Raw genomic sequence first — 72,089 nt, forward strand, 5'->3', positions numbered from 1 at the left:
CCAAAACCCCCAAAACTGGAAGAGAGCAGCTTACATAAATAAATCAATAAAGCTGATGATTCAATGTAACTGGGTTTTGCGTCCCTTGAATTCAGACAAAGATAATTTGGTGTTTGTTATAATAAAGCAGGAAAAGATCAGGTTATGTCACTTAAATACAATGGTGATGGAGGACTGGGATGAATTAGCATTCAAAGGCATTAATGAAAAGCCACCATTGCACATGAGCAAAACTTCAGGAATCTCATTGGAGTTATCAAATATGCCAAATTCTACTTTTGTGTTAGGCTTCCCCGATTCCTCACCTTCCTCCGTTGTGGTAAGTGGGCAACTGCATTTGTAGATTAAGTTTATGCAGCTTTCTAAAGTGCAGGCTCACGGACATGAATGACGACTCTGAGCGCTAGGGCTATTACTACTTTTCTACAGTAGAAAACTCTTCAGGCAGCACTCCTGCTCCTGCCTGAACACGAGGTTCGGGGATTAACTTCAGCGGCGTCTAAGGCCTGCTGTGGGAAAGCTTTACTTTATTTCATCAGTAAGGGCTGCCCGTGTACGGCTGCGCCAGCTCCGTGCCGAGAGGCGGCTGCCACGGCCTCCCCTGGGGGATACCCGAGCGCCCCTGGCCCGGCGCCCCTCCCGAGCTGCGGCTCGGTCCCGTTCGCCGGCGGGAGGCGGCACAGCTCCCACGTACAAACAGGTGTGTCTATCCAGCCGCCTTTCCCGGGAATCATAAATAATCCTACCATCCGTTTCTCCCCCCGCCGGCGGGCTATGGAGAGCAGCAGCCCTTACTTATCAGCCTTGCCACCTGCCTGGCCGGGCAGAGGCGGTGTCCCGGGGAAGGAAAGGGGTTGTGCCAGGGAAGCGAGGAAAAACCAAAAAAAAAAAGGAAAATAAGAGAAAAAGGGAAGAAAAAGAGAGGGTTTTGCGAGCAGAGACGGGGGAGGAAAGGGGCCTCGCTGAGGGTGAAACCCCGGGGGTGCCGAGGGCCCGGCGGCGTCGATAAGGGCGTCCCGCCCGCCGGGAGGCAGCGCCAGCCGCCCTCCGCCCAGGGCCGCGGGCCCTGCCCTCGGCTCTGCCCTGCCCTGCCCTCGGCTCCCCTCCGCCCTCCGCCCCCAGGGGCGATGTGGAGGCACGGGGGCCGTGCAGCACCGAGGGGCGCGGCGGCGGCGGGGACATGGGCGCGGGGGGCGGCCGGGCCCCGGGGCCGCTGCTGCTGCTGCTGCTGCTGCCGGCGCTGCCGCGGTGCGCGGCGCGGGGTGAGTGCGGCCGGGCGGGGACACTGTCGGCTGGAGCGGGGCGGCAGCCCTGCCGCCACGTCAGGTGCCCGGCTTGACGGGCGCCCTTGGCGGTGGTGGCGGAGCATTCCTTGGGCGCATCCCATGCTGGTATGCATGTCCGGGTATCCCATGGTGATTGATGGTGGCGGAGCATCCCTTGGTGGTGGTGATGGTACCCGTGGCATTGGTGGCGGAGGTGGCCGTGGTGGGTGCTGTGCTGTGCGCTGGCTGGGGTGTCTCCTCGACACCTGCTGACCGCGGTGGTGGCAGCGACCTCGTGTCCTGCCGGGCTGAGAGGGCCTTGCCACGGCGGGAGCCTGAGAGAGCGCATGGGCAGGACCAAAACAGTGAGGGGAGTGTAGTGCTGGCATGAGAAGTTGTGTGTTGTGAAGGACAAATAAGTAATAAAATTTCAGCTGTAGTAGTAAGGGGAGGCGGGGGGTGGAAACACGTTTTTCTATCTCCTGAACCAGCAATCTGAGGAGGATACTCCCATGTCTTATCAGAAGATTGAGGTATCACAAGAAAGTTCTCTCTGTGGCTGTTTGTACATTTAATTTTCTGATCTATGTAGGCTGCCATTGCATGCTGACAGTTTTTCTTTCCTGCTCTTATCAGAAACACACACATACTCAAGTATATAAAAGCATGTATAGGAATAGGAATCTATGACGCTTCCCACAGCCTTCAAAACCTGAAACCCTGTGCATATGGAAAGGCAGTTTTATCACAGTGATAAATTTAATGCATAAAAAAATATTAGAGTGTTCATCTTCCTTCTCCTTCCAGTTCTGGTTATGTATTTAGACATTGTAGAGTAGTCAAAATTTGTCAGAGATGCTAAATATACAGTGATGTTAGTATTCTTATCAATTTCAGCTATCTTAGAAAAGTAAAAAATTCCATAGTTCTATGTCGAGCAATCAGACATCAGCTTGTGCAGTATTAGTTCATTATTTTAAAATGTAAAAAGGCATCAGCATACACATGCTTTGTCTACATTAAATCCATCTTTTCTGACATAGGTCATTTGGAAGGTGAGGGTATGTGTGATAACAAAAAGAGCTAATTAAAAAATGGAGGAAAATTAACATAATGCCCTGGAAGTATGAAAGCAAAGAAAAAAAAATATTTTATTCTAATTTCATGTATATTTACAGCCATGTCAAATTATAGTAAATTAAGTTGTATGCTTCTCAACCACTTTTAATATAAATTAATTTCTAAAATTACTTTAGTGTGAGTAATTTTACTCCTGGCAACATTAGCAACATTTTTATTAATAACATTTTTACCATATTGACACATAATACAAACAGATTGCTAACTATCCCAAATGTCTATGCATAAATAATAGAAAAAAGCACAACAAAATAGGAAACAGAAATAAAGACAAAAGATAAACAAATGCACATGGAGGAAAGATTAATAATATTGGATAGAGCTACTTACTATATACCTTTTAAACATTTCTGAAACCTGAGAAACTCTTTTCTTTGTTGTCAGAGAAGAGAAGGATGGACAAAAATGTTCAGTGTAGTTATTAGTTTAATCTTTTCTGTTTATTTTTAATCTTAAGTCTTTTAATACAATAGCTGTGGTTTTCCTCCAAGTTCCAAAATGAGGTAGGAGGAGGTAGTAGTCTATTCTATGTGTTTTAGTCTGGATTTTATCTTCACTTTCCATTCTGTGCTGGTTATCCTACCATGCCACTTGTTGATAATTTCAAGAAAGGTAATTGCGGTTTTTTGTCCTTAAAGTAATTGTGAACAGATCCATTCCCGATGTCTGTGCAACTTGCCACATTCATGCAACATGTCAGCAAAGTGGAGGAAAAAGTGTTTGTATCTGCAATTATGGATTCGTAGGCAATGGAAGAACCCATTGTCAAGGTAAGCTGCCTGCTTCTAAAATGGAAAGAAACCTTGTAACTTCCTAAAATGCTCCTTCTCAAGTAATTTTAATGAATTCTTCGAAGTGTGCTAAAAACTTTGTCAGTTCCTGGAAGAATCTCCCATGGAATATATTTGGATTGTTTTTCCTCACCAAAAGGCTTGTACATATTCAGAAGTGCTGTTTAGCATTTTGTTATTGTAATTTAGCGTAACTAATTTTACTCATGGCAAGATTAGCAACATTTTAATGAACAACCTACCAGGCTGATAATGTCCTTGTAAGACTATCTCATATCAATATGTGAATCAAAGAATAATGTCAAACACTGTGTCTTAGTGTCTGTAATAGCTTACCAGTGCTTAAAGGGGGTGGCCCTTCACCAATGATCTCCTTCTCCCTGTCTCTTACCCTTCTTTCACAAAGCACTGACAGCTGCTGGATCCTGCAGAGAATTCAGGTATCTCGTTGTAGGAAAACCATAGAGCTATAGAATGCTTCAAGTTGGAAGGGATCTTAAAAATTACACAGTTCCAACCCCTTTGCTGTGACCAGGGACAGCTTCCACAAGACCCAAGTTGCTCAGAGCTCTGTTCAAGCTGGCCTTGAACACTTTCGGGGATCGGGTATTGAGGCATCCACAACTTCTCTGGCAAACTGTTCCAGTGCCTCACTACCCTTACAATGACGGATTTCTTCAAAGTGCCAAATCTAAATCCATCCTCTTTCAGTTCAAAGCAGTTCTCCTTTGTCCTAGAACTACAGGATATTGTCCAAAGTGCCCCTCGAGCTTTCTTGAAAGTAGTCTTTAGGTGCTGGAAGGCCATAATAAGGGCTCCTCAGACCTTCTCTGTTCTAGACTGAGCAACTCTCAAACCCTTCAGCATTTTCTTGTGGAAGAGGTACCCCAGCCCATGATTATCTTCATGGCCTCCATTGGACTTGCTCCAGCTGGGCAATGGGCACCTCAGAGCTGGATGCAGGGTTCCAGGTGGGCTCTCACCAGAGCAGAGCAGAGGGGCAGAATCCCCTCCCTCCCCTGCTGCTCACACTGCTCTGGATGCAGCCCAGGACACGTTTGGCTCTCTGGGCTGGGAGTGCCCATGGCTGGGTCATGCCCAGCCTCTCACCCACCAGCACCCCCAAGTCCTTCTCAGCAAGGTTGCTCCTGATCCATTCTCTACCCGGACTGTTGGGGGATTGGGATTGCCCCCACCCAGGTGTTCCATGAGGTGCTATATGGAATGTACATCATAAGGAAGAGTGGAAGGATAGAGTAGCACCATCTGGTTTCAGCAGCTCTTAGACTCTTGGATAACTTAAGCTCTGTCACAAAACTATATTCACATTTTCATCCAGGGACAAAAGTTTCTGTTCTTCTCCAGCTTACTAGCAGCGATTACATCCCAAATAATTTATAAAGGAAATCAGTAAGGAGAAGTCTGGTTACTTGAGCATGAGTGAGGAGGGGAGGTCACCCCATTTTTCTTAATCTCTTTCTGATGTTTTTTGAATGTACTGACAGATAAAGATGAATGCCAGATTGGAGCCAGCAAGATCTGTGGAAATCATACCCTGTGCCATAATACACATGGAAGTTTTTACTGTGTTTGTCTTGATGGATACCGAGCCTCCAACAACAACAAGACATTTATTCCCAATGATGGCACGAACTGTACAGGTAGACATCACAAAGAATCCTGAGCTTGACAAATCCAGAACTGCACAAATTGGTTTTTTTTCCTATTACTGTAGAACTTATTTTCTGACACTATATCAGAGAACCACTGTTGTTAATGTGCTTGTTTGACATCTAGGTTCCTAACAGCTATGTTTTAGTTCTGTTTTGAACTCTGCTGTGTTACAAATCATTACTTTGCAATCTCATTCAAACAATGATATTTTCAGAAGCAGCAGCAGCAGCTTGAATAACGAAATAGGATGATACTTAAAATTTCCCAGATTGTAACTTTTGTGTTTAGTGTAGAATATTAGCCAGTTTCTTGTTAGTGATGAACTGTTGTAACCAACTAAGAGGTGTCCAGATACAGGATTTTTCTGGAATTGTTTGAACAGCATATAACATTGGAAACTATTTGTCAAGTAGACCAGCAGTAATTCTAATGATAGCTAGTGACAAATTTGCAACAGTCCTCTTTCCAGATGCTTGAAGATGAGACAATGATAAGCTCCTTTGTTTTCCTAGAAGAGCTGTGAGAAGCTATGTAGAACTCTTCAAGGAATAGTTAAGCTTGGGCCCTTTATTAATTAATTAAAACAAAACCCCCTATTATGAAGTGCATTTACGTTTCTCTGAATTTTTAGATATTGATGAATGTGAGGAGGCTGGGCTGTGTGGTCATAATGCAAGATGTGTGAATACTGAAGGAAGCTATATGTGTTACTGCAATGATGGTTATAAATTAGAAACTGGAGAACGTTCTTTTCGTCAAGATGGAAACATAGTTTCATGCAAAGGTGAGAGTCTTTGGATGCTGTTTTTGCTAGCAGATAAAATCACATGTTACACCATAGTGTAGTGCCTGTTCTGGCCTGTGCTTCTCCAGGGCAGGAACCCTTTCTCTGGACTTTGCTTGCCATATGTTTTTTTTTTTTTCTTCTTGTATTCAGTTTGTTCCAGTGATGTCAGGATCCCAGAGTAAACACCAGATATTCCTACAGGTTCTCAGCAGTGCTTCAGATGTGCAGGGTCAGAGAAGCTTGATGATGTTATGAAAGTAATGTAGTTTGTTTCTGAGTAGAAAGGAAGTGTGTTGTAATCCAGTTGTTTATGTAATCACACCCCATAAAGGGGAAGAGAAGAGAGACTGAATAGCTGATAAGAGAGGTTGGATAAATGAAAAAAGCCTAGGGGACAGGAATAATAAAATAACAATTTAGCTATTTATTACATACTGTGCCTCTTGCATAAATAAACAGTTCAGTTTATGTTGCCATAACAAAAAAAAAAAACAGAATCAAGTTTCCAATTTGAAAGTCTGTCTTTAGTGTCAGTTTTTACAGATGCAAACTGCTAGCAGTGTAAGCTGTGGATATCTGAGTATATAGTGAACACAGGCATCCCAGGTGGAAGGAGCTGCCTGGATTATACTCAGCTTTTATTTCTGAATTATTGCCAGAACCATCAGCACAGCTCACAGCCTGTAATTGCTCACTTTTTCTGACGGGAATGCTCCGCTTTGTTTGCCAGAATTGCTGATAATCCTGCTTCTTATCTCACTAACTGGCCTCTCCATGTTCTGTGGTGAAGTAGAGTGTCTGAACCGATTGTGTTTCTTGCAGAGTTGCACAAGGGAGCCCTGTCCAAGCAGATGTGCTGGAGGAGTGGAGCTTTTGTATGCAGGCTGTTTCAATGAGATGAATGATTTGAGGGGCAGAACATTTCATTTCAATTTATCTGCTGCAGAGTGCTTCACTTTTCCCATGCACAGGGAAATAAAGCTGTGCTTTGGGGCCTGAAATTTTCCTGTTAATGTTGAAGTATCATTCAGCCATGGCTGTAACGAGACTGGCCCACACAAAGCACCATCACATTGCAGTGTCTCATCTTCGGTGTTGTGAGTGGCTCCAGCTGTATGTTAGTAAAAATGGATCTCAGTAACTGCTTTCCTGTGTTCCTCCAGTTGTGGCCAGGACAATTCTTCAAATCTGTTATTCTACCTCTTTGGTAAGCCCTCAGATTCATCAGATCAGGTGTATTTTGGGATGTGACCATCTAGTTTAGCTGATTTTAAAGCAGTCAGTGTTGTGATTTATGTACTGTGAGATCTTTCAACCCAGTCTCTTTGCAGAAATCGGATGTGGTTCCCCTCCTGAAATGAAGCATGGCTATATTGTGGGGAACTACAGCTTGCTACCAGGAAGTGCAGTTCATTATGAGTGTCAAGAAGGGTTTTACAGCAATGAAGGAAAGTTCTCATACTGCACTGCAAATGAAACTTGGGAACCTGCCACTTTAAGTTGTAAAGGTGAAAAGAGTCTTACATCTTTCTTAAATTCTTCATTAAGGGGGTTCGTGCATGGGGAGTGTGTTTGTGAAGATAGTAGACTATTTCCACAATCGGAAGGAAATGTTTTTTTCAAGATCTGGTTATTTGCAGAAAAAGAAGATAATTAAAGGACATGTTATTGTTTACCTTTTTCTTTAGTGTAGTGACATTTTTTATGCTAGTCCCTGCATTTTTACAGACACTGCAGTGTGTCCTCCTGCCTGTGAGCTGAGGCCTAGAAAACAACTAGATTACTTTAGCATTTCATGGGAAAGGCTCCAGAGTTGAAAGGTGTCACTCACCTCTTATGAAAACATCAATTTTCCTGACACCTTGTGAACTTTTGTCTGAAGGTTTGCTGTAGGTGCAAAAGAGGGCATCATGGCACTGCTCATCTCTGGGTAGTCTTCATAATTTTAAGAACATATGTGCATGAGCAAACACTTCCACATCTCTGAAGAGTTAAGTTTCCTATGACTGTCTTTAAAACATGTACTTGCTTTGGTGTTCTAATCATCCATTCTCTGGCAATATTACTGCTTATGGGTGCAGGATTTTTTTTGTGTTCCCATGAGTAGTTAGAAAGCCTTTGTGTTAGTTACATGATACTTGAAGTTCTAGCTAACAAAAGACACACTGTGATAGCAATTCTATAGGGGAGAATTGTCATCCTGGAAATCATCACTTAGTGAGGAGAGTTCATTCTTTCTCCGAAACAGTCCTCCTTACTTCCAATTCTTTCCATTTCTCTGGGTCTTTTTTTTTTTTTCTCCAAGAATGGATAGAAATGTAACATTTATGGGAAGTAAATTAAAATAAGGGTGCTAAAGCAGTGTGGCTGGGAAAAGCAAAATATTAACTATCACTAGAAATTCATAAGAAAGAAAAGATAAAACAATTTTAAAACAATGCAAGTAACACTTTCACACCCCCAAAAAATAAAGGACAATGAATTTGAAAACAAGAAGGGAATGCCCAGAGTCTCAAGTGGTTCCTAGAGAAAGATTGTGGAATGTAATTTTTGCGAGTTGCTGATATTTTTTTTTTTTTAACGTTTTTCAGAAGTTGCTTTTTCATGTGTTTTTTTAAATTTCTACAATCAAAGAGTAGGTCAGGTCAGACTTTCTCAGCATCTCTTATGATTAATTGAAATAACATGCATGATACACCAAGAAACAGCCAAAAGTCTGAAATTTCAAACTTATTTCCTCCTTGTATTGCAAGCCCTTTTCAATTAGAACTTCTCTTTCTAAAATCGGCAAGTCTGCTTTTTTTTAATATAGTAAATGTACCTTGAACAAGTTCTTTGTGTGTGTCTCTGTGTGTGTGTGTCTGTGTGCTACTTGACTTCTTTGTTTAAGAGATTGTTGCCTTAATAGGAAACTTTTATATAGTATGTTGTAACCTTTTCTGTGGTTTTGCATTTTTACAGTTTTTGTATACTTTTAAAAGTTTTGCCTTCTCAAGGCAGTTTCTGCTTATTGGCCTTCCTTTGAGTGTTTCTGCTTATTTGGCCTTCCTTTGCTCATTGTGAATGGTATAGAACCACCTTACCCAATGTAATCAGGTTTGTAAAAGCAGGAGAGTCTAAAGATTCAGAAGAAAACCAGGACTTTTCTGTATACTATTACCTAGACTGAAGAGTGAGTCACAGATTTAGCATGCTATTCTGAGAGAAAGACAGAAAAGGGTCCTTTTATTTGGAAGTAGAAGTTTGGAGTAGCTACAGCACTGTCAGTCATAGTGGGAATATTGCAGAGGACCTGAGGAAATATTGCATTACTACAGGAGAAGAGGGTTAGCTGGTAAAGATGAAGAAATAGTTATGTGAGTACAGCTGTCATTGCTCCTGCTGATTGACTAACAGGTCTGTCTTCCTCTTCCTTCATCTCCTCAGGTGTGGACTGTGGGGCTCCACCTTTTGTTTTGAATGCACGTCCAACATCTGTGAGTGGGACCACATACAGAAGTGAAGTTACTTACTATTGTGATCATGGGTACCTGATGGCAGGTGGCAGTGGCACTGCAGTCTGCAATGCCAAAGGACAGTGGGATGGCCCTGATTTGGTGTGCAAAGGTAAATAAAGCCTGCCTTCTGGTTTGTTAAGCATAGATACTGTTTAAGTCACTGTAATAAATATCAGTCATCCTCTCTGGGCATTCAGTTTACAGTCTTCTGGCACAGAAAGTTGTCACAAAACAAAAACCATATATTGAACAGGGTGTTTTTTTTGTGTTGCTAATGGAAGTTCCAATAAATTGTTAAAAGTTAACATTCCAAGAACATAATCCCAATGCATGTCAGGCCTTGGAATTACCATGAGATGAAAATGCAGCCTAAATTGCTTACATTTTTTCCAGTTCAATATCCACTCTACTTTTCTGATAGCAGTTGAAGCCACTATCAGAAATCAAACTGCTATTAGTTATTAACATACCTTCAAAATTCCTGTATTTGGACAGTTTCCAGTTGCAAATTATGACTGCTCATACATGCTGTTGCTATTTGAGATGAATCAAGTCTCTTACAGTGCCATGATTTGGAGGAATGTAGTCTAAAGAGTTCCTCATTAAGATGGAACACAACGATACATTTAAAAAAAAACTCTTCAGGTTTGTTTTTTATTAATCTGGGCTCATATTCTTCATTAGGAGACCTTAGAATAATTACACTCTTTAGTCAGTTTTCACAGCTTCACTTTTCCACTTGTTGGTTAAGCAATATATTTTCAGCTTGATCCAGGATCAAGCTTTCAGTTTATTGCAATCAAATGTATTTTTGAATGCTCCATGTGTATGTTATAACCACTCTCCACTTTTAGAATGACCTTTAATATTCTTATTCTGTGTCATGAGTCTGAGGAGAAGGTTTGCAATGTTACACAAGAATGTGCTTCTGCATTTCAGTCTGCTTACAGAATAGCTGTGGACAGGTAGCTGGAACAGGAGGAATTTTTCTGTCTCGTCACATACTGTCTTTCCATGAGTTAATCACATGCTTCCATGAGCATTAGTTATTCCAAGGTTTATTCTCATGATTTATAGTAGATAGATTCATACACATTGGTGTATGAAAAGGAAGATAGTCATGATGGTGGATGTATTATCCATTGAAATACATAAGTTTAAATTTTCCTTTAAATGTTGTACAGATCATGTTTCTATAAACTTTGGTTTTTACTTCTTTGCTTTCCTTTTTTTTAATAGAATTTCAGAATCACTTAAAATTATTGAATGGTTTTAAAAGAACTTTTTTGTACCATATGAGCTTTAATGAGGGTAAGATTTTAATTCTTACAGTGTTTGCTTCTTATAACTGAAGTGGTGTAGAATCTTTTATTGAGGTATAACGTTCATTGTGAATTGAAAAGCAGATTTTACCCTAAATAATACTGTTCCATCTATTTGATCTTCACTTTTTATTCTTTTTATTCCCTGTTCTATTATTCAGCTCCCAAAACCTGAGCAAATGAATTAAATTATTAGTTCATTATCCCAGCTTCCTAATTATCTGTCAAGTGGTTTGCATAATCTATCAAATTTTCCTCCAGAATTGCTCATTCATCTTGTCTGTAGCAGCATCTCTTTTCAAAATTTGAATTAAATCCACTGACAAAGGAACATAACCTTCTTGATGCTGTTCTTTCACGACACTCCTTCGACCAAGTGTCTTTTTTAATATCTACTGTTACTAATGGTAGGTAAAATAAAGGAATAAATAGCTTGTGGAGGCTAAGAGAGTGTTGTGGAAAGATAGAATTGTTCAGAAAAATTTGCTTAAAGATCCTTGCTCTCTGTTTCTAATCAGGACACTTTCTTTTATTTTATGGGCCATCTTGTAGGATAAATATCTCAGCCTGCTAGAAGGTCTCCAGCCACAAAATTTTGGGTTCTGATGACCTCCCTGACTTCTAGGAATCTCTAAGAAGTGGAAAAAATAAAGCATAACCTGCTGGGACAGTTCATCCCTCCATCTTTAGGACTTTGAAATGTCTTGCCTGTTTTCATTTCAATGTTTTGCTTTCCTGCTTTTCTCTGTTCTAGAAATAGACTGTGGCAAACCTTTGCTGATTCCACACACGACAATGACCTGGGACAACTCTACCACTCTGTGGAGCAGAGTGTACTACCACTGCAAAGAAGGATATTACTTCAATGGAGACAGGAATTTTTCAGAATGCACAATAGATCAGTCATGGGAGAATATTACATACGTGTGCAAAAGTAAGTGTTACCATACAAAGTTGCTATTTAAATTGCAATGTAATTAGTTTGTCACTCCTGTTCTGATGTTAGGAGCCGGAGGAAGAATGAGGGCAAGAAACCCCTTTTTAATTTATGATGTAGGGAATGTGGTAGTACTTTTGGATGGAGAGGTCACAGAAGAGAGTGTTTACAATACGGCAACTTCTACTGGATGCCACAGATCTTCTGTAGCCGTCTTGCTTTTTTTCTCAAACAGAAAAGAGACTAATGCTACTGGAGTTTTATTGTCTCACACATTGCCTTCAGCTTCAGAAGCCCATGGAGCGTCACCAGAGGGGCAGAAGGCATTTAACAATATTTTCTTGTTACTCTAATACTGTAAAGTGCACTCCAGTGAAAATACTGGCAATTTAATTTGAAGCCCTTTATCTCTCTCTCTCCCTCATTGTTTGTTTTGTTTTTTGTTTTTTCGTAATGACCAAAGCAAAATTTGTTCATGGTTGCCTTTCCAGCCTACATCTAGTTTTCTGAATTTCATTCCAGAATTATTTTCTTATTAAATAATGAGTTCTGACAAGGGAAATTTGTAATAAAGGTGTTGTCATACTGTGTGCTTGGAAACAGGATGTACTGACATTTTATTAACAGCAACAAGAAGCAGATGTTTTGGACTGTTACTGTTGTGCTCATTAATGTTCTTCTGTGTCCTAAAAAGGAGTAGTCTATCACTTTCTATCTCTAGCAGTGGTGTCTTTTGCAGAAGATAGTGTTCATTTAGCTTTGAAACATCTTCATGGTTTCCAAAATGACTAGAAATGTGTCCTTGCCTGCTGCCACTTAACTTCATACAGAGTTACTGCATGAGGCCTCTGTTCCCTCACTTGACCTCTTGAGCATCTATGGTGAATGTAAAACATGTGACATCAAGTAAAATGAGTATGCAGAAAAGCAGTTCTCTCAGCTATTAAAAAGTGTCCAAGTGAAAATGGAACTGCTGTTGTTAGAAGTCATGATTCATATTTCATTCAGGAAACTAACATGACTGTATTTTGTGAATTGATTTTGAAGCCAGCATTGTGTAAAGTGACTAAGTTAGTCAGGTCTGTCAGTCTTTGAAGTGCCAAGAGTTGTCTTGAGCGCTGTGAAGTTTTGAAGGGCCTGAACCTGCAGACTGCACTCACAGGATTACCATGGATTTCAGCAAGAGCTTTGCCAGATTCCAGCCCTAGCTGCTGGATCAGAGAGCCAAAAAAGTCAGTTATTGTCAAATAGACCAGAAAGAAGAGTGACAAAAATAGCCTGACTAGTCCAGACTTCTTTAAAAAAAATTAATCATCAACAGGAAATTGTTACAAATCTTGCATCTTCTTGACTTCTACATTTTTCATATTCACTAGAGTTAACAAATTGCTTTAAAATAAATAAAATTTCTGCTTGTGCAGGGATGCCTTTGACATTTACATGCTCTTAATGGCATGTAACAGCAACACCCATTAAAATGAGAGAAAGTACATTCCATTCCATTAGAAATGAGGCAGTTAAGAGAACATCTGCAGGAAATTCTCTTTGACAATTAATTTCTTCATTTCTTAAAAAGTGATTGCTATGGATGCCTTTTATTTGCATTGTTTGGTGCATTGTCTGTTTGGATACATGGTAAATATATATATGTGTGTGTGTGTATACAAGTACTTTTCTAAGTAGCTAGTTTAAATGCTAAAAAATATTAATTTTACATTTAATTAATTTATCTTTTTAATTACAAAGTTAATTTTTTTTTTTATTTGTGATGCTGATTAGATTAAGCCATCAGTAAGGTAGGCAGTAGTAAGCTGGATTACAGTATTTACCAACCTCTCATTTATACACATGGAATGAGGTGATTGAAGTGCAGAGAACAGACCAGCAATTAAAATACCTGTTGTCTAGTGTGCTCATCGTGTGAGCCTGGACATCTTGTGTATCTGGTCCTCACAGAACTTCTTTCCCTGTGGAGTAGAAGTGCTTGGTTTCCCAGAATCTCAGAACCTTTATTGTTGGAAGGACCTCTGGATATCATCCAGTCCAATCTCCCTGCTAAGGCAGGGTCACCTAGAGCAGGTGACACAGGAACACGTCCAAGTGGGTTTGGAATGTCTTCATGCTTCCCTGAGCAGCCTCTTCCAGTGCTCTGCCACCCTCAGTGTAAAGAAGTTTTCCCTTATGTTCAGGTAAAACTTCTTGTGTTTTAGTTTGTGGCCATTGCTCCTCATTCTGTCTCTGGGAACCACTGAAAAGTGTCTGGCACCACCCTCTTGGCACCTGTCTTTGAGATATTTTCATTTATTTAATTGCAAAAATGTGTTTGGTTAGTAGCAGATGGCATTTGCAACATTGTTCACCACTTACAGAATTGAACAGGCAAAAATATACAAAGAAATCTAGTACCTGGGTTTTTTCTTTCCACTAAATTGCTTCTATGCATGGGGATAGGTAGCAAGAACTCTGGAAATGAACTTGAATATGTGGATTCTCTTTTAGCTACTTGAAAATAAATGTCAGAGTGGAGCTGATTCTGTCTGCTTTCTGGTAAAAAAGTTGGTATCTTTGAATTTCTTGATGTAATTTCTCCCCCTCCAACACTCACTGGTGCTAGTGAAATACTTTGCTTTTTTCTGCATTCTACCATTTGTGTTGCGTTTACTAACACCTATCTTTCCTGGCTGCCAACAGCCAGGTGCTATTTGCATCTCTCTATCCTCTCCTAAATCTGCCTTTCTCTCTTTGACTCCTGAAGGATTTCTTTTCACCTTTCACCTCTGGTTCTCCAGGTATTTATTCACATGTTGTTTCTAGGACACTTTCTTTTGGGATGGGAAAAGGTTGTGAAGGTAACCTGAAGATCAGTGGGGTAGCAGTGAACTTCACTTGCCTTGGGTAATCATAAGTTTAAATTTATAGTGCTGAGATATAGGCAAATGCAGGGTCTTTGCTCTCCCAGTTTATTTGTAAGTTTAAGTATAAACTGTTGATCAAAATCAGATACATTTAAGATCTGGATGCTACTGTCTGCTACTGTGTGTTTCACAAAGTGAGTTCCCAATCTCTGTAAGCACTGCAACTGTTAGATTTCAGAGTAGAATGAATGTTTCAAGAAACTTGTCTCCCTCTAGTTGCAGAATGTTTTTTTCAGAGAAATCTTTGTTTATTGAAGACTCGGTTTATGCTGCTGGGATTAATGTTAAACCAGGCCCTTTCTTTATATTTGGTCGTCCAAACAAAGATTGTGTTATCAGTAAGAGTAAAGGAGAAAAATCAGTCTCCTCAGAAAGCTGTAGGCTTTGTTGTGGTAATTGCTCTGCAGAGGTTTTTCATGCTCTTTCATTCACATCCATTTAAAGTGGAAACTTTTGAGGAAAGATCTGCTAGCTATTCTATGAATTTATGGTCATTGCCCCATGGACTTGTCCTCAAAGTTCAGAAAGCATAACAAAAAATGTGATGTATTTACAGAAAAAAAAATGCTACTAGTTCTGCCTTCTTCCTTCCAAGGAGGCCACTGTAAAGATTTCTTTCTTGTCTAAATATCCAGTGCAATCCCTTTTGTTGTTTTCTTCTTTGTTTTTCTTTTTTTTTTTTAGCTGTATTATATAAACTCATAAGTCAAGTTGCAGATTTTCTTGCCAATAAGTCTTGTAGATTACTCCCTCTCTTGTTCCCTCCTGCCTCCTTGTTATGCATTTTAATTCAGATCTCATGGATATGGAAACATTTTCCCTCTGTCTGTGTGTCCTTCTTGCTATCCACTCTTTTAATAAAACTGTGTCTTATTTAAAGAATGCAACAACTGAACATAATCTTTTGCTTTGTTTTGGTACAGAAGCCTTAGACTGTGGAGTTTGGGGCAGTACTGCAAAACAGATAACAATAACAATAAGCAGCCCTTAAATATAGTCAATCACACAGCTATTTATAAGAAATTTGTTTTAGAGGACACACAGATTAATCTCTTTCTTCTGTCCTGGAAACATGAAAGCTTTCAACAGCATTTCCAAATACATTTTAATGTGGAGTGGGGGAGTTAAAATTAGTTGGGAGATGAGCTAGTCTAGTGAGTGAGGCATGTATTTGTGGAATATATGGAGAGGGAGATAATGTTAGAAAACAGTTTTATGGCAGTTCTAATAATTAAAAAAAAAGTACTGCAAAATACATTAACAGTTACATTGTAGTTCTAAATATCTGCCTAAGTATGGAGTGCTAGAAATGCTAGAAACTCTTAATGTACTGATTTATTTTAGTGCCAGCTTGATATCCACTGCTACAAGAGGTCCCCTGTGAGATGGCAATGAAGTTTATATGCAGGGGAAGAGTGCCCTGACCTGTGCTTGCTTTAACATCAGAACAATTCACTAACTATTTTGTGAAAGTTTTCTGCTGTGTTATTTAATTTTATTTATTCTACAACAAGAAAAAAATGCCAACACCTTTTAAAAAGCAACTCAAGTCAATAATGAACCAAAACTTTGATTCAGCTACAAATAAACTCTTTTTCCAGTCTAACACAGAAGCTTTCTTAAAAGTTCCTTGGGTCAGTTTATGTAATGCTGGCTGTATGTTTAAAGAGTTCACAGTCTTTAGCTCAGGACATGCTTCTTCAGTTAGCCTGTTATTTTAAGTTTAGGAGCCAAGACAGTTAAGAGAAAGCCTTCTACCTAACATGTGCTTACCTTCTTTGGCTTTTTCCTGTTTCGACAAAAAAAAACAAAGCAAAAAAAGACCAAAGAAAAAGTAAGAAATAAGCAATTGCTCCAAACATAAGCTATGCATGAGAAGTAATTATTTTCTTTCTGTGTTCATGCTTTTGGTCACAGAAGAGGAATTATTTAGTAATTTATCCATTTTCAATGAAACATGTGTGAGGTGGCAAAGGAAAAGTGGAAGACTGGGAGTGCAGGAAACATACACAGTAAGTAATAATGGAAGTATTTGAGATTGGGAGTAACTTTTTCGTGGTTATATCTGCTGATTCAGCATTGGATATTTGTGTTATGGGTTTTGTTGGTGTGGCAGTTTGTCTCAATCCTCCCAGTGGAGCTCCTGGGGGTGACTAGCTGTGTTAAGAAAGAAGAAAATTCCTGTCCTAAAGGTAGGTGAAAAAACTCGGGATTCAGGGTCTCATTTCAGTAAATCACCTAAATGCCTGTTTGAATCTGTAAGCGGTTACAGCATAAGTTTATGTTTTAGTGAAGTTCCGTTGAAGAGCTCAAGCTCCCATTGCCACAGAAAACAGTGCAGCATTTGGGCTCTGTCCATGTCTTTGACAAGCATCTCAACTGAACTGTGTCTCACTTGCAGATACTGGATATAACATGTTTTAAAAATGCAAGGTATATCAAAATAGTGTGCCTTACTCAAAAGTTTCAACTAATCTATATCTGAACATTTTAGAACCATTTTTCTTGGAAATTGAAAACAACTTTTGTAAGGACTTTTTTTTTCTTTTTTTTAATCTACATGAACGTAAGAATAAAGCTTAAGGCATAAATTTCCAGAAACAAAAATTTGGCCAGTGTTATTGAAAGCCAAAACAACATGATAAGACTTTCCATGATTTCACAATAACATCCCAAGAAAGGGGGTTTTGTTTGTGTTATTTGGTTTTGGTTTTTTTCCTTTTTTTTAGTATCTACAATAAGGAAAAAAATAAAAAGGATTATTTAGGTTGTCCAGGGTAAGTACATTAATGTGGATAACATTTCAAGGTTGGGTAATAATTTTGGAAAACAACCCATCTTTCTCCTCCTATGTTATAACCAAAGTATTTTTTAGTTTGTGTACTTTTATTGAGCACTGCTGAGATGGAAAACACAGCTTCCCAGTTCCCCTAACAGGTCGAAACTGTTTTTTATGTAGCCAATGGTAACTGGCAAGCTGTGGGTCTCTGGTATAATGTGCTCTCTTCACATGCTTTTCCTGAATTCTGTCATCTGAAAGACACTTCAGAATAGCCAGAGAAGGTGAGCTTTGTCTGTCCCTTCATGTCATACAAGCAACAGATTTCTTTTTCACTACACTGGGACAATCTTAGGCAAGCTTGTCTACAGTTGTTTGGCGTTTTGCCTTACTATTGCTTCTATGGGGCAAGGGGGAAAACCAGCAAAAGGGAAGGAAAGTAACAAGTAGATGTACTTTCTATCTGTGTGCTGTAAACAAGAAACAATATTTGCTTACACATTACTATTTCAGTTGGAGATCTTTGTAGGGTCCACAGTAGATTAGGTTCCTAATAGATTGGATTAGATTCCATAATAGATTCCTTCTATCTGTTGTAGAAATATATTAAATAATAATTTTAACAGACAGAAGAACTAAAGATCTAGTTTGTTAAGACATCCCATAGCTAGTCAAAACCGTATATATTTTCCTTGAACTGATTCTCTAAACCAGATGTAATCCTGTGTTCCCTTTAAGAACCAATAGGATGAAATAAGCTCATATTCTAAATTTTGGAGAGTCACAACAAATTGCACTATTGTCTTTGTTTCAATAGTTTCATATACTGGGCCAAAGATTGGATGAGAAGATATTCTCAGAAGATGTGATATTTAACATCAGTACAAGTGAAGATAATCCAAAGGTGTGTTTAGATCTGGACTCTGGAAGTAACTACGTGGTCAATATAACTACCATTTCTTCTACAAACATCACTGTCTCATTTACAGTAGCAATTCAGACAAAGGGTAGGTTGTGTTTTGTATTCTATGTGCTTCTAAAAGAACTTACTGTGCTGCAGAGTTCACTGATTTGAGTCTAACAGACAGGAAAAAGAGCTGTTTCCTAGACTTCATAATTCTTTATACTGGCTACATGCATGTAGCCACTGTCTACATCCTCTTTTTCTGCAAGATGTTTTTCTTTCTGCTCACTTGGCCATTGACTCTATGAGCAAGGAGAGCAGGGGCAGAAAGCGCCCTTCCGAAAGATTCGGCAAATCTGCTTTTTCAGGACTTGCCTTCTGACTGAGGCAGAATTGGTACAGAATTTTGGTCCATGGTACAATGCCTACTGGTTTCTATTTTTTGCCTTGAAATATGATTCCCTCCCTGTAGTAGAGTTCCCTGTTGCTTGGCTGTGTGATACTAATTTAAGTGGTATGAGCATTACAGACAATGCTCCTGTGTTTACCAGTGATTAACAGGGCTCTGGCAGTTATCAGTAACTGTACAGAAGTCATGTTCTAACAGTGGATTTCTGTAGTATTTTAGTCATGGAGACTTTAGGCTTGTCTTCTGATATACTAATTCTGGTGAGACAGACCTTGAGAAATAATTGCTTTTGAAATCCACAAAAATGCTTTTGCTCACATGCTTTTTCCCAAAGGGCATCAACTATCACAAATTGTTCTGTGATAATTTTATTTAAATCAGGAGGCCTGAACCCTTGATCTTTCTGTAACTATAACCTTCTAGGCCTGGACAAGTAGATCATGTGTTAGATTTCCTGAATAGCATGCTTGGGTTTCCCCAAAAACCGATTTCTCTAGAAAATGATCATGCTTTACTTATCCTGTTTGTTCATTCAAAAAGAAATAATAGCCTACCTCTCTGTCTCAGAAAAGAATGAAATTTCAAAAAAATTTCATTCTTTTCTGAGAATGAAAAATTTTGAAAAAAAAAATTTTGAAAAAAAATTTCTTCTCAGCTGCTCATATTCAATTAAGCTGAAGGAGGTAGAATTTTCTAAGTTGATCTCTTTTTTAATTGTCTCTACAGTAAAGGAAGCTTTCAATAATGTATTAATTTTTAATGATACCTGCTTGAAATGGAGGAGAAATGTCAGGGGAACTGATGTGGAAGACAAATACTCAGTAAGTGACAATTTGTATTTTGAATCTAGAAAGCAATTTTTATCAATCAAAAACCTAATTTTTCACTCAGTGCTAGCAGTGTTCCTTATCATAATAATGTCTCATAAAACCCCAAAGAATAATCTTGCATAGCAGCCAAAGAAAGACCATGCTCTCTTGTAGTCCTGTTTCTTGCTTATTTTTCCCATACTTAACTCTTAATTTACTCTCCTTATTTGTACTTGTAATTTTGCCATGTTCAGGCAAACAACTCACACGACTCTATTCTGGTACCACTGAGTCAGTTCTCTTTGCCTTGTGGTATGCCTTCAGTCTGCCCTTATCCCAGCGGGGAATTTGTACATGAACTACTTCTGCCAGGACTCCTGACCACCTGCTGTTGTCTCAAGTTTCTCTGTGCCAGGAGACAGTAAGAGATTATCTGAAGACATAGGATCTATTTAAAGGAAAATTAATGCACAATTCATATCCAGCAAGCATTTTTGTTTTCATTTCAGAAAAATCATTTGATCAGGGGAGGCCTTAAGTTACTGACTTCATGATCATTTCAGTCATCAACAATAAAACAGGAAATCCTACTGAAACAAAAAAAAGAACCCATGAGCCTGTAAATTTCACTGGAAATATAGGTGTCTCTAGACAGATCCCAGAGTGTAGCTGGCATTTTGACATGGGTCAAAATAACTTGATTTTGTATTGATCCTCAGGGTGTAACTGGAGAGGTGCTCACATGAGCTTACTTTTTTAATTCACCAGGAGGGTATACTTCAATAAAAGTGAGCCGTTAGTGGAAGCCTATATGTTAGCAGGAAATATGGTGTAGGGGAAATTAATAAAAAAGAGGATAGACTAGGAGGAGAAGTGAAAGAACCAGGAAAATATCAGATCTGATCAAGATGAATCAACTTTTGGAAGGATTGGAATTTGAGTAACTGTCAATGCCTACAGTTTTGACACATCATAAGCAGTGCTCTCTTCTGCTGGTTCCTCTAATTAAGAGCATGAGATGGCTGATTGCAAGTATTTTATTATTTCAATTTTCATGCTGTGATTGTTTGGTTACAGTTTCATGTGCAAGGCCAGCGTTGGTATCAGAAGAACTTCTTTCATGAAATGACCTTCGAACTTTCCACACACAAGCAAGCTCCTGAAGTTTGTTTAGACTTGCAACCAGGCACCAATTACTCTATTAATATTTCCATGGTAGCTTTGAATTTTTCACTGCTTGTTTCTATGACAACACAAATTACAGGTAGGTCTTGCCATTTATTTTTTATATATTTACAAAAGCACCTAGTGGGTATAAGAGACTCAAGTGAATCTACATTGTTGATCTCAGTGTTGTATGGTGGGTTGCCAAAGTATTCTTTCCATGCTCAAAACTGTCCATTGTTTGTTTTCATGGGTTTTGTAGAGTTCAGAGTCAGAAGGGGGAGAAAAATTGAGGTGCAGAGTGTAAATGTGTCATTTTGAGACATCAGGGAAAAGATAGTTTGGTGGGTTGGACACAAGACTAGTATCTAGGACAGCTGAGTTAAATTCCTCACCCTTTTAGAGGCTAAGGCTTTTTTTTAAGAAAAACTTCTCCCCACAGTGGAGTTAATATCTCAGATGCACTTTGTGTTGGTATTTGTGACAACAGAAACAGATACCACTGAAGTCTGCAAGAATCCAAAGTAGAGTACAGGAATCTGCAAGTACCTCATGTAGATACTTTTGCCTCTAATTGGCAGAGTACAAAACATAAAAGACATTTGAGCAAATTAGCTTCTGAAGGAAGAGCCCTGGGTTCACAATTTAGCAAGATGTATGTCACTAAAATGCTGTGATGAGAAACATCTTATGGGTCTTGATTTGTTTAGAACAGTTTTCACCATCCCTGTACTGTCAGAATCTCTGTATTAGGTGAAGTGCAGTGCAGTGTTTGATGATGGTATCTCTCTTCCTGTCAGGGACACAAATTATAATAGGTAAGGAACATGAAAGCTCTCTGAGTGCCCGTAACTGTTCAGCCACTAGATGGAATCAATTCTCTTCTGACTGCTTAGGAAGAGCTGGAGATTTGCATTTTGAAATTGATAGTTTTGATGTATTTTCAGTAGTAAACCTGATGGTTTTAAGCTTCAGGTTTACTATTGAAAACTCTTGTTTCTTAAAGCTGCTGTTTAAGATATACAATGACCCGTTTGCTTCTTTTTTTTTTTTTTTAATGAAATTACAGAAATTATTTTGTAATTCCTTTTCACTAGTTCCCTAATTGCCACTCAAAAGTAGTGCCCATGAGTTCATGAGTACATGTGTCTTTGTTTAAAAAGCTAGTAAGATATCTCAGAATTTTGTTGTTAGTGGTAATTTTTGAATACATACTCAGAGAAAAGGAAAAGCTTTTTACTCTGTCGTCCTGTGGTATTTCCTGAATTCTGCAGGATTGCATCAGGTCACTTACTCAGCAGAGCTCTAGAGAATACTTTGCAGCAGTTGCTGTGTGAAATGGTATTTGTGTCTTGGCAGCTGGCATATTTTGCTCTCTGCTGAGTTAGTGCTTAACAAATGCATATGCATAGCCCCAGGAAAGGTCTTTGCGTAAAAGTTCGATTATTTCCATTTTGAAAGGAGATTTTACTACACAAGCCCGTTTATACCTGATAGTTATCTTACTCAATAGGCAATAAAAGATGGGTGTTGCTCTATCATATTAGGAGTCTTTATCAAAAACTTGGTGTGAAAACATTTCTTATTTTCTGACTTCCACTGAAAAAACATAAAAGTTTATATTTTTTTAAGTTTTTGCAGAAATTGCAGAAAATTAAAAAGCCAATAATGATCTTGTGGAAAAACTTGCCAAATAATGGAATTTAAATAGGATTAGTTGTGTTGTTATCTCATCTAAGATGAAAAGGATCCAGCTGAAATAATTCTTCTGGCAATGCTGTTTTGACTTCTATGTCTTATGTCTTGGAATTGCATTACCTATGCAAGCAGCTTAATTTATGTAAAAACTATAATTTAAACTATTATTTAAACTATTTTAACTATTATTTTCACCTTAATTTGTTCAGTTATTTTGTAATCATGTATGCGTTTTCCATGGTGGATGGAATGATCTCAATTTATCTGCCAAATTAATTCTGAAAAGTGGCTCTATTAGCTCTGATGCTTTTCCAGCTAAATGGTATTGTAGAAATGCAAGATATGCCTTAAGCACAGAAGCTCTAGGGAAACTGACACTTTTACAAAAGTGTTTTACTGATTATGTTCTCATAGGTTGTTTGAGGTTTCATATGCCATCCTTGAAGAGGTACATGATTACTTGGTCTGTAGCCACAGCTGGGAGCAAATCCAGATGTTGTGTCTCCTTGACTTTTACAAACCTTCTATATTTTGAGAGTTTGGAAAATCTTAACTGTGGAGTTATGAATAGTGTGAAGAGACATGTCCCAGACAATTGGAGGTTCACTGCCTTACAGACCTAATTTCCTGACAAGGATAGTGATTGTGTAAATTTTTAGACTGTTGCAGAACACAATATGTATGTAAATCCTAGCAATAAGTTTGGGTATTTTTAAAAAAAAACAAGATTTGTGAATGCCTGTAATGAGAGTTATTTCTATATCCTGAATATCTATATCTATGCCCATATTCATCCTGAATGAGGATACATTATATCCGCATTATTTCTAAAGAAAAAAAAGCCAAGAACTTGGACCTAAAAGCCTGTTTTTCTCCCTGTCAAGTAGCATCCTCTAAAAAATTAGTTGGGTGCTGAGCACAAAGTTGGTTTTGCCTGTCAGCTTGTTGATGGTAAATGCAGTCTAGCAAATGCTTCACGGACCATTGTAACAGGCATCTTGCACAGTCTTTTATGTTGTCTTAAATTATTTTAAAGAAGCTCTCACCACTTGTCTACTAGAAATAGGAAATTGAGTCAAATATCAAAAATTATTAGACAGTGATTATATTGTAGCTGTAAAAGGATGGTGGCAAGATTGTCTTTTAAGCAAGGAATCTCGTGTCCCTTTCCAGAGGAGGAAAGGAGTGTCTAGTGGGCATACTTGTGATTATACTACTTACACATGGCTCTGTTAATTTTCCTTTTGGAATATCCTTTAATAAAGCATGCTCAGGGGAGGCATTGTTCTTAATTTCACTACCTGCTTTTACATATGAAATGAAGATGATTGAACCATTTTGTAACCATTTTTTTAAGTGTTTGGAAAACAAAATAATAAATAAGGAGCTGGGTCTGTTTTACTTTCATTACTAATGTTCTGAATAAGAGTAATTTTTTCAGTTCAGCCACATTAAAATTCTATTGATATTTCAATCTGGTTTTGAGCTTTGCTTTGGATAGATTCTTTATGAAAACTCTGGTGTTTTGGGAGTTCATGAATGCATATATGTTTACAGAGTCTGGTTAGCAGGTTTTTTGCTTTAGAACAGACCACTATGACTTAAGACATAGTAAGAAAAAAAAGTGTTTCTGGACACTAGAAATAGAACTTTTGTCCCTGAGTAACTGATTACTTTTCCTTCTTGTAAAATAATTCTTATTAGGTTAAATTCTCATTGCTTTTCCTCATCTTGATTTTCTGCTTAGAATCAAGCTGTATTTTGAGTTTGCTCAAGGCATACTTTTCACACACGCTGCAATTCCTTACATATTTGTACATATACTTTCCAGGGGGTTTGAATAGGCTTGACCTTGAGTCTGTGTACCTCAGATAATTGTAGTACTTCCTGTATTTCTCAGCTGCTATTCTTTTTTGGTTTAGCCCAAGATTTGCCTGCAAGCCACGTACTCATGTGTCTCTTCTCTGTCTTCATATGAACATGAGTGAGAAAGTAGACTCACAAGCAGAAAGTTTAGAAAGTTACTTGAATAAGGAGAATGTATTCCATTATATATTTAGTATAATCTTGTAGAGCCCTTTGTCTTGGCATGTGGAAAATGTACAACGTTACAGATCAGATTGTAATGTCTGATTTGTTCATCTGTCTCTGAATGTACACACGCACATAAAAGATAGACTATTGTTCTGATCTGATGTAGGATGAAAAACATTTATACTCATTCTTTCATAAATGGAGTTCTTTAACGTCTGGAAAAGGAGGGAAAACCCAAAATCTACTTTCCAATGAGGAAGTGAAAGACTGTTGGAGGTGTGGTGATTTCATAGCTCTTATTCTGAGAGCACCAGGGCATCATGTACCTCCAGAGAAACTATCCAGTAAAGTGTGCAGCATCAGAGAATGAGAATTGCCAAGAAGGGAGTTTCTGATTTATATAATGAGGGAAGAGAAGTGATGAAAAACATGAGCAGGATTACTTTTTTTTTAATGTAGGGGGAAATTAGCTGCCAGTCATGTAAATAATTTCATACATATGCATACACTTTGTATTTTTGTGCGGAGATTATTTAAATGCATGATAATTAAGTTCATATGAACACCACTTTGCTATAATTTTTCTGAACTCCTCCATAATAAGAATTTTTCATGAGTCCCTGTGAACTCATGAACATTCAGATAATTTCTCTTATTCTGTTTACAAAGCAATTAATATCAGTGACACAGTCTATGCTTTACAACCAGTGCTTTGAAAGAGAAATAGAACTCTGATTTCCATAGTGTTTGCTTTGGGTGGGTTGCTCACAGAAGAGAAATAATGAAAAGTAAACATGGTGTCTTCTGTCAGGCTTTCCAGTTGAAAGCACCAAAAGCACCTTGCTGAGTTTTTCCTGACCAAATTTTCATCCTCTCCCATGGCCAGGGAGGTGCATTCATCTCAGTGCATATGAAAATATGCATATGTGGCCAGTCCCTGGCCACACATCCAATTAAAGCAGTTCCAGGTCGTGCACAGGACCATGACACTTGGCCAAGGTCGAGGAGGAAGGGAGAGCTGCAGAGTGCTGAGCAAAGGCAGGGGATATAGGAAGTGTCTGGCACTGTAAGCCTGGGTGCTCTCCCTGAGTGTCCAGCACAGTGCTGCACCCCTCTGCTTATCCAGGCAAGGTCCTGCCATCAGCTTAGGAACTGGGGTGAGAGCAGTGACTGCTGTTTGCAGGGTCTCAGACCAGACCTCTTTCACTGGGGCTAGGAGGCTGTCATTGTGGAAGGACCCTAACCAAACACCCTGAGCCAACAGCACCGAGCTCCCATTCTGCTGCCAGACCCTGAACGCCTCCTCCTGGGTCTGCAGAACAGCGGATGTCAGCACTCAACACACCTCGGTTTGTTCCTAGAGATCACAGGGGAAAGGTGCCACAGGAAGAACTGGAGCAGAAGACAAACCATAGAAACGTGCAGGCAGGCATGAGCCAGGAGATGGGGATCAGCCTGGCTCACACACGGCAGCAGAGTCAGGCAATGCGATCCATACAAGAAGCAGTGAGATATGGTTGAATTTACTTTTAAAGGTGCAGTTCCTGGCCCAGGGGTGCTCTGCAGCTGGAATCGGGGCCCAGCTGGAATCGGCCCTGCTCCGACACAGGAGACACCCGACGGGGCACAGCGGGCTCCCTGTGGTTGTGTGGCCGTGAGCTGTCACTCGCAGCTGAGGGCAGGTGGCAGGTCACTGCTGCATGAGAGGTGCCAGCCACGGTCCCCTGGAGCACGTCTCCCTGCTTTCCCCCTTTTTCCTTGCCCAGGACCGTTTAACTTTGAGGGTGTGCTGGCCCCGGGCGCTGCTGTCCCCGAGAGGAAGAAAGGCCCCTTTGTGCAGCAGAGCTCAGGCCCAGCGCGGAGCCGGGCCCGGGCGCGCGGCTGCAGCAGGGCCGTGCTGGCCAGGCCGCGCCCCGGCTCCGGCTGCACGGCTGCTCGCTGCGCTCATACCTTCCTCATCATCAACAGCGTGGCGTGACATTCGCCGCACAGCAGGGGAACGAACAAAGCCACAGTCAGCAAAGGGAATCACATGAGTGGCATTTCCAGAAATGACCAGTTCTGTTGCCAGACACTACTGAATGTGGGTTGAGTTCCAAGGAAATGAAACAAGAAGGCCCAAAAAACTCCAAACCCATACTGCAGTTTGTTTTCAGATTACTTAAAAAGAGTTAACAGTATCTATGTGATGCTGGATGAACTGATGGAGATAGAATGTGCTTTCAATCTTGATGCTGTAGAAAGATTCGTAGCAAAGATTAGTTTGAAGAAGACAAAGCCTACTCCTCTCCTGATCACTTTAGAATTACTCTTCAAACAGTAATAAAAACAGTAAACAATGTTTTCTATTGTATTAATATCTCTACCTTATTTTAGTTTTACTTTTACAGCACTATTTTTTATTTCCTTGTTTTAAAATTCAGCAAAAACTTTTTGGACATAAAGCCCTCAAATAACCATGTGATGCCCAAAAATGGCTGTGAATAAAACCCCATAGAACTGTGTCTGTAAAGCAGGTATTTGTTTATTTTAGCGCTGGTGTTGAGGAGAGATCTCCACCTAGCTCACACCCTTGTCAAGTGCTGTGGTATATTTATACAGTAAGTATTGCCTCGTGTCACTATATCACTTCAACATCATCACATACATGCCAGAACTAATTTACATGGTATGATCTCATGGTTATAAAAAACTCTTCTGCACCATGCTTGTGCCTCCCCAGTTTGGGGGTCATCAGGGATCTTTGATGAAGGCTTCCAAGGTCTTCTTCACATCTGAATTTTTCAGCTTTGTCTTTGGAGCATGCATAGTTATGGTGTTCCTTGGTCTGTCTGGTCCTGGCTGGCCTAAATTCTTTGTTTTCTGGCTAAGTGGCTTTACATTTGCCAATTTCTCATTAGTACTATACTTATCTGTCTCTGAAGCTATCCACCTGGCGTGTTTTTATCTTCTTTTTTGTCTATTCAGCATTAAGCAGCTAGTTCATCATATACTGGCCTTTACGTTGTACAGAAAGTTATTTTTTACCAGGTTATAGAGGTATAAAAAGTTATGATTCAGGTTATATAGGTATAAAAGGCTATGATTCAAGTTACTTACATATAGAAAGTTATGATTCAGGTTGTACTGATATCAGGTTATATAGATTAATCAGGTTATATTGATGTCTTATAACTCAAGCTATAGAAGTACCTTGTAACTTTGACCTAAGTTATATAGGTGTCAGATAAAAGAAATCCCTTGTGTGCAGGGAATTAAGATCATGACAATGATCTTATTTCACTAACAAGTTGTTTTATTTAAAACCCAGCCTTAAGAAGAGTCTTTGATTTGGATTCTTTGGAATGTCAAGTTTGGTGAAGAATTGCCATGTGAATTTGAACTTTGTTGTTCAACTACATTATTACTTTTAAAGCTTTGTTATTGCCCTTACAGTGTAACACCAAGCAGGCTTTGGCTCCAGCTTTGAGGCCTGGGATGATTCTCAGTGTTGCTGCAGCAGGAAGCACTTCCTGGCATGTACTTTCTTCCTTGTAGCTTGCCTTCAGGTTCAGAGAGAAAATCAGAAGATGGATTCTCACTATAAAAAATTAGCCTTTGTATAAACTGTTCAAGTGTTGCTAACCATAAGACTGATATGACAAGGAAGTGCTTAGAGTGGGACAATGTATGCATAAATCTATGCATATACTTTGATTTCTTACTGTGCCCTTCTCTGTTTTCCTGGATATGCTAGTCTGTTCTGCTTGTGAAGACTTAAAAAAATTATTTCTTAAAGAAAGGCAAGGTGGTAATAGAACCTGAACAGACCGGAGGATCTTGTTTTCTTCACCTAGTGCAAGTCCTTTCTTCTCTGTAGTATTCCCCTTTTCCCTCCAGCTGTTCTCTGTGGTGTTAAGTCAGTGTCTTTAAGAAGAGAATTTTTAGGTCATTAATAATATTGACCTCCCAGCAGACTTCTTTTAAATTATATTTTTCAGTGTTTAATTTTGGCAAAGTTCTTATTTTATTAAAAAAGTCAGAGTGGGCAAATACTGCATATGGAACTACTTCTTCGGAGTTTATTTTCTGATCACCGAAGCAAAAATTAAACTACTCCTTTCAATTATATTAGTATTATTACTCCTTCACATTGCTACAAACTGTTCACTCTTTTTATTAAAACCGGTAGATTGTCTTCTGTGTGCTTGATGTTTTTAATAACTAGTATTTTTTACCAGAAACTAAACATAGCAAAAGACTCCATCCTTTAACAGTACTATGTGTTTCTTAGATCTTTCTCTCTTTTACTTACTTACTAGGGCTGTCAGTTCTGGATGGCTACTTATTTTCATTATTTTCATTTTCCTGTCAAATTAAAGAAAATAGAAATTGTTATGACATTAGTCATCATCCATATTCTTGTCATCTGAGTCCACATCTATTTCCTCTTGTGCTGTTTTCTGTAAAAACAATGCAAAACCATTGCATGCAATGGTCATTCTGGCTGGCATTAGAGAAGAAATTCCCAAGTTTTTCTTGGAAATTGAAAAATTGTTTAGGGAAATTAATAATAATGTCTTGTGGTGATACTAAATGTCAAAGGAAAGGAAGATAGAAGGAGTATACTAGATAAAACCACCCTGAGAGATATATTTTCCTGTCACTCTCTCTATTGACAGTGTCTGTGCTAAGGAACCACTGAAATTAAGAGATAATTTTTGTCTCTTAATTAATATTTGCTTAAGTTTGCAAAGTGCAAAGGGCCTAAAGATTGGCTGTCAAATACTAGTTGTTAATTTATTTTGTTCAGATAGAAATTCTGCCTGTACCTTTTACAGTATCTGTGGCTGCAGATGTATTGAAAAGAACAGGAGCAAAGACTGTTTCTTGTTCCTGCAGGAAGCCATGCAGTACATTTTGTTAACTCAGAAAACTCTCAGAAAGGGTTTTCTGCTGTGACTCTACTAGAGGGAAGCAAGTCATTGTAGAGCAATTGCTTTCAGAGAATTATAGAATATCCTCAGAAGAGACACATGTGAATTGTGAAAGTCCAACTCCTGGCCCTGCACAGGACACCTCAAGAGTCACACGCTGTGCCTTCTGAGAGTATTGTCGAAATCCTTCTGAGTATTGTCCAAATCCTTCTTGAGCTCTGTCAGGCTGGTCCTGTGCCCCCTTCCCTGGGAAGCCTGTTCCAGTGCCCAGCCACCCTCTGGGTGAAGAACCTTCTCCTGATAGCCAAACTAAACCTCCCCTGACACAAATCCAGACCATTCCCTCAGGTCCTGTCATTGGTCATCAGAGAGGAGAGATCAGTACATGCCCTCTGCTTTCCCAGGGGAGGAAGCTGTAGACCACTGTATAAATCTTACTCTCATTTCAATCCTAAACATTCATAGCTGGTTTCTTTACTGGTCGTTCACCTATACCGTGGTTTTAAAGATAACCTGGTAAAGGGAACTACCAAAGCAATTTATTTGGGTAGGTAGGTTTCCAGGAGGTTCTTCTGAGGATGATTTTTTCAAGGGGTAGAGGTTTTTCTTGCTAGGGATGCTTGTATGGCCTGTTAGCTTTATTTTGGGCACACCGTGCCAAAGTTGTATCCCCTTAAAAATTTCATCTCTGTTTAAAGCAGAGGTCATATGAAATGGTCACACATGGGCCTTGTGTATTTTGGGTGCTACTATTCTAGTGTTATGTTAGCCTGATTCATATGCCTTTTATAGCAGCCTTCTGGATTTTTGCTTTTTGCTGTCATTTTGGGGCATAGCACTCATTCTGAGATACACTAATACGCCATTTCTACTACTCAAATGCAATTAGAATATTTAGCATAAATTCTTCTTAGAAGCCCAGGTGTATCACCTTGTATTTTGTACTAGTGAATTTAATCCCAGTTTTGAACAACAACAGCTGTTACAGTAGTTCAATTCTCCTTTAGTAAAATCTGTGTTTCCAACATTGAGCAGCAAAATTCATCTGTACATACTGGGATTTTGCGCCATGATTGTTACCAAAATGCTAGTAGCACTAACCTCTAATAACCTTCCTGCACCCCAGTACTTCTGCTTTCAACATGATTTTCTAGCTCCCTTTTTTAGCAGTTACTTACCCTCTTGACAGTTTTTCTAACAAGCCTCATTTTCTCCTGCAAAACTAATGATTTTCTACACTTCAAAAGATATATGCAGCTATTTGTATTCCAGATCTTTGAAAAATCCATGCATCTCAGCAATATCCTGCCTGATGTCACTTAAGTGGGAAATCTGCATTGATTTTCTTCTGTTTCTCTTCATGATATTGATTATTCTTTCTAGCTCTGAAGCCATGGTGTTCTGTGCATAAGCACTGCATTTTTTACTCTTCAGTCAGATATCGCATCAGGAGCCTGATACACTGGTGTTCAAAAAGCCTAGCTATACCTGTATTTACCTGTGCAAGTTCTTTTAGACTTCTGGGGTAGATGATGTCTATGCTTCACACTCTGCCTCCTTGGCTGTACACACTGAATCTATTTTCAGTTTTGCTTCCAGGCTGGTAGTAGTAATTTCCTTATCAATGTGCAGCTGTCATCATTACCATTGAAATTAGAGGAAGAACTATTTGTTCAGCCTTGGCCTTGATGCAAATTCCCACCAAAACAGATTAGAGTTCTGTATCCATGTTGAAATCCAATTTAAGGGCCTGGAGATTGCTACCTGACTACAAGCAGTATCTAAGGAAGTTGCCTTCTTGAAAGTACTTTGGGCACTACTAAATTCTCTTCTATTCATACCATTGTATTTCTTGTAATGGGCTCTGTGCACAGCTTGATACTTTTCTTCTCCCTGACCATTTCAATTAGTCTAGTAAGTAATACTGCTTCCTCCAACAAAGCCTTCATTTTTCTGTAGTCAGAAAGGCTCATTTCTCTGTAGTCAACCACCATTTTTGGGCATCTCTCTTTTTCTAGCTAGCAGAAGTACAGGGGCTGCCAGACCATCATGATCATATTTGCACTGTGTTTTTCTTGGCCGCCTTTAGCTGTTTGGGGTTCAAGGCTCAATTGAGGATGTTTTGGCAGAAAACCTAGCTAGCAGTTGAAAAAAGAACTGAAAAGTTGCTAGGAACTGATGCCTGCAATATTTCTAAAACCTTTCTGAACCACAGGTGTTTATTCACTTTTCAGATCCTCCTTTCCCAGAAGTAGAATTTGTTGCGGTAAAAGGTTCTGCACCTTTGCTCAGACTCCGGAAAGCAGAAGATGAAAATGGACCAGTCAGGTTTGTCTTTGTGCTGTTCACCCTTTCAAAAAACATTCTGCAGATTCATGTTACATAGAGATTAGAACTGTTTTGGGTGACAAGATTATTTTTTTAGCAATGAGAAAAAAACTTGAACTGAACCTCCCAGTTTCTCTCCCCTTAGCAGAGTAATATTTAGCTTCAGGGTTTGATTTTGTTTTTCTTTTCCCTTTATCTACAGTGAGATTACAGTAGATCTTTATTGATGGATACAAACACACCGCTACTGATGTGATTTTTCTTTTCCAATGAACTCATGCAAACAGTACATTTTTCCCCCCAGAGCCAGAGGAAATAGTGAATAATGTCCTCATTTTTGCATATTCAGAAGTACTGTTTTCATAGTAGTGTATTACTATCGAAATGTATTTCTGGAGTAAAAGGATTTATCCCTTACTGAGACAGAAATGAAAGGTTACTCAATATTACACTCAAGTAGAAAATTGAAAGCTAGGAAGGTCACATGGAATGGCTGGTGTAACAACCTTAATGAATAGTCTTCCTATGGTTGAATACGATAGATTAAATGTTGTTTTGAGAGGTATGAAGACAGATTTGATTAAATTTTTTAAATGGTACCTGTCCACTCCTCCTTTCAACAGAAGAGGTCTTGTTTCTTTGAACTTACAAGTAATTTTTTGAGAAAATTGTATATTATTTCATAGGTGAGCTTCAGTGTGAGGAGGAGGAGGAGGAGATAGTCTGATGTCAGTTTTATTTTCTTCTGAACATCAATAAGCATGTAGCAATAACATGAATGTAATGAGAAGACCCAGCTCTAAGCTGTCCATGCAGTGCATTTGGTTAAAATTGAAGTGGAACACACATGCAGAGAAATATTTTAGTATAAGAAGTGTTTGTATTGGACATTGTTAATAAAAAACAGTTAAGAGGCTACAAATAGAAAAAAAACAGTATGGATTAATTAATGTCTGATGCCTATTTCATTGAAATGAGGGCTAATATTTACTTTTCTCTTTTGTTTCACTCTAGTCTTTATCAAGTGATTGTGCTTCCTCTGGATTTGCAAAGCACTTTTATTTGTGACTCCTTTGCTGCTACATCTTTCTTTAGTAACACCGCTGACATTAACGGATATGTGGCAGCTGAATTTCGGGCAAAGGATGTTGCTGATAATATGTCAATTGCTCTTGGAGACAGACATTATTATGGGAAGTTTTATAATGCTCCTTTAAAGCTGGGAGAAGAGTATTGTGTTTTTTTGAAAATAATAAGTGAGTGGAATAAGGTAATGGATGTTTTAAAACCTCTTCTTTACACCTCTTGAATGAAATGTTGCTGGGGGAAAAGACGAAAATGTTAGCTGGGTATTAAATTTTTATGACACTTTGAGGATATCCTAGTTGACAGATTAAATCTGAAGCTCTTTAAATATCTCTTAAAATTCCTTAATGGTACTTAGGTCATTGTAATGTTGAAGCAACTCTGAATGCCAAAAGTCAAACAATGGAAAATAATTAAAAATGAATGGCCATCCCTGCCCACAGTAATTGAAGATACCTGTATTGGGCCAGAATTTACTAGAAGAGATTAGTATGATAATTTGAAAATCACTCCTTAGCAATGATGAAGTCACCCATTTTAATTTTTAATTAAATATTTTATAATAAAATATCCCAATTCTCCAAATTACATGGAAAAATATATTTTATTATGTGTTGTTACCTTCCAAAAGACAGTGAATGTAAGCTCCAGCTCCACTGAGAAAGCCTTGTAAAAAAAAAGCATATTTTTATCATTAATTTTTATAATTTTACAGTAAATATGTATTTTTAATTAGAAACAAAAAGTTTCTAAAATGTACATATCATCTAGTTTTCCAGTTGTATCTATCTCAGGAGTCAACAGTTTTAAATTTTTTATAATATAAGTCTCAGCAGTAGAAAGTTTTTCTTGTATGGGAAAGGGATACCTCCTTGTGTGCAATACAATTCCTGAATGTCAAATACAAAAATTGAGCTAGGCAACCTCTAATAAAGAAAGAAACACCTAAACAGCACCTTACCGTGCCATCAAAATAGAGTTTTTAGGACTTTGTGCGTACAGCACAAAGCAAGGAGGCATGCAAAAACTGATCCATGAGTCACTTAAAAATGATTCTCTGCAATTTTGGAAGCCTACACACAAATCTCAGTAAGTTAAAACAGCTTCTGTTAAGAAATAGTGAGTAACATCCTCATTTATGCATATTCTAAAGTACTGTTTTCCTAGTAGTGTATTACTATCAAAATGTATTTATAGAGTAAAAGGATTTACCTTTTACCTGTAACTGCTTCAGTTCAAAGTCAATGAAATAAAACAAGTGCATGTAATAAGAGGATTCTTGTATCTACTAATCTGTGCAGTACTATTTAACAACAGTCTGAGAAATTTTTATAGCAGAGATGAAGTGGTTTTGGATCCTGATACAAGTCTGTTGTCATAATTTTTTAATTAATTGTGTGAGGGGAAAGGTAGGAAAATTTACAGTAGAAGGCATTTCATTTCTTAAGTAGTGTTATGTTATTAACATTGCCATCCAAAATATCTTGGAATTTAGACAATGAACTGTATTTCATAGAAAAATGTGCTCTGTGGAGCAGGATTGTTAATCAGTAAAATGTATACAAGTTTGGCCTCTTCAAGCACTACTAAATATATCTTTGAGCTTAGTTTATTTATCCTGGGGGTTTATGCATTGGCTTCCCTAGCTCTTTAGCCCTCAGTGTTTTCTAATACTGGAGTATTTTAATTTCTTTTATTTTGCAGAGGTTTTTGCTGCACAGAACAAAGTAGATTCTTATACATCTTTAGCAGCCGTTTGTGAAGATGCTTCTAAATGACATATTATTTCTTATGGATTATTTCTTGATCTTTCACTGCTGATATTTGCAGATGTGTTTTCTAGGCCACTGATTTGATGGATTAATATTACAGTTATTTGTAGAGGTCACTCTTGCTTCCTACCATTAAAAATGCATCATCTCCCTCAGGTACACTTCCCTGTATGGTTTTTGTTGGTTGATGAAATACACAGAGTTATATGCAACAGTTATGAATCATTATTGGGGTTGCAAATACCAAACTACTTTGGTTTTCAGCTGTGCTTCTTCAAAATGGAAGTTGGACTGCTTCAAAAGTATTGGTTTATCTTCAGTTGTCATGCCCTTTTATTTTGTGCAATTGCTGGTATTAGACAGCTGAAAAAAAATCAGAATTATGAATTGCAGGTTGTTGGGTTTGTTGGGTTTTGTCACATTTTTAAAAATTTGATTACTTAAGTAACTGCATTTGGATTCAAAAGCTCAGTTTTCTTTTTAAAAAAATTGCTTGGCCCTCAATTCTTAATACCTGTGAAATCAGCATTTCTGAAGTGTCTTTTACTTGTTAGCACATTTCCATTTGAATACAGACAAATTAGAAATAGATGTAATAGGCTCCTCACTAATGTTCTCATTATTCCCTTTCATATTCTGGCATCCTTAAGGGTCCCTTCTGTATCCTTTCATACTAAAAATGTTACAATTTATATCATCATGCTGCAAAATCATTGCTTGGTTTTGATTTTTATTAACATTATTACTGAATATCCCTAACATATTATCGTGTTCATCTTTCCATTGTTTACATTTGGAGGTCTTGAAAAGGGTGTCTGCTGTGAGGCTTTTACTTTCCATTTATTTTTTGTTTTTCTGAGATCCATGAGACCTCTGTAACTTCTCTGATAGGCAGGAGATGTCTGATTTTCTTCACACTAGCGTGTGTCATGAAGGTAGCTATTTCAAAATGATGGCACTCGCACCTCTGCCCCAGAATCTGGCATTTGACTGGGTTTCTAAACCCATCCCTTTATCTTCCCACTTCTGAGAAGATTTTTCTTGTCAGTCTTTTGTCTTTTTAATTAACCGGAAAAGTCCTGATAAATAATGGGTTTAAGAATCATTGAGATTCGACAATTCAGCATGCAGACACACAGAAATGAGATTAATCACACAAATGTGCCTTCATCCTTTAATCCAAAAGCTTCAATGTAGCCTTTCTCAAACATACTGTTATTCAGAACATCATAACACACACTTTGCTACAATATGAAAAATGCATGTATCATGTATGTATTATGTGAAAGTCCGTGAAAGTCATTTAGCAGGAAGCACTACAAAAATACACTTCACAGTAATTACACAATAGATAATAGAACCTAGAATAGAAGTTTTTGTGTATTTATGACTATGAAGAGCTGGGGAAAAATGCTCTACAGAGACCAAAGCTTACTGTAAAAAAATCGAACTTGCTTAACAAGTCTGCAAAAGCAGACCCATGATAAATATTTCTTTAATTGTCAGTATTCTATACAGCTATTAAAAATTACCAAGCATGTTATCATAACTGAAGAAAATGCTACATCTAGTATTTGTAAAACATGCCATCAGATACCTGACTTTAACATACATGTTCTTCTTGGGAGAGAGTTAACACAGCATATTTATCCTTATCTTCACATTTCATAAATTCTGAACCCTGATCAAATCAATGTCAAAGAGCCTTCCGTGGATGGAAGGTTGTAAAAAGAAAGAAAGAATAATGAGCTAAAAGCTAGAGCCAGCCTTTCAGCAAAGTTCTATGTCTAATCTTATTTTTATAATTTATAATCTCTTAAGACAATAAGAGAGGCTGATACCAAGGGAATAAGAAACTCCATTCCCAATAGTAATTTTTTTTGATGACTGATCTTTCAGAGGGTGTTAATAACAATAATTTTTTCTCATGAGAAACAGGGATTTTTTATGTTTTCTTTTTTAGGTAAGAACACAGTCCTGTGCTGTTTGGGCACAAATTAAAAGTAAGTAAATTTTTCCTTCAGTAAAGAATCTAAGTTGTCATGGCTTTGCTTGGAAGCATAAACTAATAATTGTGGTGGCTGTTTCTTCTTTTGCCATTCATGATCTGTTGACTTCAAGGATTGAAAAGATGAGAGAGAGAAAAATTTCCTTGCTCTTCACTATTCTACTCCAATGGATGCAGCAGTCCATTCTAAAATGGACTCTCCTGTTTTTCCCTGGTTTTCACTGTTGTTTTTTCTTTGCATCACATCCAAATCTTTACAGCAATTTTTGTGCACAAAGGATTTGAAGCACAGAAAATGTGAAATTTTGGAAGTGTATTTTAAGATAGTTTTATATTGGTCTAAAGATTTAAAAAATCAGTTAAAGAACAAAAACAATAACTAAAACTAAAAATATTAAAAAAACCCAAAAAACCCCACAAAACCATGAAAAAAAACCAAACAAAAAAATCCAAACAAAAACCCCCCACCAAAACCAACAACAAAATACAAGAACCCCAACAACAACAAAAACTGGAAACACATCGCCACAATATGCTTTAGCTTTTAGAGGTGATGTTTTTTATTTTAGAATGTTCAGATGGTCCATCAAGAATTTTACAGTCTTAAAAAAACCAGAAGATACTGTGCAAAAATGAAAAATATGGCTAATTTGAATACTGGTAAGTACGGTTTCTTAAGTATAAAAGTAGCATAACTTTAAAACCCTGTAAATTTCTCAGTGTGGTTTTATTTTGATTTACTTTTTGACTTTAAAATATTTCCAATTAATGAGTTTTGGTCAGAGCAGTTTGGGATCCACTTGTTTCCTTCCTTTCCACCATAGCTGAAACTCCTCTTCACACCTCATGTCTCAGCAAAAAGCAAACATTTGCCTCTGCTGACAAAGAAGGTAGCAAAGAAGGTAGTCTCCTATGAGCCCTAAAATCTGCTTTTGAATTGAAAGTCTTGCAAATTTGAGTTAGGAAAGGCAGTAATGCTGGAAAATGAGGCAGTACTTTGGAATGATGTCAAATCATGTGGCACATGGGAGTGTTTGAGATGCACCTCCTCCATATCAAATTATTACTAAAACTGATCTTGTGGTGACAACTCTGTTTATTTCTAGGTTTTGTTTAGTTACTCTTTCTTTAATTACTATTAGGAACTAGCTCATTTATCACCACACTTAGAATATAATGCAGGCAGCTCTTTGTTGTGGAGACTGTGCTAAGATCAAAGACTCCTTAAGTTCAATGGTTCCATTGCTAGGACTGTTTAGGCATAGCTGTAGAATAACTATGGAAAGACAGAGAACTGTTCTGTTCTGAATTTGTCATTTATCAACATGCAGCACATTATCAGAGACTGTCTTACAAATAGGTGGATTTTGGTTTTGGGGCTAAAAGAATGAGCAAAGAAAGAAGAGAGAAGGACTGGTCAGGCCTTTGGTGTAAATCTATTTGCCTTTATATCCAATGGACTTATAGTCAAAGTGTCCTTTACCCCAATGTACTTCTGCAGCTGGAGATGCTGAGAGTATTTTTTGCTTTCTGAATCCTTTGAGAAATATTTCTTAATTCAACTTGTGGAAGGCAAATCTGCAAATTAAATCTAATCCAAATGGCCCTGTTTCAGGTGCCATCTAGCTAGATATTGTGTGATAGATCATTGTCATAAAAAATGGTAGAAAACTATATTAAAAGCACACTTTCTTTTGCCACAAAGAAGTTAAATGAAGTTTTAGGGTTTTTCATGATGTTCAGTCTACAATATGGAGGGAAGACAATTCTGTAACCTTTATGCAGGGCTGGCATCTTCTCTAGAGATGTGTAATTTGCTGATGGAAACTGGTGTTATAGTGCTATAAGGGCAGGTATATTTTTTACCAATAATTTTTTTAATACTCTAATTAATCTTTATTCCTCAGCTGGATGGTAACTACTAGGTAGTCAGCTCCATTACTCTCATTAACTGAGCTGTACATCCAGCATCTGGGTTTTGTTGCTATACTTCAGCTATGAGCAGACTGATGCTGCACTATTTGATTGGTTTGTTTGAATTGTTTGATGCTTTCTTTCAGATTTATCACCCACTCTACAATACATGACTGCTGTTGGATTAGGGTCAGTGGCTGCTGTCTGCCTTATATTGTTCCTGTCATTCTCTGTGTCACGGTATGTGATGTTGCTGCCTCCAATTTTGCAGTCCTCCTTCATGTGTTTTTTCTTTTCAGTTAGATTTTCTTGCCAACATGCTTGGTTTAGGCATCATGGGTGGTTAGAAACTGTAATCAAGGGTGCTTTCAGTGGCCACTAATGCTGTCCATTGCTTGGGCTGATGTCCTCTGTATCTTTGCAATTTCTGGCAAAGCATCAGAAATATGTAGGGCATATCTTAATAAAGGAAGGATTTAAGTCAGTGAGTAGAATCTGGACTTTAGTACAGAAGTGTTCTGATTTAATGGGAATTAAGTACGTGAAATTTATATGCTGTCAAAATGTTGATGCACTTTGCTTATGTACAGAGCTAATTTTTTGTCTTCCCAAATTTATTCAAAAGGCCTGAAAAGAATTGTTATACCTAAAAGCCATGATAAAAACATGTTTAAAATTTTTAGGAGATTTATTAATTTATATTTCATGATCCTTCAAGCAGAGTCAGTAATTTCATAACTGTCATTATGAAAGTTAAAAGAAATATGCTTTCTGAAATATGAACTGTCTTTCAAAGTTAAAAGAAATATGCAAGTTATGTAATTGGAAATGCCTACATACCGCTTCACTAAAATCTATGACTTTGTTATTGTTTCAGTATGCGTATCTACAAGAATAGGCTTCTGATATATTTCCCTTGAAAGGTCAGGAGCCTCCAGCTTGGAGACTATGAAATATAGCATTGATTGGTTAAGCTGCTTGTTTGGTGCTCTGAAACAGAAGGAATTAGTCATATATAGGGCTGAAGAAAGTAGATTTATTTGGATTGTTAGTGGTTGTCTAAATTTCAAATCAGTTCTTGCAATCAAAATTCTGAATGAAAGGTTCCATGGTCTCATATTTTTCTTTAAGTTACTAAATAAACAGAATAAACAGATTTTAGGCTTTCCTTAGTATTAGAATGCAGTGGTAAACTTGAGTTTGCAGTCTTGGTTGTTTTGGGGGATTTTGAAAATGTTTTCAGAGTCAGCTTTGATATTTGAGAAGGAAGGGGCTTTTACTGTCTTGATTTCTAAAGTAGCTGACTCCTGACAGAGGATTTATTGCAGGAGGAAGGGGTTCCCTGGGCTATCATGGCTTCTCAGTTATTTCAGTTTCCCTGGCTAAAATGTGGCAGAAGGATATAAGTACTTTTCAAAACTATGTCAAATCAATTAGGTTCATAGTGATAGGAGAGAGATTTGAAGTATGACACAGTACTGGAAGAATCATGCATGAGTGTGAGCCACTTGTGAGAGACCCTGAACTGCCACTTCAGCCTTCTTTCAAAAGGAGTGAGGGAAAATGAAATCCTTAGGAAGCTGATTACATTGAGTAAATTTGACAGTGGTATATTGTAGGGGACAAGGATTTAATAAGTCAGCAAGTATCTTTTAGGCCCTTGATCCTATGTACAGAGAAATTTTTGAATCCATTCTCCTGTTCTAAGGAATACCAGACAGAATCATTGACAGCAATTAAAACTGCCGCATCCTAGCAGTAGGCAGAGATGGGAAACCCCAGATGTCAGTTGTGATAAGACCCTTCACAATGCTTACAAAGTATCTAGAATATTTTAAATAACAAATGTGATTTTAGTTATAATTAACCATCAGTTTAAAGCCTTTCTGAGTAAGAATGTGATTTGAAAAAAAACCCACGTGAAGTCAGCCTTCTGCCCTATCCAGTTGTAAAACCACGGTCCTGTTTTAGACACTGTACTCCAAGAGAGATGTGGCCTAGTAGGAGAGAAAGAGCGTGGAATTTGATAAGAGAGACCTGGGATCTATTTAATCTAACTACAAACAGGGCATTCTAGTGGTGGGTTGCTTAGCCTGTCAGAGAAGATTCTGGCCAGAAGCATAATATGCAAATATACAAAACGCCACTATATAAAGATCAACTTTCCCCTGTTGGTAGTGCCAATGGTACATGTACGGCATGCCCATGTGCTTCTGAACTGTAGGAGAGGAGGCATGGGAACCAGTTGCTTGAATGCAGCTTCTGGGTGGTCTGCAAGAGGAGGTTAAACAAACTTGTCAGTAATGACATAGCTATGGCTGATCTTGCCATGGTGTCAGGTGAATGGTCTTGGATTATTTCTTGGGGTCCCTGTAAGCTTCTGTCACAAAGAGCCACTGTATTCAAGTGCTCACCAGCTTGCCACATGTCTGCTGTCTCAGGAATTATGTTTCCACAATGGGTGGAATTCAGGGTGTGAATTCCTGCTAGAGTGGTTGCTGACAGCAGTTCCAACTGTTCCTCAATAAGTAAAAGTCTGGAACTGGATTCACTAGGTGAAGTCTGACTTTTGATGTCCTTAGATATTATATTTTTCATTTTAAAAAATGCATTAGCCCATAGTTGTTGTTAAAGTGGTTTGTCATTCATATAACTTGCTCCATTCCTCTTAGTTCTTTCCTTTCTTTTGTATGTGATGCCCATTCATATGCATAAGGACAGTGCCATAACTCCAGATTTCTGAGGATCTGCACTGGGCATCAGTTTTGTTGATGCCAAGGTTAACATTGGTCAGGTAATCATCTGGTAACCTATGGGAATGCTTTCTACCCATCTCACGCTGGCTGTAGTGATCAGGATTTTTAGCACCATCATGCGTCTTCAAAAAACTTCAGAAGCATTGTAATGTATTTAATCAATATGAGTGATACAAGTTCTTTGTCAGGTCTATGCTTGAGTCTCGAATAACTTGTAAGATTTTTTTAACTGGAATTTTTTTTCTCCCCAGGTCTTGTCTCCACAGCTCAGTGCATCCCCCACCTGCTGCCGTAGCCTGTGAGGCTGTTCGTTTATCTACTACAGGAGACGTGGCACAAGCAGGGATTGCATCATCATTCCTAGAGACTGAAAGTGTGTCTCTTCTCTGATGGTTTATTCCTTGAAGTCAGCTTAGAAAAAAAAGTGCCCTTCTTTCAAAGCCAGCATGTGTCTGGTATCTGCATGTCACATATGTACTACAGCATGGACAGTTTAAATGTGTTTGTCACTGGAGTGGGATGTTTATTGTCTTGCCTTATTCCAGATGGTGTGGTGTGTGAAGGAGAACCTTCCTTCACAAGCAGGTTATCATGCATCCCATGTGTTGGTCACAGTCTTTCAACTATTCCAGCTGCATGAGTGCCTGATAATGAGTACTTGTATTGTACTTGATTAGATGAATAATCCCGTGATCCAGCTGAGACTGTTTGAGGATTAACTGCTACTTTAGATACCTTTGCACACATAAACTGGCCTATTATGAACAAAAGTATAGACCTACCCTTATGCGAGATAAAGTGCCTATTGTAATTCCAATTATAAAGGTAGAACACTTCTGTCAGTCACTTACAAGTAATGATACATCAGTGACACGTACACTTGTTAGCCATGAAGTTGCCACATTCAAGTAGTCAGCAACTAATGTGTTCCAGAGATATTGCAATCATTGCTCATAGCAATTAGCAGTAATTGCAAATAATATACCAATCTATAAAACTGCAGTTTGCTCAAAAGCTGCTTGCTTTAATGGCATGTGAAACTAATTTAAGGAAGGACCTTCCTGTGTTAAGTGTAGTTTTTTTAATCTCTGTTCTATAATTACAGCTGAGTAAAGCCCTTAAATAATTGTCTAGTTAATTTTCCAGTGTGTAACATCTGGTTAGAGTCACTTAAGAAAGTACAATTAACCAATTTCCTATGGCATACTCCCAGTTAATACATGTTTTTTTCTTCTGTAAGAAAGAATCAAGTGGCTTTGATTATTTCCACTCCTCTTCACAAGTTGCTTTGTTATATGTTAGCAAAAAAGATGTTAACTGGTGAAATTAAAAAAGCAGGAGTTTTGGTTTTGTGATATTTTTTTTTCCTAAGTTATGTTTTGTGTTTTACCACTTTAAATATATGCTGCACCTTTTTGGAATTGTTAAGTTTCTGAATTGCTAAGATTCTGATGCCTACTACTCTTACAATTTTAGATGTTCTGTCTCTCTATAACATGTAATTAAGGTTTAAAGTACAACAGCAGATTTCATAGTTAGAAGCAAAGAAGAGTTACAGCCAAAAAGAGTTTTCAGTTGCTGCATTCATCTGAGAGTGCTTTTTCCAGGTCTGGGCAGATACCATTTCTGTTATCCAGCATTTCCAGAGGTGTCCTTCAAGTTAATAGTTAAAATAGTTAAGTAACACCTTTGTTTACATTAAGGATTAAAAATCGATAGCATTTTCTGTTGCTAATTGAGAAAGAAAACTAAACTGTTCATACTGGGAAACCATGCCTTAACTTTTCAGTTTCTTGTGTGGAATTCATTATCACACATTCCATGCCTCAATGGAATAAATTGCAAGGTTTGGTATAGAGTATGAGCTGCATGACTCCATTCTGATTCAGTCTCCTGCCGCTCTGGTCCTTAGAGAGAGTTCATGAGCAGCTGGTCCTGCCTAAGGGAGAGCTGGAAAGGCTGGAGAGGCAGATGTGCTATCCTCTGTGAAAAAACCAAACTTCTTTTTACGCTTTACTGAGACCACCAGTGTTCCAGTATGCTACTTGATCAGGACTATAAAGTCCATCTTGTCAATGGGTATGATTGGAAAACTGGAGGTCTTTGTGTAATCTTCAGCAGGTTATTTCTTTTCTGTGTGCCTCTTATTTGCCTAAGTTGCTTTTTCATAAAGTTTTCAGAGGAAGGTTTTTTTTCTTACAAAACATCCATGCTTCTGCTGGTAGTTAGATAACATACTTAATGACTGATTTGGACATCTCCACACAGTGTAGCTTCCCAGGAATGGACCGATAAGGGAGAAGAAATGAGGCAAGACTCTCTGTCATCTTCAATTTTCCACAACAGTTACAGTTCTGCAAGTTTCCCTCATTCCTTCTGCCTCCCTTGTCACTCTTGGCAGACCTCTGGCTGTGAGCATATCTTCATCTGTGTTTATCTTATTACTTATTATTTCATGTTTACTTATCTTTCTTCCACCTATATATGTTTCAGTTAAATATAGAAAGAATACAGAACTAATTTAACCTTGCCATCCTCAGATAGATGTGTGAATCTTAACAGCTTTTCTTGTTAGACCCTTGCTCTATTGCTCCCAAGCTTTTCTGCTGAACTAATCGCAATGTCATAACCACATTCTCATGTTTCCAGAAATTCTGGAGACATTTCTAGTGATTCTAGAGACATTTCTAGTACCTTCAGTTAATACTGAAATTTGTCCTTTTTTTCCAATTTTTTCTCTGCTTCCTTGGATAGGTTTTCCACACCCAGGCCAAGTAAGATTAATTGAACTGAACTTACTCTACTTCTACTGCTGATCTATACCACTTCATGGTGCTATGTTGAAATGTGCTGTATTGAGAAACTCATTGCTTTAGATCCATACCAATATCTGCACTATATGCGGATTGTTTTAATCCTCTTTACAGGAAATGGGAAATGGTTAGTCCTGGATAAGTAAGTCTTGTAAGCTTAAGTGAAACTATTTTTTCTATTTTATTTTATAATTGTGAAGTAACACAGGATACTGGTAAAATCCAGCACTTATGCAAGTAGTTGTGATGGTATATCAAATGAAAAGGCTTTTATTGTAAAATACAGTTTCTACTATGTATGTCTGATGAGTCCTTTAAACCTTTTGGTGAAATTTCTTTGTTTTGCGCATAATAAACACAGAAGTCAGACAGGCTTGCTTGTTTCAGTATTTATATTGTCAATCAATCGTACAAACAGGGTCAGATATGTGAGGTGGTGTCATGGTTTTAAGCCCACAGGTCCATGGAAATGAAACACCTTACAGCCACTCCCTCCCTCCCTTCTCCCTGCAATCCAGTGAAAAGGGGAGGAAAATCAAAGAAAAATTTTCATGTTGAGCTAAGAACAATTTAATAATTGAAAATAAAGCAAAATAGAATAATAGAGGTAAAGAAGAAGAATAGTGAAAAGGGAAAAAACCAAGTGATACACAATGCAATTGCTCACTGCCCACTGACAGATGCCTGACACCACTCCTGGACCCAGACTGGACGAGCTTCTGGGTGACTCCCCCCAGTTTATGGACTGGGCGTGACATTCTGTGGTGTGGAATATCCCTTTGGCCAGTTCAGGTCACCTGTCCAGCTATGCTCCCTCCCAGTTTGTTGGGTTTTTTGCATACCTCCTCACTGGTAGAGCATGAGACAAGGGAAAAAAGAGAGCCCTTGATTAAGGATAAACACTATTTAGCAAAACCCAAAACATTAGTGTGTTATCAACACCATTCTTATTCTAAATCCAAAACACAGCAGTGTAACAGCTACTGAAAAGAAATAAATTCTACCTCAGCTGTAACCAGGACAGCCAGTCTGCTCCTTGTGTTTGTGTATGTTCTCAGATTTAACTACTTTCAATTTCCACTCCTGTTTCCAAGGTCTTGCACTATTTTGTGAGGCCATTTCATGTTCAGCATGGTTCAGCTAGAATCCAGCATGGGCTCACAGGTCTCTAGCTCAGATGAGAAGATATGTACTCCTAGTGATAGAACTGCTAGGAAGTTATGAAAGTCTGTGAAAAATCTAACTGTTGCAATCCTTTCAAGGAGGGAACTGGTGTCCTTGAATCATATACTGAGTAGATTCTGTGAAATTAGTTGGTGATCTCAGTGCTGAGCTCTAATGTAAGGGATTAAGTGTCAGGGTTGCAGAAGTTCTGCAGTTCCTAGCAACAGCAGCAGCAGAATGACTCTTTGGACAGCACAGGCACTGTCCTTTCATTGCTGACAGTGATGAGGTCTGAGTCTGAGGAGTCAGAGTACACTGATTTAATTTCTGGTATTGCTATTATGAAGCTACTTCCATTTTGAAGTTGACAAAAAGGCACAATTACAGTCACAGAAGAAAAAGGGGAGACTTGCTCTGGAGTCCTCTTTTTCCTCCTCCCCCTCTTTCCTCAAATTTTTTGTGTATTTTTTCCAGAAATAGTGCCTTTGTTCCTGCAATCTCACAGTGGAATAATTTGGAATAATGGAAATACCAATAACAATTTATTAGGGTTTTCCCAGCCTTGAGGCAGCAAAATTTATGCAGTTCAGTTGCAGTGCATTTTTTATGTTCCCTGGAGTCCTTGTTGGATTACCATGTTGTACACTATACATGCATGATATGTATATACATGTGTGTGTGTGTATTTTTTTTTCTGTTTGTTCCATTGCACGTAACTAATAACACGTCAAAATTTCCCAGCAAGAGTGGAGAACCTTAGTTTCCATCCCAAGACTATAAAAAATACTAGTAGAATGAGAAGCAACAGAGAAAGAATTATAGAAATAAAGCAAATTCTTAACAGAAAGTAATTTCCAAAGGCCCAGAATTTCTTGAGCAGCTTTTAGCATGGAATATTTTAGCCTGATTTGGTAACAGTTCATATAAAAGTCACTCCTGCAGCCATCTTGGGAGGAGTGAAAAGTCTGGTGAAGATGTTCCAAGCTAATGATCACAAATCAGCTGTGCCAATACATTGAATAAAGACTAATATAATGAAAACAAAGGGTAGGGTTGGTGAAAGCCAGCTCTCAGCTATCCCTTTCAACTGTGTAGAATGGCTGCCTTAATTTTTCTCTTAGCTGATGAAACTTAAAGTGAAGTTTCATTTTATTTTGTATTCCTGTGAATTCTGACCCGTTCTGGGTATTTTATTTTCATGCATTCACTTATCCAGTCCTTTCTTCTAACCTGGAGTATTCCTTCATGCACAGAAAAACAGAATCAGATCACCGTGAATGCCAAATTAGTGGCAATTAGAAATATCTGCTGAGAGGCACAGGGACAAGGCAGGAGTGTTTAACACATTCTTTGCCTCTGTCGTCAACCTGGATAATGAACCAAGGGGGTTTCAGTACCCTGAGCTGGAGAGTCTCCCCCTGACTGTGAGAATGATCAACTCCCAGTTGACCCTGAAGCAGTGCAGGATCTGCTGCTCCAGTTGAACATCCACAAATCTGTGGGGCCTGATGGGCTTCCTCAAAGAACTTGATGATGTCATGGCAAATCCTATTTTGATTTTTGAGCTATCTTGGTAATCCAGAGATGTCCCAGGTGATTGGAGCTGATGAACATTGTTCCAGATTTCAAAAAGGGGCAGGAAAGAGGACCATGGAAATTACAGGCCTGTCATTTCACTTCAATGTTCAGTAAAATTACAGAAGGATTATTTTGGGAGATAATGAAAAACACCTGAAGAGCAACACAGTTGCTAGTCTCAGATGGCACAGCTTCATGAGGGGGAATCCTGCTTATCAAACCTGATGTCCTTTCATGACAAGATAACCCACCTAGGTGATCAAGGGAAGCCAGTTGATGCAATCTCTCTGGATTTCAGTAAAGCTTTCAGTATTGGCCCTCCAGTTTTGAGAAGTCCTTCTAGAGAAAATGTCCAGCTCACAGCTGGATAAACAAATTATCTGATGGGTGAGCAACTGGCTCAGGGACAGGCACAAAGGGTCACAGTGAATGGGGCAACACCAGACTGGTGACCTGTCACTGGGGAGTTCCACAGGGCTCCATGCTCAGCCCTGTGCTCTTCAACAGCTTCGTGAAGGATTTGGACAGAAACTGGTCTCTGTGGTAACCAGTGACAGGACATGAAGGAACAGCCTGAAGCTGTATCAGAGGGTTTAGGCTGGGTATTAGAAAAAGGTTCTTCACCCAGAGGGGAGGATGGGCACTGTACAGGCTTCCCAGGGAATGGTCACAGCACTAAGCCTGACAGAATTCAAGAGAAATTTGGAAAATAATCTTGGGCTAATGGTGTGACTCTTGGGGACAGTGTTGTGTGGGGCTGGGAACTGGACTCGGTAATCCTTGAAGGTCCCTTCCACTCAGCATATTCTGTGATTCTGTGAAAGAGTGCTTCAACAGCAGTTCTGCATTTTTACAGTGTGCCAATCTCCAACTGGCAAATGAATATTATTATTATTATTATTATTATTATTATTATTATTATTATTATTATTATTATTATGTGATTACACACCATGTTTCAGTATGATGATTTGAGTGGTTTATGGCTTAATGATACCTGGCTCCTTCCAGTTCAGCTAAATACTACCTTAATCTACCTTAATCATGTTACTCTTCATGGCTTCAATCTGCCAGATGTTCATTTTTATTATAATAAAACAGATTCAAAACTGGGCCTAGATCAAGGTATGCTGAGGAATTCATTTTTCTCCCCCAGATTTTCATTAAATTCCTTTGAATTTATGGAATCACCCACATTCTCACCCTGTGCCAAATAACATTGTTATTTCTAAATTTAGCACAATGAGACATATATTTACATTAGTAAAGAATCTACTGTTATGCTTTAACTCAAGGCAGAAAGGAGACCAGAGAGGTGAATGTATTGTGTATTTTTTCAAGAAGATTGAAACAATAGATGTAAGAATGTTTCCTGTTATAGCCACAGCAGTATCCACAGAATCTTCAGCAGTACTATTATTTATGCATTGTTGTCTACACAGGAGGTCAATGTGAAGCAAGGTGGATAGGAATTTCCAGCTGCACATTGTCTTTGTGCAATTCCTTTTATTGTTCGAAGATACAATTCCATACTTTATGTGTGTGTGTTCCTTCTTGAAATATTTCTTTTTTTAATTTGTTCATCAACAACATATGAGATGAAATAAGATTGCAGGAGGTAGTTTAGGATCCTGATGATCTGCTCTGCTTTCTGCTGGGACTCCTGGGTTTTTTTTATTGCATAACCTTACCACAAGGATGTTTAATATTTTTCAAATAAACCAAAATTTTTAAACACATTTTTCATGTATTGGCTTTGGGCATTTAGCAATGAAAAGCCATGCCATCTTTGACAAGGTGCAACAAGTATTCCTTCGTCAGTTATTTGACTTATTGCAAGCAGCAGCTCTACCTTTGCCCAGCTTCATCCTCCAAAGCAAAAAGCAGAGTTCATGCATTGAAAAGGGACTGCATTTAAGGTGACAGAGTAAGACTTAAATTACAATGATTTTATAATCACAGGAGTGATGAACCTAAAACACTTAGTAGAATATCAGCAAGTCAGAATAGTAAGCTAATATGAGAAGGAATCCAGTTTAATGCCATTTAGATGCCACTTGGTTTTGTGCAAACGTGTCACAGCAGACAAGAGTAAAGCAGTATGATAGTAAAATACTTTTGCCTCCAGGCATTTTATGTGGTCCTTGGACTTTCCTTTCCCAGATATTTTCCTTGCAAGTCTGCTTTAAGTATTGACTAATTGCTTTCTGTGTTTAGTCATATCTTTTCCTTTTAGTTATAAGCTTTCTCTGTATGGGTAAAACTGCTGCAGTCAGGATACGCTTCAGTATAGGAGTAAAGGCATGGTGAAAATGGTTTCAAATACTTTGATACAGTGTCTGGATACTACAATATTTAAAAGAGATACTATTTCTCAACACTCTAAATATCAGGTGCTTATTTCAAACTTTTTAAGACTTCCTCTTAAAAATCTTACCTCAGCAGCCATTAAGAACCTGAAACTCTTACAATGTACTTCACTTCTATATCCCTTTCCATTTTTAAGGTATATATTCCTGTGAGTGGCATATGAGTCAAGACTTAGAAGACTTGGAAGGGACCCATATAGACTGTTAAGTCCAACTCCTTGCTTTTCACAGGACTACCTAAAACTAATTCATATTACAATGTTTAAGAGCTTCTTGGACAGGTTCAGTGCTGTGACCACTCCTCCAGGGGCCCATTCCAGTGCCCACTGTTGTCTCACTGAAGAACCTTTTGCCTAATGTTCAGCTGAAACTTCCCCTGATGCATCTTCATTTCATTTCTTTATTTCCATTGCTGGTCATCAGAGAGAAAGGTCAGCATATCTTCCTCTGCTGACACCCACTGCTCTCATTCATAAGCTTGGGATTGGTGTGTCCAAATGTGGCTTTTGCACTACTTATTGTAAGTAGCTGTCTCACAGTTTTAGGTTTTCTAAAGAAATGACCATGCTACGAACTCTGTCTCCCCACAATAATATCTTTGCCTCCTGTCTGTGTTAAGGCACATTCATGAGCAACAGGAATATTAAGAGAGTTGTGTTTTGAGTTTGGTGAAAGCAGGCAATTGAGAAGGGCAAGAATCCAGCCTCTCTACTTGTCAGACCCCAGAGAATCTACTGCACTAGTAACTGATGTTCTGCCCAAGCCTTATAAAGTGTGGAATACAGTAGAATCCATTGCACAGTCAATTCTCTCTGTCTCCTGCATGCAAACAGTAATGAAAAACTTTTACTGCTTAGTATGTGATTAGTCTCCCGTGCCTTCTAAGAGCTGAGTTCATTTAATAACACTACTCAAGTTATGTTAAGAATTCAGGTCAGTAACAAGATACAAATCCAAAGAAAACTAAGCTTGATTGAACCCAGTGTTCATAGATCTGCTTGTTATCTAAACTCTTTCAGCATGCCTGCAGACTGTTCTCTGCAGACAAATTTAAAGTATTACAGAGCAATGGTTTTTTTCATTATTCATTTGCAGTCTGTTAATTCTTAAAACCTGTTATGAGAATCAGAAAATCAGTGGAGCTGGAGGTGTCTGCCATAGAGAATCAAAGGAGTGTTTCTTACTAGATAAGAACAGTGAAATTCTCTGAACTCATCTATCCATATTTAAGAGAAAAAAAAATAATATAAGTGCAATCTTTCTATAAACAGGTCATCTCTGATAGTTGCTGGTCCAGAATGATGACACATAAACAAAAGGACTCAGGCTTCCCTGAGGAATGTGGTTTTCCCCAACTCTGGTTTTCTGGGAAACATGGACACAGCACAAACAATATCTAGGTAATATGTAATGCATGGAGAATCTAAATCCTGGTGTTCATATGAATAGAGGAAACAGGTTTATGAGCTATACATAACTGGACAGGAGATTTTTAAGAGTGAATCAAGATGGCATTTAGATTCTTTCAGATAAAAAAGCCTTTGAGTCTCAGTTATTTATTTACAGTGGGCTTTCCAAGATGTCCACTAAAACCATTCTCTTCACACCCCATGCATGCTCTTACCCATTCTTGTTCTTTCAAGAAACTGTGTTGAGAATGAATGTCTGAACCTATGTCTGTAACGCTCTGTTTAAGAGGCTGCAGATTAAAGGTCCTTGTGTGTGTTAGCAGGAATCTATTACTGTTTTTTGCAGCTTGTATTTTATATGCTAAATTTGCTGTTGCCTGTCTTTAGCAAAAATGTGCTGATTTTTAATTATCTAGGGGAAGTCTTCACTTCAACCTTAGCCTTCTCACAGCTGTAGAAACCTGGCTACCAGCTGTTGGAAAATCACAGACAACAGATATAGGTCTTGAAACTGCAGAAGCAGCACTTTCCTTTCCTGCCATCCCCAAATGCAAATCACTATAATCAGTCCTTGTTTTTCAAAGTATAAAAGGAGCTCTCAAAACCAATAGAAATGGTTCTCATTCCTACCTTTGACACCCCTGAGCAAGCCTACAATTTTTTGACTTTTGCTTTGTTACCTTTTTTATCTTGCACTAATTTTCTCCTCCATTGTAAGTTATATTAATTTCCTTTTGTCTTTTTCCCAATGGAGTCAACATCCTGTGGGAATATAGGATTGCCTGTTTTTTCCTCTTTGGAGTAAGGAGGGAGAGTAATTACTCTTTCTTTTGTGGGGGAAAAAATAAAACCAGTTAGACCCTTAGGAAATATATTCCAATTAGAAGGTCTTCCAGCCTGACGATGTCAAATGTGCTGGCTGAGACATTTGCTCTTTTGCACTGTTCCACTTTCATTTCAAATCAAAACAGAAAAAGTGCATGGATATATTTTAAATTTGGAATTTTCTTCAGCAGGAGGAAAATCAGAGAGAGATAAAGAAGTGCCTCTTAATGCAACTTCAATCCCTGTCTTGCAATCTGACAACAACAAAACTTTGCTGATTCTTCACAATAAATTATTGATCTAAAAAATTCTAGTGAGAGTTCATATTCGAAAAAATGCGGTGAGGAGTCATATTGTCCCAAACTGCTTCAGAACATCATCCCAAATGTGACTGGCTCTTTTGCTATCAGAATTTTGAGAGGTAACTGCTTCTTCTGCTGCCAGTCATTAAATCTGCCTTTTGTCATGGTTCCCTACAGGCTCTTAAAACACATGACATCACATGTAAGAACATGTATTTTGGAATCACAGAATTCATTGCTTGTCTAGCCTTCACATTTGTCCACAGCACTTTTAACAGACTGCCTGTGACTCAAGACCAGCACTCATGGCAGTCAGTCTTTCTAGTGGGTCTGACAGGAAGAGTCATTCAATACTTGTTTGTGAGATGATCTTCACCAATAGATTTTCAATCAAGGGGTCAGCAACTGAAAGCAAGTGACAGAACCTCTGCAACTTCAGGCTCTAAAAGTCTGCAATTTTTATATGTGTCAGTAGGGAAGCATTACCACAGTTCCAATTAAAAACGCAACTGGATAATGAGGAAGTGACTTGAGACTGATTAGAGGCATCCTTTTGTGTAATTGCTAAGCTTTTTAAAAAAAAGACTGATGATGTCACAACTGACCATTTCCATGCAAATAGGTCTCTTTCTGACGGAAGGCTGAAGGCCCGCTGTTATTTTGAAGTGGCAGTTTCTAAAAATGATGTGTCAGGTTCAGGGAGAGACAGTGTCCCTAAATCCTTTAGATTTCTTTTTGGAAGTGTACGCTTCCCTTGGGAAAAAAACTGCAGCAAAACCAAAAGCATAAAATCTGATTAAGAAGGAAAAGTATAGGTAAATAGATCTCAAGATGTTGTGGAAGTACATAAGGATTTGCACCAAGGCAATGCTGGTACATTTTTCCTGGAAGGTTGATCTGGGGTATGTGCCTTTAGGGAAGGAAAAGAGTGTACTGGATATGGGACTTGTATACATGTTGGTGGTCAGGGTATGCATGTTTGCCTTTGTGCAACAGAGACACTGGTCACCCTTTGAATCATTTATAGATTCATTTTTCCTTTACTTTTTGTAAAATACTGATAAACACCATCAGAGGTTTTAAAAAACAAATATAAAGCTTTGTTTAAAAAAAATTAGTAAAACTGATTTTGCTTTTCAGAAAAATAAATGTGGATTTTTATGGACAAATTGCATTTTTAGGCATTCCTGTATTCACTTTATTTGTTTTGAACTGCTGCTTCGCCTTTGTACTTTGGGAAAACCATGTCAGTGCCCAATGCGCTTTCTTCCCTTTGCACAACAAAATTCCTATAATGTTTCCTCTGCTGCTTTTCTGGAGTCTTTTATCTTCAATTCCCCCTCACTGGGATGAAAAACCTTCTGTCTGGTTCTGAATAAAGAATCGTCTTACACCCATGCCTGTCAGTCCTTATGATTTCTTTATATCATATATAGATATGCTTATCTTCTTTCCCAGAGAACCCAAAACTTTGCCACAAGAAAGTATGAGGGACAGAGAGATTAGGTGTTGTCCTGACGGCCACAGAATTGGTAAAAAACATTAAACTGAAGCTGTTATCATTGACTGTCAATTTTGTATCGTGAGTACTGATTTAGACAGCAAGATTAAGTAGGATTAGATAAAGTAGTTTGTGTGTTAAATTTTGTATTTTATAGGCAAAAAACTTCTTGGTTTTTTTTAATATACCTTTACAGCTGCCAAAAGGTGTGCTTTGACCTGTAGTGATTGTACTTAAGTTATTATTTGAAGTAAAATAACAGCAGGTCCCTAAAGTTTAGAGTGATTAACTCTGCTAGCCCCCAACATAACAATAATACATCAAAAAATAAAAAGAAATACATGATCACTCTGACCCAAATTTACTTCTCAGTGTCATGATGATGTAAACTTTTAAAGACCTAGTTCTATTATTTCTACATCTGTTTTAACACCTAGAGTAGCTACAGCTCACACTTTAACCACATTTAAAAAATTTAGTTGTTAACTAAACAAACAAAGCAATAACACATCTGTAACTTAAAATAGGTTACTATTAGATATAGACATCATTAGACATACCACTTTACAAAATAAAACAACTATTAATTTTTTGTTATTAACACATAGTCATTAGACCATCGCTTAGGTCATTGTTGAAGACTAGGTTGTTAATTTTGTTAGTGATTGTAATTACTGGTTTCCCTTACCTACTTAGATTTTTACAAAGAGCCCTACAAAAATCCTTAACAACTGTGTTTGTAGCTCAAATACAAAAAGGGGAAGTACAGAAGTATGGACCAGCTTAGCAGGTGGTCTACAGGCCACATGACTGAGTTAGCAGAAGAAATTGATAAAATACAAGTTTATCCGTAGCAAGGAAAAAATAAGGCCGCTAGCATAAAAATGGATAGACACAAAAGATATTTACATTTAGAGCATATGTGCCTTAGTGAGCAGCGTACGTGCCTTAGTAATGATTTGTTATAAACTCTTACTAATTAATTATTGACATTAATTGCTTTATTGCTACCAATAAAATACAATAAGCTATTGCTTTATCCAGTGAATAAAATAAACTGTTTTAACTAATGAAGATCACACTTTGTTAAGAGTATAAAACTTGAGAAAACTTGTAATAAAGAAAAAGCCATTGTTGTGTCTACACGAGAATGTGTGTATGTCGTGTGTCTGTCTCAACAGCAACATTGCTATTCCTTTCTTTTCTGATAACTATTTTTTATGTTTTAAAAGCTGCTTCTACTACACATACCTGTCTGTGATCAAGGCCTGGTTTTCATACTACAGGCTGATTTTACATTACATTGCTGAATGAGAAGGTTACATAAAGTGCTTGTTTCCCATGCATTTTTATCCACCACTGTGCTTGTGATTAGAGTGATACATTTTGAGAGTAGGTAGAAAATAGAAATATTCCATTGTAGGAATTAATGCGTTTTTATTTTTTAACACATTGAAAATTATCAATGTGAATGTTATTTGAAGGATATTATATCTATGTATACTCTGTAGCTGCATGCCTGACACTGGTTCTCAGCAAGAGGAAGAGGTTATAGGTCTCTACTTTATCTCTTAGCTACTCATCTGAAGAAACTATGAGTAGAGCACCCTGTCTGCATCCTGTACATGTGGTGTCATTGCAGCAGGCAGTTACCTGCACAGCTCCCCTCAATCTTGGTGTAAGCTTTGCACTTTCTATTGCTTTAAACTGGCCACCAGCAGTGGCCTGTTTTCCACAACTCCAAAACAGTATTGGGAGGCAGAGCAGGAGAGCACTTCCTGTGGGATTTCAGTGGAGTTATCTGCTTCCTCTGATAATCTCTATCTGCTAGTGTGTGATACAAGGAAACAGATGAGGGGACTAGAAATATCTGAAACTCTAGCATACAGTTGTGATCTGAATACTGTGGCTATGGCATGGCAAACATCTGAAATTCCTTTGGGCCTGAGGAGCAGTCAGGAAAATAAAAAGCAACCATGTTTAGTGAAATTATGTTTTTTTATTTCTTCTGCTTTGTGGGAAACACCTCATTGACAACTGGAAAACAGTGCTAAACTGTGGCTGACAATCATATTTTTAGCCCACAGTCAAGTGACTTGCGGAAAATACAGACATTCTTGAGGGGAAAGGACCATTATCACTTTGGAGAGAAGCTACTGATAAGAAACTGTCACAAGAACATGATTAAGGAGGGGAATGAGTTGCTCAAGAGATAAAGCAAAAGCAAGCAGACAGAATTTGGAAAGAGATGAATGCACCACTTCTGCTTTTCATGCTGTTTTTTTCCCATGTCTTCTTTGTTGCAGTTCCTCATAGCCAGCCATGTTTAGCTGTCAGTTTGAGAGTCCAGCCAGACAGGTCATTTGCAGGTCAGCAACACAGGTGTAGTGACTGCAGTGTCATGGTCACTCTAGATGTGCTCATGTGGGGAGCAGGAGAAATTGTATTTCTCCAGAAAAATATTTACCTACAGAGAAAAAATGGTGCAGTGGAAGAAGTGGGGATAGCTGAAGCAGCCTGAAGTTAAAGCTGAGATCATAATTTTCCCTGTAAATATAACTGGGTTTTTTTCCCCTTCCAGAAATAAAAAAAAAAAAAAAATTGCCCCTGACTTAAATTTGGCAAAGCTGAGGAGGAAGAAGGCATTTGTGCACACCTTTCTAACCTGGTTGTTCAGCATCTTTCAAAAGGCAGATTTTCTCTTTGTGACTGAAAGCAGGAGCTTCAATTTGAATCTCTCCTCATGCAGAACACCCTGATCTGCAATCTTAGACACTTTCTTAGTAACTATAGAAAGCACATCCCCATCCACCCATCCAATCATACTCAAGTGTTAATAATGCTAAGCTCCCTGTGATCTGCTTAAGGAAAGAAAAGCTTTCTGCTGGTTTTGCTCCTCTTCCTTTTTATTTATTTTTTCCAACAAGCAGGGTGTTTGCACCATTTTTATACTTAAGCACAAAGGCAGTGCTTGTGCTCCAGGAGGGTGCAGGTGTAGCCAGAGCCATGATGTGAGCTTGAGCAGGAGCTGCACACCCACCAGCTGCTGGGTTGTGTCTGGGCTGCACAGCATGGGAAGACCAGCTGCAGTCTCTGATGCTCATGGGACTGCTGTCTTGCTATCTTGCCATGTAGAATTCCACCACACCTCACCCATTTCTTTGTCTGGCACAGTAGCCTGTCCTCTGCTTTGACAACTCGTATTTTAGTAAAAAAAGGGCTTTAAAAATTGGTAAGTTGAAATAAAGTGCCTCCTCTTTTCTTATTTTGTTTTGTTTGGGAGATATATGTGAACCAAAAAACCAGCTCCTGCTTTGGCACTGCTGACCTGTTAGCAGCCTTGTTCCCTACACACAAGGTCTCTGTAAGACTGTGACTTGGAGAAGTATGAAATTTGGATTGTTAAAATCTGGTACAGCTGGGTTTCAAAGCCTCATACTATTTTCCACAGATGATAAATAATTGTTGCTATTTATATATCTAAGGACTTGTACTAGCTTTGGAATTTTTTGACAAGAACAATGATAATTTTGTAACAAAACCACTCCTTTTGCTATTGAGGAACAAAATTTTACAAAAGGATTGCTGAAATGTACATAAATAGGTATTTTTTTCAGGTACAAACTATGAAAGTCCAATGATTTAAGCCACCTTTTTTTTTCACAGTTCCCCCATGTAAGGGAAGAGCTGGAGAAATAGGAAGGTATTGCTTTATAATCTCATAGTACTGCCTCTGAGCATTAACTCCACATCCAAAGGCAGGCCCTCTGCCTGGTCTGTTCCATTGGGATTTTAATAGATGTTCTCTAAGGCATTTAAGTGCAAGTAGTTCTTCTGGGGGTAGGCGAACAACCAGAAACATCTGGGTACCTACACATTTACAAACTAGGTTTACTGAGGACAGAGGTGACTGAAGATGTTTTGGACGGACAGGAGAGACAAGGGCAGCAGGTCTTGTTTACTGTGAGTAACTTTTACAGAACTGAAAACAAAGTAACAGGTACAGCTAATGCACCCCACAGAAAACGGAAGGCCTAGAGCTCTGACATTAAAAGTGAAGAATGACTTTTTACTTACTCTCCAGCAGGAGAGGTTCAAAGAGCAGTCCAACATGTGTAAGCCAACTCACATCCATAAAAAGAGCAATGCCCAATAGGGTGGATAATGTCTAAGCATAGTAATGTTTGCTTAGTAGTGATTTTAAAAATTTATTTCTTGGTTATTAGCTCTCCAGCATCCCTTTGATACATGTAGAGGGGTTGCATGGTGGATACAATCACAGATCTGTGTCCTGCTCTAGCTCTGCATGCAATATTTATGCAGCTTCCATTGCCATGTGTTTGACCACACAGTATTACACTATATTTTTCATTGCAGCATCTCTATAGGATGTGGAAGTTCACTTAATAAAGTTCTTTTGCTAGAGGGAGATTACAAGTCTCCTTTGAAAGATGTGAATTGGCCAGGTACTGTTAAAGCACATGGTAGAAGGAGGAATTTGTGAGTACAGTGCCAGCAGAAAAGTCACTATAGAGCTGCACTATATGTCTCCAGCTTTCAACTCCCTGGAGTGAGTGTTATGCCCTCTCTGTCTCTGTTTATTCTCTGTGGGTTCTCCTCTCCTTCCCCCTGCATCTGCTCCTCCTGACCAGGAAAAATTTTGTGGTTTGGTCTAGCAGCAGCAGTTCTCCAACAAACATGTTCCAATCAGTTTTGAAGCCATATTGAGTGGAACAGTGGAATTCCCATTCTTCCTTAGGGTTCCATTACTTTTATCCCACCACTATGAAATATTTCATAAACTTTAAATCCCTGTATTTTAGATGTCTATTATTTGAGTCTATCCTGCCTTCTGGTTTTTGTTTTGTTTTGTTTTTTATTGTTATGATAAATCTGTTTTAATTTAGTTCAGCAAATATCACTGGGTGAACAAATCAAGAGAATCCAAAGAATGGATTCTCTTGATTTGACATACTACTTAATCCCGTTTCTTCTAAAGCGATCAGGAGAGGAGTAGGCTTTGTCTTCTTCAAACTAATCTTTGCTACGAATCTTTCTACAGCATCAAGATTGAAAGCACATTCTATCTCCATCAGTTCATCCAGCATCACATAGATACTGTTAACTCTTTTTAAGTAATCTGAAAACAAACTGCAGTATGGGTTTGGAGTTTTTTGGGCCTTCTTGTTTCATTTCCTTGGAACTCAACCCACATTCAGTAGTGTCTGGCAACAGAACTGGTCATTTCTGGAAATGCCACTCATGTGATTCCCTTTGCTGACTGTGGCTTTGTTCGTTCCCCTGCTGTGCGGCGAATGTCACGCCACGCTGTTGATGATGAGGAAGGTATGAGCGCAGCGAGCAGCCGTGCAGCCGGAGCCGGGGCGCGGCCTGGCCAGCACGGCCCTGCTGCAGCCGCGCGCCCGGGCCCGGCTCCGCGCTGGGCCTGAGCTCTGCTGCACAAAGGGGCCTTTCTTCCTCTCGGGGACAGCAGCGCCCGGGGCCAGCACACCCTCAAAGTTAAACGGTCCTGGGCAAGGAAAAAGGGGGAAAGCAGGGAGACGTGCTCCAGGGGACCGTGGCTGGCACCTCTCATGCAGCAGTGACCTGCCACCTGCCCTCAGCTGCGAGTGACAGCTCACGGCCACACAACCACAGGGAGCCCGCTGTGCCCCGTCGGGTGTCTCCTGTGTCGGAGCAGGGCCGATTCCAGCTGGGCCCCGATTCCAGCTGCAGAGCACCCCTGGGCCAGGAACTGCACCTTTAAAAGTAAATTCAACCATATCTCACTGCTTCTTGTATGGATCGCATTGCCTGACTCTGCTGCCGTGTGTGAGCCAGGCTGATCCCCATCTCCTGGCTCATGCCTGCCTGCACGTTTCTATGGTTTGTCTTCTGCTCCAGTTCTTCCTGTGGCACCTTTCCCCTGTGATCTCTAGGAACAAACCGAGGTGTGTTGAGTGCTGACATCCGCTGTTCTGCAGACCCAGGAGGAGGCGTTCAGGGTCTGGCAGCAGAATGGGAGCTCGGTGCTGTTGGCTCAGGGTGTTTGGTTAAGGAAACCAAGATAATACCTGCAGAAAAAAAATTACAGTCCAAAGGTTTGTCAACATTTACTGTTTTTAAATTTGATGAAGGACTAAAAAGATGCAGAGTCATGAACTTTTTAGTTTTATTTTGCATTGTTTTGGGAAAATATGCTGAAAAGAAAAACAGAAAACTGTAAACTTTTGAAACATGGTGTATTTTAAAATGTCTAAACACTTTTGAGTATCAATCCATTGAGTGCTTTAGAAAGGCTAATACTATAATCTGGAAATGCCTTGGAGAGATTGAGCAAATTCCATCCTATAACACTGTGTTATGTTTAGTTGGTCTGTCCTCATTTATAGGAGAGCATACAGAGAAACAGGAGTACCCTGCTGCAGTGGAAGGCTTCCTTTGTCCTGAAGGTATTCAGGTGAACAGAATGAACAGGCTCCAGCTGTATCAAGGCTTTTGATTCTGATAGAAATAAAAATGTTAAATGAAAGAGAACAACAAACCCATTATGTGTTTTACAAGGACAGAAATTGGTTAAATTCCTTAAATTCTATTACTTAGAATCAAGAGAAAAAAGAAAGTATCCTTCTTTTGTCTCTGGTAGATGAGGTGGATCAGATCCCTGTGAGGCTGTTCCTGATTAATTGCTCTCCAGTTCAGATCTGCACAGGTCTCAAACAGTGCAGAGAGGGGTATATGCAAATAGTTCTGACCCACTGTATTGCCCTGGAGGGTGGCAAGGATCATGGGTCAGACACCGCCATGCAGGAGGTGCCAGCCAGCTCATATCTGCAAGGATTTATGTTGTTCCTGCTGCTGCAGAGGCAGCTGGCTAGACCACTGGAGATCCAACATGACAGAAGTTCATTAGATGCAGGTCATATTTTCAAATCAAAAGAAGAAATACTATTAAAAAAGAAAACAAAACAAAACCCCCCATTTCTGCTTTCTTCAGTTCCAGTTAAATCAGGCAAAATAAATTCCTGGATGAATTCCCCCACCATCTCAATTCCTGAAAACATTTTGTGTCTAAAGAGGAAGTAAGCAGTGCTTTACAGTTAATTCCTGTGATAGACATCATGTGCCTTATAGCCACAGAAAGGAAACTTGAAAACCCTTGGGGAGAAGGTGACACTTAAAAAGAATTTCAGATAAAAAGAAGCAAAAAGGTCATAGAAGGACTTCTAGTAGGCAATAAGCTGCAGAAATGCACCAAGCATGTGAATTCCAAATTTAACTGCTACTGAAAATTTTTAATAGTTACCTATTACAAAATTAAGTGTAAAATAGTGTCAGAAGCATTTTCCAGTTTCCTGCTGAAGGCCAGATCAAACCTCTGGGGTCACTTCCACAACCACCTGAGGGAACCAGTTGTTCTTATCCTAGTTGCAGTACCAGTAGCTTCCACAACAGTTTTGAAATATTGATGAAACTTTCAGTCTTAAAAAATACTTCTTCAGAAGTCATTGCTAGAGTTATCCTAAAGCAAAATTGCCCTTTACCTTAAAATTATTCTTAATGAAAGATCATAAGTTGCCTGTGAAGCTCATGCACAACTGCTGGACACTAAAATAAAGCTTTTCTTTACTGACTTCAAAAATAACAATAATTTCAAAAATAAAAATAACAAATTTTATCCTTAAAAAAGATTTTAGAAAACTGTAGTGAGAATTGGGATGTTTTATTAGCAGACTGAGTCCTAGGATAAATTGCATTTTAGGTCCTTACTGAACCTCAGCTGCTACTTCTGGATTGTGCTGTTTATTCAGGACTAGAGTATTTTAACCAGCAGTGAAATCAAAAGGGTTAATATCTTTCTATGGTAATTATCCATCTCTTAGAAATCTGGTAGTGGAAAGACCAAAGAGAGGCATTCACAAAGCAAAATCATTATTTGAAAAGTATTGAAAGAAAAAGGACTTTAAAAATGTTTACCTGATAAAGCCACTTCCCAGTCCAGGTTGCCTTCCTCTATAATACTGTGGATGAACTGTGTAATTCTGTCAAAAAAATTTATATGTCTACTTGCCTACTCTTTTGCAGTAAAGGACCTCTCAGAAAGACATGGTTTTATTTCTACTTAGTGGCATTTTGCTGGACTGGTTTTAAAAGGAAACCCATGTTAAGTATTAAATTCTTGGGTTTTGTTTTTTTCTGAAGAGAGTGGGCGGGGTATGGGTTTTATTTAGTATTTTCCCCCCATTAATTCATTAATGAGTGCATCATAAAACCACTGTCTTACTTATCAAATAGATGGATATGAGCCTGTACTGCCATTCACTTAAGTGTGGGACTTGATGATCCTTGTGGGTCGCTTCCAACTTGGAATATTCTGTGAAGGAAGAGAAATAAGGTTTATCGCCAAATTGTTCCCAGTGATACCCAAAAAAATGCTTTTATTTAACAGGGTGCTGTAACAGCTGTCTGTACTAGTGAGAGGAACATCTGAAAGAGCTTTGATCCCTGGAAATCATCTTTTACATTTTCTTATACAACATGAGACAGTTTGTAGTGTTCAAATCTGTGCTAAATGTGGTTTCACTAGTGTTCCACATTCCTGTGATGACTTCAAAAATTTTGAACATAAAAATTCCTTGAGAATGTTTGTCATGAACAGGAATAAATATTCCAGCTGTATTTCAACATCATGATGAACTAATACAAGCAGAAAGGTAGAAAGTCTACAGGTGGAACATCAGTTATCAGCTGGTCTAGTTCTATGGTTACTGCTCTTTCCAGATAAATTTATAAGCAATATTTACCAAAGACTTTAAACCAGAAATAAGTCTAATAATTCTTCAGGCAAATGGTAATAGTGAATTACTGTTTCTTTTAGGATCAGCATTGTAATTTACCTACATTTTTTGTTAGACCTATTCTTGCTTAGAGTGGAAAGGCTTAACCTTAAGGAAATAAATGCAGCACAAACACAAAATTTATTAGTTCCTGGAGGGGTAGTAGAAAACATTATTTTGTATTGTTTCTTACTGAAATGATATATTAATTATTAAAATGTTATATTACAAAGTAGCAAAAAATTAATGTTATTCTGTTAATAGAAATATACAAAACTCATATGAAAAAAGTGTTCATTTAAGTAATTTTATTTCTTAGAACAATTCTGTCATAATAAAAAATCTCTCTTATACATTTGATAGTGTTTATTATAATTTTATTATTTTTGATTATTAATTACAGAGATAAGTGAAACTTGCATCAAATCCTACTTCCATTTTTTTAAAGGCTCAAATTAAATAAAAGAGTTACCAAATGAAGACATATGACAACTAATCCTGGAAATAAGCATTTCCAACAAAAAAACCATATTTTATTTTTCTAGAGTTTAATAACTGAAGTTAAAATTTTTCTGTGATTCTAAATTAATATTTACCAGATCATGGATATTTTTTTCCTTACTGTAAGAATGTCAAACTAGATTTGTTTCTTTCAGTCCCACTACTAGCCTGCCTTTGCTGGCAGGTTTCCAAACAGCATCCAGCACAGATTGGTCTGTGGGTCAGCAGTTTGCTCCCTCGAGGGGCATCCTTGCAATTCATCACACTGTGTTTTGGACAGCTTTTCCTGTCTCCAAACAGTCAACTGATTCAACCACATGTCTTGTGAGGATAAGGAGAGAAATATGCCCAGGAAAAACAAAAACCTCTTATGTTCAGGTCAGTCTGCAGTGTGTGGCTGCTAACCAGAAAGTAACTTCTTACACTGTGCTGTTAAGAGCCCCATTAAAAATTTCATCTCAAACCAGAGTCCTAGTAACCAAGCTCATGCTATCTCATGTAGAGAATCAAAACTCCCAATAAAAATCAAAGAGCCTATTCCAATTCTCAAATCTACATCCTCTCTTACAAGAATCAAGATTAATAGGTACCCACTGAGTAATCAGAGTAAAACAAAATACGTCTCCTTTGCAGAAATAATGGAAGTTTAAAGTAAAAATATTCACTGATTCAGCTATAACATTCGACATGATGGTTTTTTAGTGTTGTTTGTATAAAAAGGCTAACAAATTACCACCTGATAGCTGTCAGCAGACCAAGCATTAGTATGAAGGTGTGAAGTATCTAATTTACCTTGTGGAGCATCTCTGAAGGCTTTAGGTCTGTAAATAGCTGGAAAATGTCCATGGTGTCTGATTTCATTGAACTGGCTGATGAGGGAGAATCAGCAGATGTGCCCTTTAATCTTCCTTTTTTAGTATTACATTGTGTAATACTCAGCTGGTTCTCAGCTGATTTTTCCAAGTTTCTGGACTGGGGAAGGACACCAAAATTTGGAGTTTTCTTGTTCTGTTTTGTTCTGATTTTGTTTTATCTCCTCAATTTACTGTTCTTTGTGTGCATCTGGCAAGACATCGGAAGGACAAGGTCTTTGAAAAAAATTAATGTCTACTTCAGTCTAAATATAAAGCTTATATATCCTTTGTATCTATGTAATTATTCTCTCCAGAGACTTGCAAGGAAACAAAACAAAATAAAACAGAAGAAGCAAGGAGGGGAAGAGACCTTGAGAGGTCTGTGAGACCAACTTCCTGCTGCAAGCAGGGTCAGAAATGAGATCAGATGTTGTTGCTTAAGGCTTTATCCAGCTAAGGTTTGGAAATCTCCAAGGACAGAGGTGGTTTCCCCTCCATGTGCCTCATGTGTTGGGGAAAAAAGCTTATGCCTACCTCCAGCCTCACTGGCCTGGCTCAGCTTGCTCCATGCCAGGGCACAGAATGCCCCTGGCTCCGGTGCATCCCTGCTGGGCTCTGCCTGTCTGGGTCAGGGCTGCCCCATGCAAGGTGGCCCCTTCCTCACCCTGTCCCAGCCTCTCCACAGGGCAGCAATGCCCCTGAGCACAGTGACTGGTCTGTTCCCATTTGGGGTCATCAGCAGGTGACCAGTATTTGCAGTGAGTGATTTTTATTTTTTAAAAGTATTTATTGTGATACAATCAAGACTAGGGAATTTCTTCAGAAATGTGAAATGAAAGGGGGGAAAAGGAAATTTGAAAAAAATAGACATAGAAAGAACATAAAGAAAATCACTCCCTTAAATATGTAATTCAGAACCAATTGCCTGTTGACAACTGTGGCAGTAGACATCTGAAACTTTGTGTATTTTGGACAGAATCTAGGCAAATAATCTTGCAAAAAAAAACAAACAAAAAACAAAAAAACAAAACAACCTCCCACAAAAACAAAAACAAACCTAAAACAAACAAACAAAAAAAAAAACCCAAAAAAACCCCCACAAACCAGGAGACCACGCCTCTGCTTTATTTGCATGCCTCTGCATGCAAAAAAACTTAAAGGCAGCTGGGTCATGTTTAATTTGTATATGCTGCAGAAATAGCCACAAGAACTTTGTGAAATTCTGGACATTTTCTTCCTTCTCCTAGACACGAAAATCTGCTGTAAAATGGTGTTTCTAGTTTAAATCCATCATTCTTAACAAGCCTTTCTCCCAGTCTGGGAGATGTCTTGAGAGGAAGTATAAAAGAACTTCAGGAGGGCAAAAAAGCAGAAAACCAGACAGGTATGGGCAGAAAGGGACCACTAGAAACCTCACATCCAGCTTCCTGTACAAGCTGGGCTACCTTCAGCACCTGGTGAGGTTGATGAGGGCTTTATTCTCTCTGGTTTTGAAAGCTCCCAAGGAGGAAAATTCCACTTTCTTTCTTGGCACTCTGCTCCACTACTTCACCATCCTCAAGGCAAATTATTTTACCTTTGTGTCAGGCCAGAATCTGCTTTAGTGAAACTTTTTACAGTTACCTCTGCTGAACACTGCTGAAAAGACTGTGGTTCTGTCTTCTTGATAATCCTCCTTTAGGATTAGCAGGAAAGATGGTTATCACTACCCCTGATCCTCTGGCTCTGTGCAGCTCTCATGCAACCTGAGTCAGAATGTATTCAAGGGAAATCTCAGCCTAAAGCCTGGATAGCAATGTGCAACCTTGGCTGCAAATACCTGTCTACACTCCTGCTTAGTACTAACCCTTCAGAGGGATGGAGAAAATGCCTGTATGTCAAAGCAATGCTGTTCCTTGCTACGAGCACCTCCTTGGTCTCCTGTGTCAACACCCCACTGTGCATGAGAAGCAGCACCCTGCAAGCAGGGAGAGCTCAGTGCTGGGGCAGAGCAGGGTATATAACTTTTGACTTCAGAGGGGGTTTGTTCCTGGGATAGGATTGCAGCATGTGGCATTGGTTAGTGCTGTATGTCTGCTGTCAGCCAAAGGAGGCTCAGTGACTCTGATTTTTGAGTAGCAAGAAGGACAGAAATTCATGCATTCACAGGCATTTTACATTGATTTTGAGTTTTCCTCACAGTCTTAAGCAGAAGCAGTATCAAGACACCTTTGTTTTCATGATCCTTCATACTTACGGGAGGCCTAGGAGTCGGTAGCTATCTGCTGTTGTTTATCAGCAACTGAATGTCCAAGACCTCAGATGTCTTGCTTCTGCAATGTGCTATCCCTCCTGTGCCATGACACCCTGGGAAGATCTCCCATCTGTCACTGTTGGCCCCAGGCATGGAATCACATAGCTTTTTAATAGCTTTAACCTTCCATGTGTGGGCATCCACTCAGGCTCTCTGATGTCTGTGTAGGGCCATCTTCTACTCAGAAATGACCACTCAAACATTTACAAGTGGTGATCGACCCACTTGTAGGTGATCCTTCTCCATAACTAACTGCTGGGCCCTGTGTCACAGAGGGCCTGATTTCTGGATCACTGACCAGTGGGGGTGGGAGGAGGTAGCTCTCATGGAAAAACTTGGCACTGTGGGCATGGAATTTCTATATTGTCACCAAGGAAATTGCAGAGATTTCCAAATCACAGATAACTTTAAACACAAGCTTGATATCCATCTTTCTGCTCCCTCAACAAGCAGGAAGGGGGGGCAGCTGCATGCAAGATTTTTGCAAGCATAGTCAGCAATCTGCTAAAAAGCCCAGCTCCTTCCTATGTGTGTACTGCCAGCCTGGTATTTTAACTTTTTCCCAGGAAAAAATATCACCTTTCAAATCCCTTAGACTCCTTCAGCTCTTTTGCTACAGGAGCTTGGTTAATGAATTCTCTATGGACTTGTAAACATTTCTGCACCTCATTACTTGCTGCTTCTGGATAAAAGTCTGCTTGGAGCTTCATTAACAAAGATTATCATTGTGAACCATGACTAATTTATCCCCAAGCACTTCCAGCTTTCATGGTCATGTTTAGGCTTAAAAATAAATGCCAGCTGTCCCTCTTTGCTGGTGCTTGTGTAAAGTACAATGGCAGTCTGATAAGATTATTGCTGGACTGATCACACAGTTTGTGTCAGAGGTTCCAAAAGCGACTTTTACAGATTAGAGAAGAATTTCTTGAAAGCTTTACAGGAAAGAGACAATAAGTTTGCCCTTATGCTGCCATCCCATCATACTGGCCAAAATTAACTCTATAAATATGTAAAAAAGGAGGGTCCAATGAGTAAACAATTATTGATTCACCTGAAACAAGACAGAAGATGTGATTTGTTGGTGCTTGCAATAGTCATTTTTAAATTTTAGTTTGTAGTCACTATTATCCAAACCAATTTAGAAAAGGAAAACAAAGCTGTTTTGCCTCCCCACCTGCAATGCCACACCCTTGAGCTTTGTCTTTTGCTGTTGTTATTTAAAAGTGCAACCTACATAGCTGCATACAGAAGGTCAGGCCAAGCAGATTGTACAGTGCTGGTTTAGACACTGTTCTTCACTGCCTGTAATTCAAGGACAAATAAGTTTTGGTAGAAGGGTGATGCCTTAAGTTTCAGCTTTTACAGTTTTCAGATCCTGCATTAGTGTATAACTCCAATCTCCATATAGAGTGTTAGTAAGCTCTCTTCACTGTTTGCTCAGACAAAACAATCCTTCCAGGCCTGAGAGCCAAGGTCACTGTCACTGCCTCAGGCCCCAAAAAGTATAAACAGAAGTGAATTGGGGGGGAGCAAACTGGGGGTATGCAACTTCATTGCCTGAAGCTGCAATTGGACAATTGACCTCTGATATGCAAATAGACCAAACTTTAATCTGTCTGAAAAACTCATGAGCACCATCCATATCTTGGGTGTAGCCCATCTCGGAGGCTTTTGCACTGCCCAAGGTGTGCCTATTGAAGGCCTTTAATAAATGCCTACTTTTAGCTCTGTCTAGCCTCTGTTCTAGGTAGCCATTCCAAGGCACACTGTCACCAATAACCCAACTAATTGAGTTGTTCCTTCTTAAAGTCACTGTGACCAGGCAGACTAATGCCAACAGGAAATGCAGTCTCTGTTTTAAGATGCCCATGAGCACATACTCCTAGTAAGTCTTGAGAAAAGCCCCTATTGCTTGAAAAGGTCTTCATATTCAGCTGACAACTCCAAAGAGAAGCATGAGGCTTGAGTGCATTCCTTACGGGCACCCTTGGGAAGGGACACTTCCACTCCTGAAGTGGGTGATAGTGCAGCAGTATGAAATCAAGCCTGGTGTTACTTGTAGTAACTTGGTAGGAACAACCATGAGGAAGAAGAACCTTGAACTCTAAAAGAGGAAGCAATGAAAATGGAAAATTTGTGGGTTTGTGTTCAGGATGCAGACAACCTCTGAATGTATTTGGTTATGCTGAAAGAACATGAAACCACTGGGCATGGTTATAATTCATTGCCCTCCTACATTTGTGATTTAAAAAATGAATATATTATAACTCTCATGCTGACCCAAAGCTGATTAATTATTTGCATTTTCCCACTGCAGCCAAGATAAAAGTGGAGATCAGGGAACAATGCCCCTAAAGATATATTTCTTATGCAATCGATTCTTTTGGTTTTTTTTCAAATATTTTAGTGATTTCAAAGCCCAAAACAAAAACTTTGTATTTACTGGGCCTTGCTGTTGTTTTTTTGTTGTTTTGGTGAGGCTTTCTTTGAGGCAGTGTTGATACTTTCCAAATCAGATAACTGATTTCCTGACTTGACCACAGAAGAATGGTAAGATGAGTTGACATGATTGAAACAGATTCAGAAAGGTTTCTGTAGAGAATGATAACACTGGAAAAACTTTTGCTATTTGGAGAACTGATTCATGGTGTCTCTCTCTCTTATCTCTCCTTATCTGCCATGTCCTTCTGTTTCTCACTGATGTCAAGATGACCATATGAATTCACTGACAGCCTGGGTGTACACACTTGGGCTCACTGCAAGAAACTTGAACACCTCTGTCAATAATCTCTGATGCTTAATCTGTACTTTCTGATATTTGCTGAAGTAGTTTCCCAGTTGCAAACATGATTAAAACAAGAAAATTTGTTTTATCCAACTATTTCAATAAAAACTATAAGAAGAAATCTAAATCCGTCTCTTAAAGTCTTCCTCTGGGATGGCCACTGGAAGACTTTCACCCTTCCAATGTAAACCTCACACATTTTCAATTTGCAAAATTCATGTTGGGTATCAAGGCCTCCTGATGCTGGATGGACACAGCAGAGGTGTTTCTCTTGTTCCTTTCTTACAAAAAGTCCAGCTACTACTTGCCACCCCCCAGCTCCTATATCTGCCCAAGCAAACTTTGCCAGCCATCAAATGGGTTCTGTTATCAGATAACAAATATGTAGCTCTGTAACATAAACAGAGCCTCTCAAGTTTCAAGGGGGTCTCAGACTGCTTTTGTTCTCTCTTAAATTGCTCTTCATCAAGCTTTCCTACTCTTTTTTCCCCACTCATTTGATTGTTTCATTTGCTCACTTTCTCTGGGCTAAGCCTTTCTTCTGCAGTGCTGGAGTCTGCTGCCGCAAGTAAAGATGATGCTCAAACTTGAGCAAATAATGAGCTGCCTTAGACTTCCGCACCTGATACAATTGCAAACTTTTCTCCACTCTATGATATTGCTCCCTTTTCACATAAAACATAATTAAAGGAAAATTCTTTTTGATCCACTTCTTTCTATCTCCCTTTCTCTGTGTCAGATCTCTTCTCTGCATTTCTTCTTCCTCTGAGATATTTTCTTTTCTGTGAGAGCATCTGGAAGGAGATGCTTTCCTTTAGACCACATCATTTAGATCTTGGGGTTCTCAGAGATTGGCAGGCATCTCAGGGGAGTCTGTCACAAGAGAAAGACCAGTCCCTCCAGTCTAAGTGTGCTCAAAAGCTTTGCTTTTCTGGCAAGCACATGAGGCTTGAGGCTCCCACCTTGGTGGAGTGGGGCAGACTGTTTTCATGTACATATGCCACTTTGGAGGCTTGCGAGGGACTTGAGAATCTCTTGAAACAACAGTCTGGAGACAGGACAAGTGGAGACTGTTAGCTTGCACTGTGAAAATATGGGCAGTGCAGGCAGAGAGGCTCTGTGCACATTCCCTAGGAGCCACATTACATACACAGATGTACATAAAACAATAATAAAAGATATGATAGCAGGCAGTCAGAATGAGCTATGAAAACCAGCTCTTCCTGAAGCCAAGACAGGCTCTGCCTTTTTATAGGTGTAAGCAGGATCAGCGAGCCTTAAAAGCAGGCAGATCAGCACAAAAATCACCTCTGCCATTCATTCTGCTTTCACTTGCATGGTAGGATCAAAACTCTGTTCTGGTCTCTGTGGCAAAATAAAATTGTTGTTACATTCTGAATATTTTCTGGTTTTACTAGCTACTACCACTACTACAGTTTTACCTAGCCAAGCCTTGCTTGTTAATCAAAGTTTTTACTAGCATACACATTGTTCTTGTTAAGTAGGTCAAAATCATAAAAATATTCCTTTCTCTTTCTTTCTTTTTCTTTCTTTCTTTCTGCAATATCACTACCCAAATGGTGATCACCAGCCCCTTCTCCCATCCTTCTTCACAGTCATCAGTTTTGTTTTATCTCCTCCTTTGCACAATTGTTCTGTAAGAGCAAAAGACTATATGAGTGACTATGTTTCCCCAGATTAATCAGTCACAGAAATTTGTTTTTCCTCACTCAGAGTACCAGATCATGCTGTACACTGACTTATGGAAGTGACACTGATACTGAGGTTCAGCTGTGCAGCTATGCTCTTATGTGAACTGGAAAGGAATCTTGGAGCAAAAGGATGCCATGGACAGGGAAGGTTCAAAGTCACATGGATGTTTTTGAAATGAAATGGTGTTTCCTTCATGACATTACCACTCATTCCTTCTTTATGTCCCTAGCTGCAGTCCCAAATCACCACACAAAAAATTATGAATTGGGAAGCATTTAACTTTGTCCCATGACATAATTCTTCTCCCATTTCACAGAGATTTGTGCTTGTAAATTGCATTAAAACCCCTATGAAGACAAGCAGTGCTTTCTTCTTTTTTCTATGTTTGCTTTTTTTACCTGATGAAGTTTAGGAGGGAGTTCCTGGGGAATTGCTAACTGTTCACAGGGTTCCTTTCTCACCTGCTCTGTGCTCCTTTCTGCCCATCCCCACCAGAGCAATTGCAGGATGCTTGGATCCTCCAGCTCCTGTGGCCCACACCAACACCTCTGACTCCAGTAATTGCAGTTGACCTGAAAGATATACACTGGGGGCAGCCACAAAAGCTCTGACTTTGAAAGTCATTACACTCAATCACCTTTCCCTTGCAGCCAATCCTTGAACCTGCTGTAAGGCTGTTGGCTCCTTTTTACCCAGGGAGTTAGCCACTTCCTAGGGATAAACAGCAGGAGACTTCAGACATGTTATGTCTGTACCTGGAGAGGGGATCAGGCATGTTACGACACAGGAAGATTAAAAGCTCAGCTGTCCCTAGCACCTGGATTCATCTGTGTGACAGCCCAAAGCTGATCCCACGCTGCAGCTGAGTGCAGGGGCTTTAGGGAGACACTTCCCCTCCACACGTCCTGCCCATAGGTCCTACTACCTCCCCAGCTACCTCTGGTGGCAAGAGCCCATGTGCTGTGCTAAAATGCAGAAAACTACCCACCTGTAGCTTAGTCTCCTCCAGGGATACTTGGCCAGAAGAAATCAAACAGCTGCTCTGACAAGACCAGCTCTGGTGGAAGGATGCCTGTTGAGAAGCATTCAGAACCTTGCTTTTTCTTGAGTGGAGGAAAACCCCCAAACTTTTATTTGCTTAGACAATCACCTTCTCACTTTTATTCTGGTAGTCTTAACTATTCTCCTGTTTTTCAAACAAAGCATTTTGAATCATAGGAAACACATCCTCTTTCAGTCTCTCTGTTTTGGGCCAACCTGACAGAAGACATGCATTAAAGATCCAGTGATTTTAGGGAATATGGGATAGTCTGGGACTTCTCCATTTTGAGCATTTTGGAACTCAAGAGCCACAGAATGAGATATTGTTTCAGAACAATTTTTTTACACATCAGTCACAAGAATGATGCATGCACAGTGAGTCACCTGCATGGAATTCTCTCTGGGACAAGCAAAGGCAAGGAAGTGTAGATTGAAGAAAAGCCCTGGAAATGAGCTTACTGTGATGGGAGCAAACTAGAGTGCCAACATGTACTGCCAGTGCTCCCTGGCATCTTTCACCTATCATCCTTTACTAGGAGTCTCAGTGTCAGATAATGCCAATGACAGATACTGAACAATGGCCACTGACTTCTTCTGTAACTGTCCTTAAACCCATAATCTTGACACTGAAACAGCATGCATGGTATTTGAATAGCCCTGCTATCACTTAATTAACAGCCTGGTACAATTCTTACTTAAGTTGTAATTTTGCCTTCCTTCCCGTTCTTGATTTCAAGTAACAGAGCCCAGGTGGCAGCAGGACATAAGTCTCCCTGGCTTCATAATAAATAGCAAACTGAATCAGTGAAGCCTGTTTTGCCTTGCTAATCTGCCTAGTGATTGGGCTACTGTGGTGATTAATACTGGCCAAACATATTTTCCAGTGGAGAATGCTTGAGGAAGAAGGAGACTATTAAAATGTGTATTTCAATGTAAAAGGTAAGAACTGATGTTACTTGGGATTATCATCAGTCAACACTGTCAAAATATGTTCAAAATAACAGAGTCATCGATGGATCCTTACCATTGTGTTGGACAGTAAAATGAAAACTCTTTCTTTGCCTTTCTCCTCATGAGACACCAATGGAATTATTTTCCTTTTCATGCTCTTATTTGCAGGTTTACTCAGTGGTATGAACCTCCTGCTGTGCCTAGAGCCATTAGCAACACACATATGCCATCCCACTCTCCATGACAAT

At 38.9% G+C, this 72,089-nt stretch overlaps 1 protein-coding gene across 1 annotated transcript; it reads left to right on the top strand.

The window, feature by feature from the left end:
* Positions 1 to 1,422: 1,422 nt before the first annotated feature.
* Positions 1,423 to 44,092, top strand: SUSD1 (sushi domain containing 1). Its single transcript, XM_066569205.1, has 16 exons — positions 1,423 to 1,630; positions 3,044 to 3,175; positions 4,702 to 4,857; positions 5,502 to 5,654; positions 6,989 to 7,165; positions 9,084 to 9,263; positions 11,231 to 11,410; positions 16,246 to 16,340; positions 17,925 to 18,114; positions 19,147 to 19,241; positions 20,307 to 20,493; positions 31,276 to 31,369; positions 32,384 to 32,639; positions 36,191 to 36,230; positions 38,296 to 38,389; positions 41,157 to 44,092. The coding sequence occupies exons 1-16, from the start codon at positions 1,423 to 1,425 to the stop codon at positions 41,293 to 41,295; spliced, it is 2,376 nt and encodes a 791-aa protein (XP_066425302.1). The 3' UTR covers positions 41,296 to 44,092.
* Positions 44,093 to 72,089: the final 27,997 nt, after the last annotated feature.

The sequence above is a fragment of the Molothrus aeneus genome, chromosome Z (assembly GCF_037042795.1).
Source record: "Molothrus aeneus isolate 106 chromosome Z, BPBGC_Maene_1.0, whole genome shotgun sequence".
Taxonomy (NCBI): Eukaryota; Metazoa; Chordata; class Aves; order Passeriformes; family Icteridae; genus Molothrus; species Molothrus aeneus.

What these genes read in the sequence shown, in the direction of transcription:
- SUSD1 (XM_066569205.1), top strand. Translation starts at nt 1,423, where the DNA reads ATGGTGGCGGAGCATCCCTTGGTGGTGGTGATGGTACCCGTGGCATTG. An exon ending in TGCCACTTTAAGTTGTAAAG is followed by an intron (nt 7,166 to 9,083) that starts GTGAAAAGAGTC and finishes TCATCTCCTCAG; the next exon opens with GTGTGGACTGTGGGGCTCCA. An exon ending in TATGACAACACAAATTACAG is followed by an intron (nt 20,494 to 31,275) that starts GTAGGTCTTGCC and finishes TTCACTTTTCAG; the next exon opens with ATCCTCCTTTCCCAGAAGTA.